Below are 72089 nucleotides of genomic sequence, written 5' to 3' on the forward strand. Positions count from 1 at the left end.
TCCCCCCCACACCCCCATTTCTAAGGGATCCTTTTTCTTCATTTTGTGATACCCAGTGCCTTGAAAACCACTTTTTCATAATCTTGTTCATTTTTTTTTTAACAGTTTCACTGGGAAGCATAGATATGGTTCCTGTTACTCCATCCTGGCTGGAAGCTGAATTTCTGTACTGATATGGGAAACAGAGGCAGAAGAAAATCATTAAAATTCCTTACCTACTGACAAGCCCTTGAAACAGACAGAGTGGCTCTCCCCAGGGACTCAACTGCACTCACCTTGAGGTTTTGCTAAGAACAATCCTAGCCTGATCTACCCCCTACCCCCACAGGTCTAATCAGGATCTTGTAAGGATCCTGTTGTTGTGTTTTTTCTAAGATTTTATTTATTTGACAGAGAGAGAGGATCACAAGTAGGCAGAGAGGCAGGCAGAGAGAGAGGAGGAAGCAGGCTCCCCGCTGAGCAGAAAGCCCAATTCGGGGCTCGATCCCAGGACGCTGGGATCATGACCTGAGCCAAAGGCAGAGGCTTAACCCACTGAGACACCCAGGTGCCCCCCTGTAAGTCTACTTTAACAATTCCTTTAGGAAACTTTATCTCTAAACCTCCAAGATAGTGTCAAGAATCATTCCCAAGCATATGGCCCACTGATATACATCTAAAGGGTCTCACCAGAATATTTTTATTATTGATAATAACCTTTCTTCCAGCCCCTCAAGGTCATGGAGATCTTGCTTCCAAAATTCCTTAGAGAATTACATCATCCATAATCCCCTTTGTCCTCACATACCTCCGAGTCCACCCCTACTCTGCCTTTAAAAACTCTGACTGTAATCTGGTTCAGGGTCCAAGTCCCTACTTCGCTGTGTAGGGTATACTTGGGCCCAAGCTTAAGCTTGTCAAATAAACCCTCGTGTGATTACATCGGTGCTGGCTCCTTGGTGGTCTCTCAGATGCGAAAACTTGGCCATAACATGTACTGTCTTGCTTCTTACTGATGACTCATTTCTTATTGAAGACATTTTCATTCTGTTAATGTTAGCTTATAAATAATATTGTGTCTTATTCCTGAAAAATGTTTTCATTTTGCTCTCATGTTTGATGTTTTCCCAAAGTAAATATAGAAAATTACATATTTTTCTACTATTTATTTTTTGTTTTTATTTTATTTTATTTTTATTTATTGTTCAATTGCATCTAAATGTCTTTCTTTTTGGTTTTAACTATCTTGTTTCTGGGTGTTTTATCTGATCCATTTGTGATTCTTCAGTTATGCTTTCCAGTCTTTATTTTAGTTCATCAGACCCATAAATTTCTAGCCCATTCTCTACTGCTGTAATCTGTCCCATATCCTATATATTCTTCCATCTGGAAACTACCATTATAACGTGCTAGAACCCTGTCTTTTCTCATATATTTATTTTTCTGTTCTTATGTGTGTCTAAGAGTTCTTTAATTTTCTTCATTTAATAATTTTTAGGCTATTTATTATATTAAAAATCACTCTATTTTTATTTCTACATATTGATTTTGCTCTCTTATTTAAAGTTGTGTTGTCTTATGGAATTCTGATCTCTTTTCATATGTGGTCTAGGACTGGGGATTCAAGTATTCAAAGCTCTCTTTATTTTTCCCATCCATGGCATAAAGGAAAGAAAAATTCCATTCTGTATTTTGCCTCCTTCATATTTAGAGATTATCTATCACTTCAAGTACCCCAGCTTTGTGAGTGGTCTTCTTTATAGTTTAAGCTTGCCCTCAAGTAAGGCCACATCACTATTCACCACAGTCCACATGGAAACCAAGTCCTCAGGGCCAGGCAAGGATCACCAATGTCAACTTGATTTCTTTACTCTGAGATTCTTCTTCTTTGTCTTTCTAATTTGAGACAGAGCTTCCTTTTACCATTTTTTGAAAAAATATTTGACATATAATGATGTTTTAGTCATAGTTTATCAGTGGTTTTCATGAAGTTTTGCCTGGATAATGATCCAAAACTAGATCCATTTGCTAAGATTGTCAGAAAACTTTATGTAACTTTTAATATAGATTATTTAATTTATTCTGCATAATGACCCAATGAATGCAGGTGGATAGACACACACACACACACACACACAAGCTAAGGCTTAGGTGTTTTAAAAGACTTTGCCAGAATTACATGATTAGCAAATGTTTTGACTATGATTCAAATCCAGGTCATGACATCTCCTGGTTATGCACTTAGCTATTAACCTCTATAACCTATCTTTAAAGACATAGGACATTTTGACATCTTACAGATGTATTTTTCTAAAAGGAGAAAGGACTTCAATTATTTGACCTGTAATTGACAATTGAGTATGAGTATATCCTATGCTCTTTGCTCTTTATCTTGTGAATCTGTCCGAATTACTGGAATTGGAGAAAAATGCAAGAAAATAAGGAAAAATAACATGATATGAGACACTGGCAGGTGGATCAAGCTTATGTCTCTTCCTTTGCTGAAAAGCTATACTATTTCAAATTCCACAGAAAACTACTGCATAACTTCCTCTCATGAAAATTCTGAGTTTACTTTGTGATGTGCTAAAATCAGACTTTTTGAAGTTACTCAAGATCAGTCCTTGATATTGCTTGTGCTTTACCTATTTATCTTGAATTTAAAAGCTTACTTAAGTGATGTATTGTCCTTATTTCAGCACTACTGTCATTTGCATTTAAAAGGTGAATACATAAAGCCCTAATGAATTTCTCCTTTCAACAGCAAAAGCATCACTTACTCCATGAATGAGGTTAAGTAGATACATGTCATTGATATATCGTCATCATCACATCCCTATACCAAAATGCAAAGTTCAAATTATTTTCTTTAAATGTCGATATTGTCTCTGTGATGTTTTTTCTATTCTGCAGAATTTTTCAAAGAGTTTCTCAAAATCACATAAATTTTAGAAACTCCCAGTGAATTATAATAAGCATTTGTGTTTCTGTTACACACAGATTACTGCTCATCTGAAGTTCTAAGTCAGATTGAATCTTATTCATCCAGTCCCAATTAATTTGAAAATAACACCATTTTGTAAGCCCAATGTCCTAACAAGATAGAGGTTTCTATCCTTCAATGTTTGTCCTAAGTATTTTCCAATTCTCTTAAAATTGCAGACTTGCACAGAATACCACCCACATGATCATTAGCAAGGATGATTATATCAGCGATAGAAAAACACTGAAGGACACAGGTTGGGACTTCTTCAATGTGACAAGTTACATAAGCTTATGGGGATGACTGAACAAAAGAGGAATCTGTTCAGGGGTCAACTTCTAGACCCCACAAAATAGCTCACTTCAGGTATGTGAGGTATAAATGGTTTGTGAGGTGTAAGGGATTCATTCCACTTTTGCAGGTGAGAAGGTGGATGGATTTTAGAAGCTTGCCTTTACTGTTTTGTACTCCTGTGTTCTGTCACCCATCCCCAAAAATGCCTGCCTGATTCTGTGTCAGCGACTCAAGAGACTTGAATATCTTTGTCTATTGCTCTAAGTTCTAAGCACAAACCAACTATTATGAACTCTCTCAAAGATTCAGAAAAGTTAAAGTTAGTCACCCCAAAACAAATGTCAGTGGGTCCTAGCTTTAGACCTTTGTGAGATCCATTCCTGTATGGTCATATGAAATTCCAAAACTTTAATCAATTCCAGTGGCAAGCTTGACCACCATGCTGATTACCAACATAACCTCGAACAGTTTTTCAGAAATTAATCTAGTCTCATCAATTACTAGTCTAATCAATTACTATACTAGTCTAATCAATTACTATACTAGTCTAATCAATTACTATACTAGCATAATTCTTGCCAGTTTATTTGTAGGCAGGGACCATAGGCCAATATGAGAAATGAATCCAACTTCTTTAATGATATGTATAAGCCACTGAATCAACAGATGCCAAATCTACCCATTTTAATTTACTTAATTTGAAATAAGTCACTCTATTAATTCAGGAACTTTTCACTGGTTACTTGCACCTAAGTGTAACTTAATTGATTTATTTTCTCAATATCGGCCATGAGTTATCCTATTCTTGAATACATTTTTATGGTATTCTTCTAATTTCTTAGTTATACATTTTTAGAGGTAGACTTTGTATGTATGAGGGGTTGGGGCATAGTCATGCTGTTAAAGCTTTAGTGTCTACTAAGCAAGTGCCCTCCAGGAAGGTTGCATTAATTTATGTCCCTGAGAGCATTACATAATCACCAATATTAGTATGAGGGGGAAGAGGAGGAAGAAGGGGAGGTGGAGAGGAAGGGCAAAGACTACTACTACTACTACTCTTTAATTTTGGTCAGGGGTAAGTTTCTATGTCCCCTGAAAAAAAAGTTTTTGCCTCTAAAATTCAACAATTCAAAGACCTACATAGATTTCTTTTCTTGAATGTACTGGATCATGTTTTTAAACATGATTGAAAAAGTTATTTTAAAATATTCAAATCAAATAAAAGGTTGAAGAGTTCACTAAATATTTCAGAATGTAGATATATAAGAGAGAGTGACAACAAAAAGAAAAAGGCTCAAAGGAGAATCTAATACTTTGTAGAAAGACTCATACACGACACATCATCATGAAATTTCAGGACTGAAATAAAACAAAGAATGTAAAAGGAGATAATAAAAGACATTTTCAATGTAAATAATATTCAACAAGTACTATCAATTACCTAGAAAACAATAAAAAAAGATTCAACATGTACTTTCATCAGCTACCAAACAGTTAACCATACATTTATAGAATAAAAACATTTCAAACAGAAAAACTCAGAAAATTTACCTCTTTTACACTCCTTTCTTATGGAGGTTGAAGTTGTGCCCTGGCAAATCCAAAAGGTAATCCAAGAAGTAACAGCAAACAGTGGATCCAAAATGAGAAATGAGAGAAAAGATATTCCAGTTGAAAAATCAAGAGTTAGAAGTATAAATGTATTTTTTTTAGACATGAAGATGACTCTCAAGAAAAAAAGTCAAATTAATCTAAGAGAGTTATAAGGTGACTTTGTAGATAGTATCTGTGTTTACTAGGTACATTGCTTTTTATGGATTATAATATAAATTTTGGAAATAAAAACCCTTTTATTACAGTTGATATTAATAAAAATGTGTTAATAGAAGAAAACCATGTCCCCAAAAATGTCTGTATCTTAAATCATAAGCAGATGTACATATGTACATATGCAACACCTAGGAACTGTCTTATTCATCAGTAGATCTATGGGAACTCCATATCCACAAAGTTTTGTGGAATCAATGAATCTCCTAATTCATTGACAATTCTGTGGATTTCTAGCTTGACGAATCCCAATATACCTGAACCCTTCTTAGAGAATGAATTATTAGTCAAAAATTCATGAGAATTTGTATCTTTTCAAGTAAGTGTTTTTGTTTTCTTTGGGCAAATACTGACTAGTGGAAGACCTGAATTCTATAGTATTTCAATTTTTAATTTTCTTGAGGAACCTCTGTACAGTTTATTTAACTCCTTAATAGGAACCTCACCAGTTTGCATTCCCACATGGTACATGAGACTTCTTTTCCTCCACATCCTTGCCAACACTTGCCGTGTCTTGTGTTTTTTATTTTATCCATTCTGACAGGTATGAGGTGACAGTTCACTGTGGTTTTATTTGCATTCCCTGATGAGTGATGTTAAGCATCTTTTCATGTCTCTGTTGGCTGTATGTATGTTGCCTTTGGAAAAACATCTATTCAGCTCCTCTGTTCATTTGTAATTGGATTTTTTTTTATTTGGTGTTGAGTTTTATCAGTTCTTTATACATTTTGGATATTTGTTGCAGAAGAATGAAAATCAGACCAGCAAGAGATCAAGTGACACTCAGAGAAGTAGGAGTACTGGGGACCCAGATGAGCTTATGCTCGAAACTGTAGGCCCCAGGGAACAGGGTCACAAGGATTTCACAGTGGACTGCAGGCAGTCATGTTCCCAGGGCTATTCTGACTGCTGGTAGGTGGGTTTCAACTGGAGGAGCAAGGGCTGCCTTCAGCAGGAACAGCACTGCAGGGAGCCTGTGGCAGGAAGCCTGTTCACGGAAGCAGAAAGGGCTGGTTAGCTCTTGCTGCCCCATAGGGCTTCTGCTTATCTTTAGGTTATTGTTAGGTAACTTTCCATTGTCTTGGGCCTCCTGCTCTGGGTAATTTTCATATTAACCCCTTATAGGATATATCATTTGCAAATATCTTTTCCCATTTAGGAGATTTCCTTTTTGTTTTGTTGATAAGCAGCCCAAGTGTCCACCGCTAGATGAACGAAGAAGATGGGACATATATGTACAATGTAATATTCATTAGCCATAAAAAATACAGATCTTCCCATTTGCAAAAACATGGATGTACCCAGAGGGAATAAGGCTAGGTAAAATAAGTTAGAGAAAGACAAATATATGATTTTATTCATATGTAGAATTTAAGAAGCAAACAAAGAAAAATAGACAAAAAAGACTCAGAAAAAACAGGTGGTTCCCAGAGGGAAGAGGGTGATGGTGGTGGGGGTTGTGGAAATAGATAAAAGAGAGGAAGAGTAATGTACAGAATTGATGAACCATTATATTGTACACTTGAAACAAATATTAAGACTGTCTATTAAATATACTTCAAAAAATTCATGAGAACACATGATTTCAGAAAAGTAGTACCTGACCAGGAATGGACAGCAATCCCTATACTGACAGATGAAAGATTACTCCAAACTTTGCTGTCAAAGAGAGGCAAGGCAAGGGGGTCAATGCTTAGAGACCCTTTGCCACTCTTCGCTCCTGCTTTATGGGTCCTTCAGGAGGTTACGTCCAAGTTTTCACATCTGAGAGACCACCAAGGAGCCAACACTGATGCAATCACACGAGGGTTTATTTAACAAGCTTAAGTTTGGGCCCACGTATATCTGACTCAGCAGAGTATGAACTTGGACCCTGAACCAGATTACAGAGTTTTTAAAGGCAGAGTAGGGGTGGACTCAGGGTGGGTGAGGACAAAGGGGATATTCAGAAGGGCTATCAGGGTAAAGAAGACTGTTAGGATATTGGAGGCCTGGTTATTATCAAGCCTAGGCTGTTTTTCCCTCTAATGAGGGACTGACGTGAAGACAATTGGGAGTTTCCTGGTGGAATGTTACATTCCTCCTATCAAGCGTCCTTGTTAGTGAGATTTAGGTTTAGAAGAAATTTAAATTTATTTCCATTTCCTTCCGCCTCAGCCTCCTTCAGTTTTATGGAGGGGTGGGTGACATTAGGACTTGAGGAACTGAGTTATTTGCCTCTGGAAATTGGGCTATGGATAAGATAGCTTCTTTGTTGTAAATCACTGGGACGTTGAGACTCCTGTCTTATAGGATTGTGATCTCTGCAGGTTAACTATTTGTTTTTCTTTTAGGGCAGCCAGGGGTGGCTGAGGAATGTCACACATACTACCAAGGGGAGGGGAGCAGGTAGAGAGGGGGTGCAAGGTGCCAACTTTTGCTTTGTCAAGATGGCTGTACTTGTGTCAGGGCTAGACTTGAGGTGGGTACAGCCTTGTTTTTCTTGGCCTCCACAAGGATAATCACAAATCTTTACCATTGTTACTCAACAAGGGGTCTTACTGAAACTAGGAGGAGCTTTTTCCAGGAAAGATACAATACACTAATCTTCTTGCTCTATAAGTGCTGCTAAACATAGCCTGGGGGACAATGCACACGTCTTAGATCACAGGACAGCTGCTTGGACTAACAAAGCTTTAGGGAAGGCACCTCCCTGTGGCATTCCGACTGCAGAGCAGGGAGGGTGAGCAGGCCAGGGCTTTCCAAAGGCCTCGCCCTCGTCTGAGACCTTCTATAGCCCCCAGTGCCCTCTGTGTTAGGTTTAGCAAACCGGGTATTGCTGCTGATTTCCTGCACCCCATGAGCCCCAACAGTACCTGGCACTGCTCTAGGGTGGATCCTTATTGTGGCACCAAGAAAGGTAAGAATTTGTTTTCATAAGACTCAGACCACCACTCTCTACTTCTTGGTCAACTTTCCCCCACTCTTGTTGATTTGTCTTTTTATTCACCTTTTGGATAGCAGGCAAAAATATCAGAAATTCCTTTATCCTAATGAGGCAGAGATGGTGGCTACATACGTATTGTGATCTAAATTATGGCACAAAGTCTAAATGCTTTTAAATTATCTGACTCTAGTCCTATCCAAGGTCACATTTTAAGGAAAAAAAAAAAGGTTATTAAAGTGAATACCCATTTTAGGAAGGCACACAGTTACCGTAGGCACTCCACATCCTCCCAAATGCAAACAATTGCTTTCTGAGGTTAGGTTAAGTGGACAGTCTAATTTGATCTGGGATGTATATAAGGAGGCAATCACTAGTTTTTCTGCTGCTTGTAAAGGAAGTAGTGGACAGTGTCCCATCCAGGCTGGTGGTACTGGGGCAGAGGTAGGACAGGGGTATGTTGAAGGCTTCATAAATGCCAATCTTAAACCTATGACAAGAGGAAAGGGTTGGTTTCAAGCCTCCCCGGGGCTCTAGCATTTGTGGAGGGACCTGAAGTGGAAATTTTAAAAAGATACAAAAGGAATAGCAAGAGCTATTCTCTAGAATTCTCTAGAAGTATTTGGAGAAAAGTAGACCAGAGTGTGTTTTTTGGGAGGGATGCATTGATTTGGTACAGTGTTTCTATGAAAGGGAGATAATTAAAAATAAATAAAACATGAAATTACAACCCCTTCACAGATGTGACTGTATAGCTTAAAGTTTCATGCTGCTTGGATTAAATAAATGCCACTGGAGATTGGTAGGCAGGGCATTAGGTGCTGAAATGGGGCGATCTAGGGAGCTCTTTATCATTGAACTGGAAAATGAAGCTAGATGGTCATGTTAAAAATAAACTGTTAGTGGGAGAAAAGCACTCAATGTCATTGTGCCTATGAAAGGAACATTCTCAACAAACATTTCCTTCCTCCCCAAAGCCCTAATATTTAATTGGAATAAGCTATTTTAGCATTTTCTAGAAGTTCCATGTGGTGTTTTCTATTTGCCTAGTCCCATATTTAGTGTTATATATGCCTCCGTTTCTGCCAAAAGTATTATTTTTGCCCTTCCATTTAGTCATAGTGATGATGTTTTAGAATACAAGTGAGGTTCAGTGGGATGGAGTCTGTAGCTGATGACCATGAAAGAATTTTTGAGATGTCTTTGCTGCAAAATGGTGGTTTATTAAAGCAAGGGAACAGGACCCCTGGGCAGAAAGAGCTGCTGCCCTGGGGTTGTGATGGACGGCTGATTATAGACTATGGGGTTGGGGGAGGTAAGGGAAAAGGGAGATTTCAAAAGAAATTTTATTTGCTAAAGAGGATCTACAAAAAACCAGATACCAGAGGCCTTGCCATTTTCAAGGTTTTTCTCTTTAGCAAGGTGTAGTTGGGAGATTCCTGGAAGGGTGTCATACTTGTCCCACCCAGGAGTGGGGCTTGGTGGGGAAGGTGCAGGTGTGCTTTGCCCTCAGCTTGTCTTCTCTTCCCTCATCAGTAGTGGAATATGATTCCAAAGAGTCAGAAACAAGAAAGTTTTCATTTTGTTTTTCATATAATCATTCTCTCATTCTGCATAATGATACTGCATGGCGTGTTTTTACAGGGCAAACCTCAAAGATACAGTCTGTGCTCCAAGCAATGTTATAAATTGAGTGTCTCAGAGATTTTTTTATAGAACAAGTTAGCAGCCCTTCACCAGATGAGTATGTGGTACCAATAAAAATGTTCATTTGGCCTTCCTGAGTTTGGGGGCACTGCACACTCATATTTCCAGTGGGACAGTTCATTTGTAATGACTTAGCATCATACAATGTGATGGGTAATACAGACAAAATTGGCTGGAGTAAAATAAGTCAATAAATATTTACTATTAGAACCATATTAAAAACATGATTATGAGTGATTTTGGCCCATAAAAGCCATTAAGGAGATGTTCATCATCCTGAGAGACCTCTGGAAATTTGCTGTTATTTATTTTTTTATACTTTCATATATATCGAAGGAAAATAGGAGTCATACAAAATTTGTTTGAATTATTGGCAAACATATTCAGAGAGGGTGAGAGAATGTAAAACTTCTTTATACAGTTTGCAGTATGTGTTTGGGATTTTCTAAAAATAGTTAATTTTTAAAATATTTAAATAACGATCTATGGTTTTTTGACTAGTCTAAATGTTATTAAAATCCCAAAGAATGAGAAGAAACTTCTCTGTAAAATTTTCAAGAATCTAAGTAGCGAACATCCTTATATACTGCAGTCATCAATAGAAAATCATACAACTGTACGTACAGAAAATCACCCAGAGATCATGAAATTCAGTTTTCTACTCCTGTTAGCATGTTGCCTCTTTCACTCAGCAAGGGACATGAGATATTCCACTCAGGGTAAAACAACAGTGATGCATTTTTTTTCCTTGACAACCTCTCCACTCCCATAGCATTCATGGCTATATGCTGATATAAAGCCCATTACTTGATATTTAACAAATATTTGGAGATTATAAAAGGAAGTTAAGTATTATATTAAACACAAACTTCTTTGCTAAAAATAACACACATTTATTCATACAGCTACATGCCAAGTATATGAGTGTTACGAAGTTTCCATTTAAGCCTTTTTTTAATTTAGTCAAAATATACCTTCCAATTGCTTTTGACTCTGGTGTGTTATGGCATCACCATGACTGACTGATATTTATGGCCTGAGTGAGTGATCAATAATCATTTACTACCTTTTGGTTAAGAGTAAAATGTTGAGGCATATTGAAGAAAACCCTAATGTTCCATTTTGTTTTATTTTTAAATACAGTTGCATTTTTTTCTCCATCTTGATCCCCCTTTACCCAAAGTAGATTATATATCATTTAACATCATGCCTTAAAAGCATTTCATAAAATTTAGCCAGAAGCAAATTTCAAGTTTACTAATTTTCAAAGGAAAATTCCATTTAGGACCTACTATGTGCCACGTACTTTTCTTGCTCTAGGGATTCAGTGGAGAACAAGGGGCAGATTTCTCTTGGGACTAGCATTCTTGCTCTTCGAGTATGTGTATTTGGTTTTCTCTTGAGGTAAGGGAAATTGTTGTTTAGCTAACCCTGATAGCCTGACCAGTTCTTTTCTCTTCCTGAAAATCCAAGTATCATCCTATTTGGTTTTCAGATTTTTTTCTCCAAGTCTCATCTTTTCCTTCATGTGTTTTATATCATTCTTGATACTTTAAAATACTATTTCCACTTGATTTTAGGAGACAAGAGGTTTTGTCCCACCATTTATGGACTTGAATTTGTTATTTGGGAAGACATTTTTCAGTTACCATAATGTGGTTGGTGGGATGTGATCTGCTTCATTTTCTACACAGAAGACAAAAACCTTTCCCCTGAGGCATGGCTGGGCAGTGGGAGCACTGCGGGAAGCTGAGAGGACTCCCAAACCCAGAAGCAGCCCAGGACCCAGTCCAGGCAGCTGGTAATTCCTTATCTCCCACAGGGCTGGTCAAGCTCCCTTGAACAGCACTCTCCAGGCTCCCTGTGGAGGGAAAGACCAGCACCACATCTTCGCTGGAACATGCTCTGAGCTCCATGCCTGCCTTGCTTCCTGGGTCGTTGGCTCAGGAGAAATGACAGAGAAATGTGTACAGCTGGGTGAGTATATGTTCAGTGCCAGGTCTTCCCAGAACTTCTGTGGGAGACAGCAGAGTACTTTTTTTTTTATTTTTATTTTTTAAGAGAAATCTCATCACATAACTTTCTCTTACGGAACATAACACTAGAATCTCACTGCCATTAAAACTATTGAAATCCTTTGCATCCCTGTGTCCTCAGAGTATGGATTATTTCTAAATTTTTTCTGCCCTTTTTCTGTCAGCCAATCATACTGGACTGGACAGACTGCTTCCAGATTTGCATACCAGATCCTTCTCACCTGGGAGCCCACTACTCTCTTTTCCCCTCTACTTACCAGTCTCCTCTCTCTTCCTTTCATTTGGCTCCCCCTTACTCAACATTTCCCTTCTTCCCTCTCTCCTGCAATGTGTGCTTACTGAGTACTATTATGTGCTCAGGGCTAGTGATACTCTGGGGGTCAAAATTAATACAGTTCAGGTATTCAAGGAATTTTCAGTTCATAGGAGGAGCAGACAAAAAAGGATATATAAATACATAAACATTATCATAAATTCAATGAAAAAAAATACATGTGTCTATAGACACACAGTTAACTGAGTGAAGGGGTTGAGATAATGAACTGTCTGTTTGCAAGAACTTTTCACAACCACAACATTATTCTGTATTTAATCATCAGAATTATATTAGTTTACTTCTCATAACCATTTTTCTTTTTAATATTCACTATTTAGGATATATCCTAAGCCAGTTAGAAAAACACAGCAAATTGCAACAGCATGGTAAACAATGAATTGCATTATTTTTCACACCTTCCCATTTTTGTCTGCCAAGTGACTTTGCAATCCTATCTACTAAGAGTATGCAGCATTCTTCCACCTCATTGAGGCTGGGTACATAGGTTAGTAAGGGGTTTGTTATGTAGTGTTGTTTGTTACAATAATTGACAAAACTGTAGATACTGCCAAGTCCCCTTAGAAAATCTCTTGGTGTATTCTTATCTTCAGTGTAAGAAGGCATTACCTCACAAACATTTCTTTTATGGCATACTACAAGGAGAATTATGAATTGCTTGTTTAAAATAATTAAGGATTCACATTTTTAGTCATAGGAACCTCAACTGCAACACTCCCACTATGTTCTCAAAAGTATGACTTATCAGTAAAAAGGAAGCAAAACTACTGACTAAAACAGACATCCCTGTCCTGTACTACCTGTAGTGTTTACTTTTTGAGATGTAGAAAAAGGGAGTTTAGATCTCTCCATTTCCTGTTCAGAAAGACATCTGTATTGATGTTAAGATGCTCCCATACTCAGTGAAACTGGAGTTTGCAACCCAAACCTTTATTAATGGTTTTGTGGTATGAGTAAAAAATAACTCAGTAAGGTCACTAATTGAAGAAGATTTTAACAGAGATGATGGTGAGAGAGATTAGTAGCTGATTAAAATAAAGTACAAAATCAGGTCAAAGATGGAATGAGTTGATTTTTATAGGGTGCCATCCCCAGAGAATAAAATCTGCTTGTGATATGTGCTGTCTTGAAACACACATACACACACAGGCCCCATTTGTCCCTAAGCATCATTCTATCTGCTCTATTTAAGAAGCAGTCTTCTCAAAGTAATTGAGTTAGACTTACTCCCTGCAGCCTGTTCGACTCACGAATATTCCAATGAGACATTGATGCCACAACTACTTCTATCAAAATCACCTAGAAATACATTGCTAAATGCAGGAGTCCTCAGTTTTTGCCATCCTTTACTTATTAGCAGGATTTTACATATTATTCACTTCCACTTTTTTTTACTTGAGAGAATTGACATACAACCTTATAGTAGTTTGAGGCATCGCCATTTTCTAAAAATACTTCTTCAGTGGTATTCCAGGGCACTTCCACCTCCCAGTGCTCTCCTTCCTGTATCAGTGGCTATTCCTTTTAGCTTCCCATTATCCTAACATCACAGAACTTTTAAACAAAATATTTGGATTTTTTCCCTTATTTAAATCTACTCCTTGATAATCATAGCTTTAAATATCATCTAAATATGAATGAACTCTAAACGTATTCTCCAGTCTGGATTTCTCTCCTAAATCCCTGAATTCAAGACCTGTACAATACCACCTACTATCTTTCCTAAGTAGTCAAAGACACCTTGAATTCAACATTTCCAAAGCAGACTTGTCCTATCTCCCAAAGCCTGCTTCCCCTGACACCTTCTCTGTCTGGACTATAGCTACGTTGTTTTTCAGCTGCCTAAGCTAAAAATCTTGGAGTCATCCTTGATTATTCTTCTTTTATAGCCAGCATTCACTTTGGCTGCCAGTCCTATCAGTTCTTCTTTCAAAATATATTTAAAATTCAGTAGCTTACTACATCCACCACAGTGACACGATCCAAGCCATTTGGGCTTCTAGTCTAGATAATTGTGGTGGCTTCCTAATTTGTTCCCTGATTCTGATTTTGACCCAATTATCTGTTCTCCACAGTGCAACTGGGGGAAATTATCCATATCTATATTTATACTGACAACAATATATACATTTATAGACATTTGTCTTCTAGCATGTCAATCATATAATGCCACTCCATCCTTCAAAAGCTATCAGTGACATGCCCTACTAGTCAGAAAGAAAGCAAAAATCATTAGAGTAGACTACAGTGTTCGAGGAGATCTGCATATCATTCTCCTCTAATCACATGTCCTGTTACTGTTTCCCTTATTTCTTGTGTGTTAACCACACTGGACCTTTGCTCTTCAAACACACCAGGCGATATACACCTAAGAGCTTTGATATCTGTAAGAGTTTGGGTTTGAGTTTTGGCTTTGCCTAGAAAACTCTTCTATGGATAACACTCCTGCTTATTTCCCGAGGCTTCTGTCCCCAGATACTTCTTCAGTGAGCTATTTCCTAATCATCTTATTTGAAATTGAACTTTATCATTCTCTTTAGCAATTCTTTTCCCTGTTTCATCTATGGCTCTTAATGATACCCGATGTCATACTTCTTGCTAATTATTTTTGTTTTTTGGTCTTTCTTTTCCTATTAAAATGTAAAATTCATGAGAGCTGGAGTTTTTACTATTTCTCAATTGTATCTTCAGAGCACAGTATGAAATAAATATCCAAAGAAAAAATGGATAAATGAATGAATCTCATGAATCGTGTTTGGCTGAAATCTTTGGTGAATAAATTAGCTAATTAGTTAAAATTGTCAGGGCAGATTCTGGCATCAAACAGGAGTAAGGATGTAGGTTTTCTAATCTTTAGATATCCATTATACCTTAAAGTCTTAGGGTTCTCTGGAGACAGGGCACATGTGGGATAAGAAAAAATTACATTAGTGCTTCCATTTTCTTTCTCCTCCTCTAGATGGTGACAGCATAGGAAATACAGCAGATAATGCAGAACAACAGCTCTGCCCCAGTACAGCAGAGTATAATGGGGCACAGGAAATGGGACACACTGAAGAATTAAGTATGTCTCCCTAAATGCTTAGTAACCACCATCCCATGGATCCCATGCTGGGTAGCCCTATGTCTGCCTTCCAAAAGCCATGACAACCAACTGATAATCACCCCGATTAATTTCACACATTAAGTACAAATTTGATGACAGGATGATGTGGCCTTGCAGGTTGTACTTGTAAAGACAGTCTCATATCACTGAGTGGCATTGTTGAAATTCTATTCCTGTCAAGACCTAAGCCCACATACATTTCACTCAACACTGTGGGGATTTAGAGTGTTAGCATTCTCAATGCAGTTTTCATCAGCTGTGCATAGAGAAGGATTTGGAACAGCAGGAGCATATAGTCCACGGGCACTGAGGAATGAAAGCAACAGAGTGTGAGCGCATGTGTGCGTGCACATACATATATTAAGAACAAGGGCACTAGAAAGGAGGAGTACAAAAATATATTTGACTTCTTAATTATTTTCAGTCAAAAGAGCATATGTGACAGTTGATTTGACTGTCTGTGTAGAGTTTACATTTCCAGAGTCTCAAATTCCTTTAACTTCTAAAATTACCACTATTATATAATGGTTTTATTAAAAGACTAGAGAAGCATATTCCTGATTTCTTGTGGAGTCATAGAGGTAAGGGAGTGGGTAAAAACTTTGATTTATATAGATGAGTCTGACAAAAATGGAAGTTCACAGAAGTGAACAGTGGATGTTTTCACTTTCATGCAATGCCGAGGATCACATGTAACTATCATGAAGGGAAGCTGGTCAGAGCATAGATAGCTGGTCTTACAGCATTTGGTAAATCTTTTTCCTGCCTTGATGCCATAAAATAGTTAACTAGACAATGCTTACAAAATTACAAAAATCAGTAAATGGAGAACTATTCAATATCAGGGGAAAGATGCTGATTCAGAATTCAAATGGCCAGGAACTAAGAAAACATAACAGTAATCCTGTGTCTTGCCTCTTTCTTTTCCCTAAAAAACACCACGTCTCAGAACAGAAATGTTGAATTTGAGATCTCAGTTTGACAGATGTCAAGTTTGCGAGATGTCCAGATGGTAAAGTACTTGGCACAAGGTAAAATAAATACATAAAATATATAAATAAGTAAATACATAAAATTAATAAATACATAAAAATTAAAAAAGAAAAAAAACCTAGGCTGGGAGACTCTGTATTTTCAAACAGACTCAAGGCAGTAAAGCAGCAAGGGCTTGTATACATGATAATTGAGAGCATGGCAGAAAACAGCACATCGAAAACATGACTCAAAATGACTCTGCCTAGCAGGAAGAACACCACCATGGCTCAGAAAATAGAAAAGGTGATAAAACGGTTGTGAAGATCAGGATGTCCATATACCACATGAGTATCACCTCCAAATGAACCCAGGCCACAGGGATGCTAGGATTTGACTGAGGCTAAGAAATCTTGTAGTCTTACCCTTGAATACGATTGTGTTTGCTATCTGACGTAGAAAATTAAGTTCTCTTGGAGAAACTTTAATCACTGATGTGTTAACGCTTTTCCACTCAACAAAGCAATTTCATAGAGAATACAAAGGCTCATGAAATGTATTTTGAAAGTACTCTAAGAAAATATGGATTGACTTACAGGGATTATACTGAACTCCTCATACAAAGATCATAAGGTAAAATGGAGCTCTGAATGTGGCTCATCAGCCCAAGAAAAAATTCTGATAACTTTATTCATTGAGTGACAGATAAAGTATTATATTTGTGATGGCCTCAAGACTCCTTTTTTCGGTCAGTCCTTTTTTTGTTATTGTTGCGCATTTAAAAGTGAAGGGGTGCCTGGGTGGCTCAGTCAGTTAAGCCTCTGCCTTTGGCTCAGGTCATGATCTCAGGGTCTTGGGATTGAGCCCCACATTGGGCTCCCTGCTCAGCAGGGAACCTGCTTCCCCTTTCTCTCTGCCTGCCTCTCTGCCTACTTACGATCTCTGTCCAATAAATAAATCTTAATAAAAGTGAATGTCTATGTGCAGTATTTTTATATATAAATTATTTCTCAATAAGCTATTAAATAATTAGTAATAAAGTGCTAAAGTAATAGTCCCCCCCTCAAAAAAAAAAAAAAAGAGTGAGTCTCTTTCAGAATATATGCTCTGGAGGGCACCTGAGGGGCTCAGATGGTTCAGGGTCTATCTTCGGATCAAACCCCATATAAAGCCCCAATGGAGGCTCCTTCCTCATCAGGGAGCAGGGAATCTGCTTCTCCCTCTCCCTCTACTCCTCTCCCCTTTCCCCAGCTCATGCTCGCTCGCTCTCTCTCTCTCAAGTGAATAAATAAAAAATTTTTTTTAAAGAAAGAATATATGTTGTGGAAAAAAATTAGAGGAGACTCATCTTGTAAGCTCTACCTTCTAAATTTATTTGGCTACCACTTTAAAGTGATAACTGAAAATTCTATGGACTCATAATCTGTTGTAGTTATTTGTGCATTTTTAGGAAGCTTTACTAGGTGATGGGTCAGGGGAAAACAACCGTGAATAAGATAGATAACTTTCCAGCTCTCAGAACTTTCAATCTTGAGGAATACAGAAAATACATATATAATTATCTCACACAGTTTTAAGTCTGGATGAAAACTATAGGGGAGACAGCAGCAGGAATGGGAGCTAGGCTAAGCTGAGCAGGGGAAGGGTAATGGAAAAGGAGGCTTCACAAAGTAATTCATGGATGGCCACAGAGAACAGGACACCGCATGGGCAGAGCTCTTGGGTAAAGATCATTACATGTAAGAGGCAAGTGAAGAATTTAAAGATTTGAATTAAGTTTGAGAGTGTTCTCTTTGTTACTTCTCTTGTTAGGTTTTTTGTCACAGCTGAAATGGAGCAGAGGTGTGAGTTTATTAATGTGATCCTTCTCCAAAGTGCTCTGAAATTCTTTTTCAAAGATTTATCAAATAAGTCCTGTCCTTTGACCCCTTGAAAGTGCCAAAGTAAGTGGTGCTGTTCCAGTTATACTCTCTTGCTGTTGAGGAAACTGAGGCTCCTGTGGTATCTCATGGTTATTAAGGATGTGAGTGCCAGAATGGAAATAAACCTCTGTATCTCTTAGATCACTGTGCCCTGTTGTCTGCTTTCCATTTGTCTTCTAGAGAAAAATAAACAATGGCTCTCTGTCAATGAAGTACATAAAATCCATCACAATTTAATGGAAATTTTAAAAACAGAGGAAATATAGTGTTCTCTCTCTTAAGGAACTAGTTTATATTCTGTTCCAGTTTCGTTTAAGCGTAATAAGTAATGTTATTTTATAGCATTGAACTGTAAGGGAAAGCAGATTTGTGGCAAGTCCTTGAATAGCGAAAAATCTTCAGTTTCTGAGCAGAACCGATAATTTGCATTTGATCTTATAATTCTAGGATGAAGTAATTACAGCATGTTGTATACAATTAAGGCTGAGGAATACTTTTATTTTACATGCTAACGATGTTCACATAGGAAAAAAAGTCAATGAAAGCCACACTGAGAAAAGTGGAAAAGAAAGTCTTTCTCTGAGAAAGTCAGAGAGAAGCCGGCCTAAAAAAAAAAAGTATTTTACATCTGAGAGAGAGTGATTTCAGTTTGAAGATGCTAAATTTTGTTATGTGGAAGAGATCAAAGAGAGAGGTGAAAAGTTTATATGTACTATCATAACTTAAAATAGAAAGCTTAGTTTCTTATTTTGGCTCTATTAATTTACATAAACCAACAATGTAAACTCATATGCAATACTTTGTTTTAATCTGTACAATGGGAGGAGAATGAGATTCTTACTTCTAGTGAAATTGTGGAACTCAAGAAGAAATCTCTTAAAGCATTTCTAAACAGAAAATATTATACAAGTGATGAATTTGAAAGAGATGAGAACAACTTGAATAAAAAACAGGACAGAGTAGAATTCACCATCTGGATTAAAATGAAAGAAATGGAAAATAAGATTTTCTCTTAGAAACTAGCTTCTAGGTTACTGGGGTTTCCATTTAGAACATTTTGAAACCAAGTTTCACCTTGGTGCCTCAGAGACTAGAAAATAATTTAAGTAATGGATCTTGCCAGATTTCCTTTTGTGGATATTATGTACTTTGTATTTGCCTACTTTGTGGTATTGTGTGTTCCATTTTACCAACTTTTCAGTTTTTGCAGGTTTTAGGGGTCAACCTGTTGCTCCACTTATATATAGTAATCTTGAATTTACTTTTACTTGTTGAATAAAAATTTTCATGGTTTAATCAGTGAACAGTAATTAATTAAAAGTATTTATTGAGTACTGTCATAAATTCTGTGTCTGAAAATATAAAATACATCTTTTAAGAAAAATTGATAGCTGCCTCCATTTAATTAATTAGCCCTTCATTTACAAAAGCAAATTAATGAATGAGGCAGCACTAATTACAACATAGATGCTTCTGATTATTCCTAAAACAAGGCTTAATATATGACAGTTTTCATGACTTAAAATTTGAGATAACTTGTGGTCAGTGAGATGTGACTTGGAGTTCTACGTAATCTGGCCACACAGAAACTGAAACCTTTACAGTCTGAGTTTGATCATCCCTCAAGACTCTCATTAACACAGTTAACACAGTTTCTGTGTTTTGTTCACTTTCCTTTCCATGCCATTATTATTTCCACGCCACTGTGAATTTGTTCCTGTATTTTTGCTTTCTTTGTCTCATTTACTGTAGGAAAACTCTACCTCCCTAACACCACATTGGGTTTTGTACCATTATTTCATTAAACTGCCCACCTCAGTATGCTCATCTTCACAGTTTCCCTGGGCTTTTACAGTATGCTATTAAAATACCTTTTCTTATATCATTTTTAAAAATTTTTATTTATTTATTTGACAGAGAGAGATCACAATTAGGCAGAGAGGCAGGCAGAGAGAGATGGGGAAGCAGGCTCCCTGCTGAGCAGAGAGCCTGACTCGGGCCTGATCCCAGGACCCTGAGACCATGACCTGAGCCGAAAGCAGAGGCTTAACCCACTGAGCCACCCAGTTGCCCCTCATCAACTCATTTTGTAAACAACAGTTTAATTCTTTGCTTCAACTGAAATTTTGCTTTTTCCTTCAGCTCTCTTCACTGGAGAGTATTGTTTTCTAACTTTCCTAATTCATTAGAAGACTGAGTAGATTTCCATGCTAATTGCAGTCCATCATTTTGCCTCCACTAGACAGCAATTGCATTTTGGAAATCATTACCAAACTTTGACACTAGCTTTTTTCACAGGAGGTGTCAGCAACTAACAGTCAAAATGCATAGATGCATAGATGCATAGTCTCATAGATGACTTCACCAGCAAGCTCCTGGCTTTTTATCTCCTACCTTGCCAAATAGTTTTACAATTTCACCATCAGCAGCAATGACCCTTCTGCCACCTGAAATGTCAATCACTTCTAGATATTTCAAGGCCATTTTTATATCACTCAATTCACCCTTGAAGAGATGGGTCATGATTTTGATGTTTGGAAATGATCAATTTCAATGAGCTCACACTTTACAGACACCAAAATCATATTTATTGCATCTTTTCTTTACCTTTTTTCAATTTCTCATCCTATGTTTTTTCCCATTCCTCAATTAACTTGGCCATATTAATTGACTAGCAATTTGTTTAATTCTGTTAATTATTACTAATTATTGCAGATAGGTACTGTATTAGAGATTTAGGATTTGAAGAATTAAGACAAAAACAACGAAGGTTGATAAACACAGTACCTTCCCCTAGAAAATTTAATTCAGTAAGTACTAGAAAGTACTACCACAATAACTGCATACCCAGCATGGTGTAAAACAAAAATCCAACAGTGCCAGCTGGGTGGCTCCATAGGTAAGATGACAGCCTCTGTCAAGAATCCCAGAAAAAATATGCATGATGATAAAATACGATACACAGAAGTTTTAGCGTGGTAATGGAGAGGTTACAAGGTTTAGAGTCAGGCTGAAAAAGATTCAAAGAAGGATTTCTTGACTGAGGAAAATAGTTCACACCAAGGCATCCAAAAGTAGATGCCTGAATACTGTCCCCACAGCCAGAAAGTCACATCGCAGTGATCACAAGCACAGAATCTGGACTACACCAGGGACAATACAGCAAAAATCAAAATCAAAACCAAAAGGAGATTCAAAGCCTTTTAATCCTCTGTTACTATAAGAACATTGAAAGACTTGTGTCCAGACTTCATCTCGAAGAAAATGAGAACAAGAAGCAAGCATTGGAAAGGCAGAAATTCTCCCCCCATCCCGTTTTACTAAGAAATAACTGATACCCATAATTGTGTAAGTTTAAGGTATATACATCATGATGGTGTGATTGACATGTATAGTGAAATGATTACCACAAGAGGTTCAGTTAACACCCATCATCTCATACAGACCCAGGAAAGAGCAAAGAAGGAAGAAAAAAGAAAAAAAAAAAAAGAAGTGCTCCTTGTAATGAGAATTCTCATGGTTTAATCCAACAACTTTCCTATATATCCTACAGCAGTGTTAGCTATAGTTATGTTGTAAATTATGTCCCTAGTACTTATTTATCTTATAATTGGTAATTTGGGCATTTTGACCATCTTCCTCCCATTTCTCCTCTGCCCAAACCTCTGCTTCTGGAATCCTCAAGTCTGATCTCTTTATGTATGTTTGGATTACTTGTATATTTAGATATGTGTATGTTTAGATCCTACATACAAGATCATACAGCATTTGTCTTTCAAGCATACAGTGTTTCTCTTTCTCTGGCTTATTTCACTTAGTACAATGCCTCGAAGTTCCATTTTTGTTACTGCAAATGGCAAGATTTCCTGGTTGTGTGTGTGTGAGATTGAATAATACTCCACTGTCTATCTATAGACCACAGCTTCCTAATCCATTCATTTATCAATGGACACTTCGTTTGTTTCCAAGTCTTGGCTACTGTAAACGATGCAGCTGTGAACATGGGGGTGCAGCTATCTTTTCAAGTTAGTGTTTTCATTTCCTTTGGATATATTCCCAGGAGTGGAATTGTGGGATCATAGGGTAGTTCTATTTTTAGTTTTTTGGATCCTCCATACTGTTTTCCATAGTGGCTGCATGACTTTACAATTCTACCAACAGGGCACTAGGGTTCTTTTCTTCACATTGATGCTGATGTTTCTTATCTCATCTTTCTGATAATGGTCATTCCATCAGATTGAGGTGATAGATCATTCTAGTTTGAACTTGAGCACCTTTACATGTACCCACTGGTCTGAAAGGCAGAGTGTTTATCCAAAAATGACTAAATCATTGGAAATAGGTTTTTATACTTGTGAAGACTGTGAGATCATATGATGGCAAGTTAAACTACACAACTGACCCTTGAACAATGTGAGGGCTAAGGTCACTAACTCCTGTGAAATTGAAAATCTAAGTGTAACTTTTGACTCCCTAAAAACTTAATAACTAAAAGCCTACTGTTGACAAGAAGCCTTATGGATAACTTAAACAGTCTATTAACACATATTTTGTAGGTTAGAGGTATTCTATACTCTTATAGGTATGCATCCCTATAATTAAGAAGGTCAGGAAAATCTTAAGAAAATTATAAGGAATAGAAAAAATGCATTTACAGTACTATACTGAAAAATTTCACACATAAGTAGACCTATGCAGTCCAAATCTGTTGTAAAAGTCATCTGGGTTTTTTTCCTTCTTTTAAAACAGCAAAATGGAAAACTGCTAGCTAATTTAGATCTTTTACAGAAAACAAAAATGCTAGTTTTCCTGTACATGTTTAAGGAATATTATGAGTAAATTTTTTAAACCTGCAATTACTGTCTATTTTCTCTTTAATATAGATCTCTGTAATATGTCATCAGGAAGATAGGAGTATAAAACAAACACTTTCTGAGACACAGCAGAACTTACATAATCCAATGTGAGTTGACCTCCTAAGTCATCAATGACCTGACACTCCCTCTCCATGAATGACAGATCTTCAGGGCAGCCCCTGATTTGGAATTAGCTATGAAGAAGGCATTTCACCAGGGCCATAAGGAAACCAGTACATTGCCCAGTGACCAAACCTTGAATTCCTCATAATGTCATGCCTTTCAGTGTAACTATATATTTACGGGTGACTTTTCTGCAGCCATGCATTTTTTTAGCTTGAAAGGAGAATTAGTGATATCCCATCTGTCAACTAACACTCAGGAAAAATAAAAAGCTCCGTGCAGAAGTTTGGATTTTGCAATGATGATGACAAATTTTATCAGAACCATCGACAGCAGCAACCACCCTCTGCCCTGCCATGAATTACAGACTTAATCTGTGCCAGGAATAGCACCAGGCCATTTACATATAACTCCACAATGGATCCAAGACAGAGAAATGTGGAACATGGCTCCTGCCAGTGAAACCAGAAATGGACAAAACAAGAATGTTTGGAAGATACATGGGTTGTGAATGTGATGAGGGAGCAGGAGGCTGGCTGAGGATGGAGCAGGGGCTGGTGCCTTGCACCCCCTCTCCACCCACTCCCCTGGTAATATGTGTGACATTCCTCAGGCACCCCTGACTGCCCTAAAAGAAGAACAAATGGTTATCTTGCAGAGATCACAGTCCTGCAAGGCAGGAGTCTCCCTTGGTTTGCAAATGTCCTTGAGATTTACAACAAAGAAGTTACATTATCAATAGCCCAATTTCCAAAGGCACATAACTCAATTCCTCAAGCCCCAATGTCACCTTCCCCTCCATAAAAACTGAAGGAGGCTGAGGTAGAAGGAAATGTAAATAAAGTTAAATTTCTTCTAAACCTAAATCTCACTAACAAGGACGCTTGATAGCAGGAATGTAACATTCCACCAGGAGACTCCCAATTGTCTTCATGTTAGTGCCTCGTTAGAGGGAAAGTGGCCTTGGCTTGATAGTAACCAGGCCTTCAATATCCTGATAGTCTTCTTTACCCCAATAGCCCTTCTGAACACTCCTTTGTCCTCACCTACCCAACTCCTGTGTATATAACCAGCCACTCCTCACAGGCCCTGGGCAGCAGCAGCTCTTCCTGCCCACGGGTCCTGTCCCCGTGCTTTAATAAACCACCATTTTGCACCAAAGAAGTCTCAAGAATTCTTTCTTGGTCATCGGCTCCAGACCTCAGCCCACTGAACCTCACCTAGGTTCTAGAACTTCATCAAATGGACTTGGAAGATAATTCGGGCTGACTTCAGTCTCTGATTTTAGAGTTTCATTTTTTAAATTTGCTGCTGGAATATCAGCAGATGCCTGAATTTGGTTACTATACTCTAGGATGATGCTAGAAAGTGTGTGAGACTCATGCAAATGAAATACTGTTTTTGTTGGATTATGTTCTGAAAATTGTTTTAGTAAACAATCGCCTTCATTTTTTAAGGAAATTTTCATTTTTTTAAAATTTCTTTTTTATTTTCAGCATAACAGTATTCATTATTTTTGCACCACACCCAGTGCTCCATGCAATCCGTGCCCTCTATAATACCCACCACCTGGTACCCCGACCTCCCACCCCCCGCCCCTTCAAAACCCTCAGATTGTTTTTCAGAGTCCATAGTTTCTCATGGTTCACCTCCCCTTTCAATGTCCCCCAACTCCCTTCACCTCTCTATCTCCCCATGTCCTCCATGCTATTTGTTATGTTCCACGAATAAGTTAAACCATATGATAATTGACTCTCTCTGCTTGACTTATTTCATTTTTTTTAAGATTTTATTTATTTATTTAACAAAGAGATCCCAAGTAGGCAGAGAAGCAGGTGGGGGGGGGGGAACAGGCTCTCTGTTGAGCAGAGAGCCTGATGTGGGGCTCGATCCCAGAACCCCGGGATCATGACCCGAGCGGAAGTCAGAGGCTTTAACCCACTGAGCCACCCAGGCACCCCAAGGAAATTTTCAATGTTCCAGAAGGAAATGCTGTGCCTTCTAGCTTAAAGATAGACAGAAAATGTTTTATAATGAGTTTTCTTTAAACAAACAAACAAAAAAATCAAGGGGAGCCTGGGTGGCTCAGAGGGTTAAAGCCTCTGCCTTTGGCTCAGGTCCTGATCCCAGGACCCTGGGATCCAGCCCCACATTGGGCTCTCTGCTCAGTGGGGAGCCTGCTTCCTCCTCTCTCTGCCTGCCTCTCTGCCTACTTGTGATCTCTCTCTGTCAAATAAATAAAATCTTTAAAAAAAAAATCAGCATCACAACTGCTGGCATGTATATCCTAGAGAACCAGGCAAGAAAAGGAGACTGTAAATATGGCAAAACAAAACTGCATGGCTTTTGGAAAGAATATAGGAAGATGTGATTTAGGGAACCATTCTATGTCATATATATATATATATATTTTTTTTTTGTCAGAGAGAGAGCGAGCGAGAGCGAGCACAGGCAGACAGAATGGAAGGCAGAGTCAGAGGGAGAAGCAGGCTCCCTGCAGAGCAAGGATCCCGATGTGGGACTCAATCCCAGGATGCTGGGATCATGACCTGAGCCGAAGGCAGCCGCTCAACCAACTGAGCCACCCAGGCGTCCCCCATTCTATGTCATATTTACTGATATTTCAATTAAATATATTTGTCACTGCCTTTGACACTCTAAGTAGGAATGTCAACACATTTTTGAAATGACAAAATGCAAATTATATTAATGATTGGTGTAGCAAAAAAATTGGCTTGAAGAATTATCAGAATAGTCTTACAAATGCTAAAAAAAAAAAAAAAAAAGGCACCAGGATTTTTAATAATAAAAAAATTCCCCGATCCATTCCCCTGTAACCTTTTTCTAAAAACTGAGTTCTTATATTACTAATTTTGGTTCACTGATTTTTCTCCACTATGGTAAAAGGTTATTTCTTAAATATCCTTAACACTTTCATTTTCCAAATTTAATTGTTACCCTTTTCAGTTAAAATAGGACATAATGTTTTTACTCTGATAAGATTTGTTTTGTTCTTTGCCCCCAATTCATAAAGTGCTCTGTAGCTTTTATTTCTCATAGAGCTCTTTCTCCCTTTGATTCTCTCCAGATTCCCAACTTACACTGCCTGTCTTAAATTGTTCTGAAACCTAAAAAAAAAAAAAAAAAAAAAAATGTGCTGTGAAGTGTATAAACCTGGCGATTCACAGACCACAGACCTGTACTCCGGGGGATAAAAATATATTATATGTTTATAAAAAATAAAAAATTAAAAAAAATGAATCTCTTGCATATTCCTTTTTATTCCCCAAACACCTGCATTTCTCCTGGCTCTGCAGTTTGGACTGACTGCCATCTCTAGACCTGCTACTCCAGGGGACTGGAACTCTGATGTCATTTCCTTTTTCACCTTTAATTTATGATTTATTTCCTTCTAATGCTGAAACATCTAAGTAACTTTCTAGGATCAGATGTGGAAAGAAGTTTTCTGATGTCTGAAATTAGTTTTTATTCTAAGTCAAACTTAATTGAAATTGAAAGTCAAACTTAATTGTAGTGAACAGCTGGCTTAAAATCATCCTTCAAAATAAAACAGAACAAAAGTCACTTCTTTGTCATCTGTTAGTGTTGCTGATGAGAACACCGATGCTAATTAAATGATCCCTCCTTCACAGGTAACTATTTCCTCAGCCTCTTCTGCCTCCTCACTCTCCTTTCTCCAGACAAAAAAAAAAAGAGAAAAAGAAAAAAAAATCTAAATTTTTTTAGTTTTTCTGCAATTTCACAACTCTTCATCACAGTACTGGGATTTATATTTTCATGGGTTTGGGATGCTTCTTCAATATGAAGGTACGTTTTTTCACTTTGCCCTTCTGAGAAGCCCTGTCAGATTGATCTTGGACAGCCTCCACAGATATTCGCTGCTGTTAACCTTCCTCTTGTATATTCTGTGTCACCCATTTCTCTTTTCTTGGAATATTATCCATTGCACTTTTTGCTAATTGCTATTCAGCAAAGCTACTTTGATTTCTTCTCCCCTTCCAATACCCTTTTGTCTCTCACTTCTTTTGAACAGAATCACACTCCATTACATACTTTTTGTGAAGATACATTCATTTGAGAAAGAATGAATGTATCTTGCTTTCCTTGTACATCTCTGGCTCTCCCTCTGCCAGGTTTAAGGCTTTCCTCAAATCTCTGTTGGTCTTGACTCTATGTTCATATTTAACAAGGAGACCATGCAAGCAGAATCCAGGAGTGCTGTGTACTGTGTTGGGGTGGACTAATGAAGACTTGGTGCTTCCATGTGTGACTGGAGGACAGGGCAGGCTTTTAGAGTGGGTTGTCTAAGTGTTGGTATGCAAAGAACTTTCTACCCTGGAACCATTCATTTCTCTCTCTTTATCTGGGTAGAATACAGTTTTCTATATGAAGACATTTTGTCAGTACTCGAGGGGAGAAGTCTGTTGTTTGAAATGCTGTTTCAAGGTTTCCTTTCATGTCTAACATCTGCCCCCAGTTATTAAAAGCTTCTCAAAATACTGACCTCCAAGGTTATCCATGGGATGATGTCTTACTTTTGGCTCAATACTTCCATATCAGAACCTAGGCTAATTCTCGTTGTCCCAGTTATTGATTGATCTGTTCTCTGGGACTAAGAACTGTGTTGAAATGTTTTGTCTACTACTGGCACCACATTTTTTTCTTTTTGTTATGAAATTATGCCCTTTTATTTCATTTATTTTCAATTTCATAGATCTTCAGAAAAAGGAAAAAGATACGTATGACCAAATTTTTTTTTGGATAAATGTTACTATTTGGAAAGTTGATGCACAACTTGGCAGAGAAAGAATCTATAGCTTCTTACTCTTCAGATCTAATATTATGGTGGTTCAAATTATTTTTCTTTATCTAAATATACTTGGAGTTCTTAGAGAAATGCCAAACCATGCAATTACCTAAATATGACTGGCACTGGCATGCAATGGGTTATTTCAAAATTTAAGGTATGATTGTTTGAATGTGTGAAAGAGTCTGCATGTATTTTCAAGTCTAGAGTATCTAGTACTTCAGGTTCTTCTGATAATTTTATTCAACATAGTATTCAAAGTCTTAGCCACAGCAGTTAGGCACAAGAAATAACAAGTATCTAAATTGGAAAAGAGTAAGTAAAACTGTCACTATTTGTAAAACCTCTGATTATATATTTAGAAAGCCCTAAAAAAAAATGTGAGAACTTATAAACAAATTCAGTAAAATTTCACAGTACAAAATCAATATACAAAAATCTGTTCCATTTCTATTAATAACAAACTACCAAAAGAATTAAGAAAATAATTCCACTTACCATTACATCAAAGGATTAAAATATCTAGGAATAAATTTAACCAAGGAAGTGAAAGATCTGTCTCTTAAAATGTGTGTACAGTTGGTAAAGAAATTAGAAATAAATTGAAAGACACTGTCATCATAGATTGAAATAATTAATATTTTAAAATAATCTTTATTATCTTAAGCTATCTATAGATTAAATGAAATCCCTATCAAGTACCAAGTAGCATTTTTAAACTGAAATAGAAAGAACAATGTTAAAATTGGTCTGGAGCAACAAAAGTCCTAAATAGCCAAAGCAATCTTTTAAGAAGGAACAAAGCGGGAGGCATCATTCTCCCTGATTTCAAGCTATACTACCAAGCTATAGTAATCAAAACAGTATGGTGTTAGCAAGAAGGCCAACACATAGATCAATGGAAAAGAATAAAAAGAAATACAGTCATACACGTATGAGAACTTATGTTAAAGAAGACCAGAATATAGGTAGTCTCTTCAATACATGACATTTAGAAAACTAGACAGCAATATGCAAAAAAAAAAAAAAAAAAAAAAAAAAAAAAAATCAGTTTACTCTCTTATACCACATACAAAAATCAACTCAAACTTGGTTGGGGACTTGAACCTAAGACTTGAACCCATGAAATGCTTATTAAAAACAAAAAAAAAACCCAGGGGGTAAATTACATGATCTTAGTGATGATTTTTTTTTATGTGACTCTGAAAGCAAAAGAACAAAAACAAAATAAACAAGTGGGACTATATCAAACTGAAAAGCTTCTGCACAGCAAAGGAAATCATCAAAAAAATCAAAAGGCAACCTATTGCAGTAATTTCTCCCTTTAAATCATGTATCTTATTAAGGGTCTAATATCCAAACTCATACAATTTGACAGGAAAAATCTGATTAAAAATAGGCAGAGGATGTGAATAGACATTTTTTCAAAGAAGAGGTGCAAATGACCAACATGAACACATGCCAAAATCACTAATCATCATGGAATTGCAAATCAATACTACAGTGACATATTGTCCCATACCTATCAGAATGGTTATTATCAAAAAGACAAGAAATAAGAGGGCACCTGGGTGGCTTAGTCAATTAGCATCTGACTCTTGATTTCAGCTCAGGTCATAATCTCAAGATTGTGAGATCAAGCACCATTTCAGTCTTGGTGTGGGTCATGGATCCCACTTTAGATTCTCTTTCTTCCTTTTCACCCACTGACTGCCCCCCGCCCTGCCAAGAAATAAAAAATAACAAGTGTTGGCATAATGAAAAGGAAACTTTTGTGCAATGTTACTAGAAATATAAATTGGTTCAACCAATATGGAAAACATTACAAAGGTTCCTCTAAAAATTAAAAACAGAACTACCATATGATCCAGCAATTCCACTTTGGGTATTTATCTGAAGTAAATAAAAACACTAATTTCAAAAAGATATATGTACCCCTATGTTTACTGAAGCAGGATTTATAATAGCTAAGATATGAAACAACCTAAGTATCCATCAATGGATGAATGCATAAGGATGATGTAAAGGGGTGTGTGTGTGTGTGTATGTATATATATACACACACATATACATATATAATATGTATATACATATACATTATATATATAATGGAATATTGTTTTATATATACAGGAATATATGGAATATTAGCAATACATATATACATACTATATATCCATGTATAGATATGTAGGTATTTAGAAATACTACTCAGCCATAACAAGAATGAAATCTTACTATTTGAAACAACATGGAAGAAGCTTGAAAGTATTATGCCATGTGAATTAAGTTAGAAAGAGAAAGAAAAGTCCATATAATATCACTTTTATGTGGCACCTAAAAAAAAACAAAACAAATGAACAAAGTCAAACAAAACTCATGGATACAGAGAACCAGAAGGGTAGTTGGCAGAAGAGAGGATGGTAGGGGGTAAGTGAAATGAATGAAGGGAGTCAAGAGGTTTCAATTCTAGTTATGAAATAAGTAGGTCCTGGGGATGTAATTTTATAGGATGGTGACTAGAGTCAATATCATTGTATTTCATTGCATATTTGAAAGTTACTAAAGGTAAATATTAAATGCTGTCCTCATAAACAAATGTTTTGTATCACTATATGAAGACTGATAGTAACTACTCATTGTGGTAAACACTGCAGCATATATAAATACTGAATCATTAAGTTGTATAGCTGAAACTAATATACTGCTATGTCAATTACACCTCAATAAAAATATTCATAAATGATGGTGAAATTAAAGAAGCTTTGTTTTCTGTAGCAAAATACTGCTTGGGATAAACAAGGGCAGAAATCGACTTACTATTTCTGTCCTTATATCTAGAAACAAAATGCCTGTGTGGAAGGACTATACTGGTATCAGTATTTCTGCTGTACTGTCCAGAGTTTGTGTAACAAGATGCTTCAACTGTTAAAAATAAGGGAGTTGGTAAAAAAAAAAAAAATAAGGGAGTTGGTAAGGAGTAGAGAGGGGGACACTTGCATTACAAAATAGAACTACTTTCTTCATAGATGTTGGTGTCAACAATCCTGGATGCTAAAATGAAGAACAATTCTAGATAATGCCATAAAGTCGCTATTTCTCAAGAACCAGCTCACTTGAGCACATTTGACAATGGTGTGAAATGTGAACAAAGAGAACATAAATCCTCCACTAAGAAATCAAAAGTTGTAGCAGAGGAAGACTTTGCAGCAGGACGCTTTAGCCAAAAGGGGCATTGCAGGAATACTTTCAAGAAAATGGGACAGATTTTGCTTAGTGCTTTGAAGATAAAGAGTCATTCAGAAACTGTAAGTAGAAAGAGTTCAGGGACTCCAGAAAAAGAAAAAGGAGACATGGCTTCTGTGACATAAAGTCATTGTAGGTTCCCAGCTATTTTCTATGATCTATACTCTAATTGCCCAAGCACATGTGTTGCAGAACTCATAGAAAGTGTCAGAATTACAAAAAAAAAAAAAAAAATCTTGGTACTTAAGAAAGGACTTTGAGGGGAAAGGGGGACTGCAAAAAATGAACAGTATATTAGACAAGATAAGAGCCTAGCCATATCAGAGACACTAAATGAGTAGAAAAGCCCCAGAGCTGGGTCAGAAGTAAGCGAGGCCCTGCATTCCCTACCTGAGATAAGGAGTCTCAAACCCCATCTAGTTTATTATTTACTTTTTATTTTGCTTATTTTTTTAGTGGCAACCTTTCATTTAAATTCCAGTTTGCAAACATACAGTGTAATATTAGTTTCAGGTGTAAAATTTATTTCTTCATTTACCTACGACACCCAGTGCTCATCATAGCCAGTGCCGTATCTAGTTTATATGGTCTCTTGGAACAAGCCCACAGCCTGCTTCCCTTCCTCTACCTCTGCTTCATTATAATGTTAAAATCTCCACTCAAGGAGCAATACAAACCTCAAGAACATTACATACAATGCATGTATAGGCATGTTTCCTAAGTACTCATGCATGACATCACATCCACTGAATCTCTGTGCTCCTTGGAAAGGTAGGAGGCTACAGCCTTCCTGGCTTGGTATGTCAGAGCACAGAGTTTGGAGCAGAGTGCAAATCTAAAGGTAAATGAAGAATATGGGGAGAAGGAAATCAAGTGAGGTAAATGCCAAAATCTGCATGTAAAATTTATCTAAATCCTTTGCTGACCACTTAGTTATACAACCACAGGGAAGGGCCAGGGGGTACTGGTGGGGGGGAGGTGGGAGGTTCTGACAAAGAAAAAGCCGCTTCTAGAAACTAAAAATATCTCAGCAGAGATTTTGGTTACCATTATCTTCAGGGGAATCCAGTCTGGAGTTTGAATCCATTCAAATTAACCATATGCTAGAAGAAAATCATTCTTCAGAGATAGCACAGACCCTGAACTTCTAAACACATTGTTCAAAAGGTGCAATATACACTGCACAATCTATTGTTCAAAATCTGAAATTAAGAGGCACCTCGGTGGCACAGACAGTTGTATTCAACATTTAGGTCGTGATCTCAGGGTCATGAGATCGAGCATTGCATCAGACTTTGGGCTCAGCTTTGGACTCAGAGTCTACTTGAGATTCTCTCTCCCTCTCCCTTAGCTCCTCCTGCTAATGCTCACTCTAATATAAATTTAAAAAATCTTAAAAAATTTTCAAATTAAAAATAAGCAAATTGACCGTATCAACAAACAAGAAAATGACTCGTACTCAAGAAAAAAAAATCAGTACTTGAAGTAATCAAGATGTTGTACCTACTAGAAAAGGAATTTAAATAAACTATTATAAACACATTAAAATATGTAAAGAAATGCATACATATAATCTCAAAAAATAAAAATTAAAAAAATGGGACTTCTCAATTTGAGAATTTTAATATATTTTTAAAAATTCAGTAGATTAGCTTAAAACAGACTAGAAGAAAGCATGTATGAAATCAAAGACAGACTGTTAGAAAATATCCTTTCTAAAGATACTAACTACTAACAATGAACAAGTAGAATTCTAAATTAAAAACACAGTAACACTTACATTTGCATACCGCAAGTGAAACACATACAAATCTAAAGAAAAAAAATGTACAAAAGCTACATGAGAAAAAAAAAAGGAAAACTCATGAATAAAATCAAAGAACTAAAGAAATATGAAGTTGTTGCATTTTCATATTTGAGAAGACTCAACACTGTCAAGATGTCAGTTCTTCCCAACTTGATACACAGACTCAATACAATCCTAATTCCAACAAGTATTTATGGTTATTGATTGATTCTTAAGTTTGTATGAAGAGATAAAAGACCCAGGATGGCCGACACAACAGGAAAGGGGAAGAACACAACTGAAAGACTGGCGCTACCCAACTTGAGGCTTAACGTAAAGCTACAGTAACCAAGACAGTGTGGTGTTTGTAAAAGAACAGATACATCAACAGACCAGAGCCCAGAAACAGATTCACACAAATATACTCAATTGACCTTTGACAAAGAAGCAAGACAATGAAGTAAGTCTCTTTAACACAAATAGTGTTGAAACTGGACACCCACATGCAAAAAATGAATCTAGACCCAGGTCTTACACCTTTCAGAAAATTTATCTCAAAATGGATCATAGAGGGATGCCTGGGTGGCTCAGCGGGTTAAAGCCTCTGCCTTCAGCTCAGGTCATGATCCCAGGGTCCTGGGATTGAGCCCCGCATCGGGCTTTCTGCTCAGTAGGGAGCCTGCTTCCTCCTCTCTCTCTCTCTCTGCCTGCCTCTCCACCTACTTGTGATCTCTGTCTGTCAAATCAATAAATAAAATCTTCAAAAAAAAAAAAAAAAGGATCATAGACCTAAATATGTAACACTAAAGTATAAAACTCTGGGGGGAAAAAAAATGAAGCCAGAAAAAAATCTAGATGATCCTGAGTTTGGTGATACATTTTTCTTACAACCTAAAATGAATGATCCCTGAAAAAAAGTATGTTGGAATTCACTAAAATTAAAAATGTATTCTCTGTGAAAGACACTGCCATGCAGGGGTGCCTGGTTGGCTAAGTTGTTAAGCCCCTTCCTTTGGCTTGGGTGGAGATCCCAGGGTCCCGGGATCAAGCCCTGCCTCAGGCTCGCTGCTTGGCAGGAGGTCCGCTTCTCTCTCTGCCTCCCACTCCCACTCTACCTGCTTGTGTTCCCACTCTCACTATCTCTCTCTCTGTGTCAAATAAATAAAATCTTTTTTAAAAAAAGAAACTGTCATGCAAATGAAAAGGCACAGATTGGTAGAAAATATGTGGAAACAGATATGGTGAAAGAATGGTATCTGATATATATAAAGAATTCCTAAAATTCAATATTAATAAATAACCTAATTAAAACTTGGGTAATATGAATCAAAGACAGACTGTTAGAAAATATCATGAAAGAAGATACACAGATAGCAAGTAGGCACTTGAAAAGATGTTCAGCATCTTAAGTCACCAGGGAATTGTTAATTAAAACCATGAGATGGGTGCCTAGGTGGCTCAGTTGGCTAAAAGCAGATAAAAGCAATTATTTACTATTTTAAAATGAAAATCTCTGACTCTTGCTTTTGAATCAGGTCATGATCTCAGTGTTGTGACATGTCAGACTCTACACTCCACAAGGAGCCTGCTTAAGATTCTCTCTCCTTCCACCCCTAACCCATGCAACATGTGCAGATGCGTGCCCTCTCCAAACAAAGGAACAGTACAATGAGACCCACTCAACAGCTTTTTAGAGCAGCGAACATCCAGGATGCTGACAGCACCAAATGCTGTTGAGGATAGAGATTGATAGGAACTTAGACTGATTGTTGAAATGCAAAATTGTACAGCCACTTTGAAAGACAGTTTGACAGTTTCTTACAAAACTTAGCATACAGACCAGCAAGTGTACTTTATGGCATTTACCTAAATAAGTTGAAAATTTGCATACAGGACAAATTCGGAAGATAAATATCCACACAAAATCTTGCATAGGAATGTTTATAGCAGCTTCACTGATAATTGCCAAAACTCAGAAGCACCAAGATGTCCTTCAGCAGATAAATACACAAACTATGACACATCCAGGTGATGGAATATTGTTCAAGGCTAAAAAGAAATGAGTTAACAAACCATGAAATGACATGGGATAAACTTAAATACATATTGCTAATTTAAAAAAAAAAAAAGCCAACCTGAGAAGTTTATGTACTGTATGACATTCTGGAAAAGATAAATTGATGGAGGTAGTAAAAAAGCTCAACAGTTGCTAGGGGTCTGAGGGGAGGGACAGAGGGAAAGATAGGCAGAAAATAGCATTTTTAAGACAAAGTATCATGTACGTTACTGTAACAGTAGATACATGTAATTTTGCATTTGTCAAAAGCAGTAGAATTGACAATAGGAAGAAGGTAATTAAGAACTTTGGTTCATAATAAAGTAACAGGATTAGCCCATCCTTTTAACAGCTCCATCTCACTGAAGCAAGATACTAATAGTGGAGGATGACATACATGGAGGGGTGAAGGGTATATAGGAACTCTCTGTACTTCTGGCTCCTTTTTTGGTGAAATGAACACTGCTCTAGGGGAACCTGGATGGCTCAGTCTGCTAAGTATCTGATTCTTGATATTGATTCAGGTCATTGTCTCAGAGTTGTGAGATTGAGCCCCACAATGGGCTGTGCACAAGGTGTGGAGCCTGGTTGTGATTCTCTTTACCTCCTCCTCTATCTCTGCCCCTCCCCAGCTCTCTCTCAAATAAATAAATAAATAAAATGTTAAAAAAAAAAACACTTGCTCTAAAAATATGATCTATTAATAAAAATCACAAAATAAATAAAAATTCAAACATTTAAATTACTGCATTACAAGTAAGTAAGTAAACTAAATTCTCAGAAGACAGATTTTTAGGTTAGGTGAAAAATCTAAAGTCAAGTGTATGCTGATACTAAAGATACATGTTAAATGGAAAAGCACAAAGACACAGAAACTAAAAGGAAGCAAAATTATGTACTATGCACCTTGACTCATAATAAGTGAGTGACTTCTAGTGACTAGAATAATTGTCTAAATACAAGAACAAATAGTGAGACAAGGAATATTACCAGAGGGCAGAAGTGAAAATTCATAATGATTACAGGCTCAAAGTATCAGAAAACTTAACATTGATAAGTGTGTATTCCCCAAATATTGGAAATAATGGAATAGCAAAATAGCTGAAGTATGATTTGGCAAAAGTACCAGGCAAATCCATAATCATAATTATGATCTTTAACCCCACTCAGTAATTGGCAGACTAGCTAGGCAAAATATCAACAGAGATATGGAAGACCTGAATATCACTATGGATTACTGTATCCCAAATAGTATTCCTAGAAACCTATGACCAAATACCCAGACAATATAAGTTCTTCTCCAGAACACATGAAACGTTTACCAATGTAGACACTGAGTTGGGCCAGAAAGCAGATGTCCTTTAATTTCAAAGGAAAACACTCTTTCAGACTATGTCCTCTGACGCAACAGAAGTAAATTAGAATCCATAAAATTAGATACCCGAGCAAGTCCTAAGTATTTAAAAATAGCAACAACTTGTTTTTTAATAACACATAAGTCAAAAAAAGAATCCGTGGGTCAACTTAGAAAATTACAAGTGATTTTAAATGAATTATGATGAATATATTACATACCAATATTTGCAGAAGACATTTATTATGCTTAGAAAAATATAGCTATACATTCTTACAATAGAAAATAGGAAAGGCCCAAGATTAATGATCTAAATGTTCATTTTACAAAGCTAGAGAAGAAATTGTTGTGGATTCCATAACATAATATTATAATGAAGTCAAACACTAACATTTTAAAATACTATCAAGTAGTCATCAGACTATTTCATTTGTGTCCAGAGACAGGGACTGAGTGGACAGAATTTTCCTCCTTTGTTATACTAAACAAAGATTACACAGTGTGTTTCTTGTATACAGTGGGCTTCTTGGTAATATTTTTAAAAATTTTTTAATTATATTTTTTCAGTGTTCCAGAATTGTTTATGCACCACACCCAGGGCTCCATGCAATACGTGCCCTCCATAATACCTACCTATCGCCCTCGACCCGCAAGGACGACAAGAAGCCCCAGTTCGGATGCATCTTCTCTCCCTTTATTTCTGCAAGTCTATACACTTATATATGTTTACATGACCAATCAGCGAGCAGGGTACAGGAGGGAGCGAATTAGGCTGTGTACCTAAACGAACAACTTCGCTAGCAACCAATGCTGTTTATTTCCTCTTTGGGCGTTCCGCTTAGTCTCAGGAAGCAATCCTAACCTGGCAACTAGCCAGGCGCCATCTTTTAATGGCAGAGGCCGCCCTGGCCAGGGGCCTGCCTCCGACACCTACCGCCAGGCTTACCCAACCCCCCACCCCTCTCCCCTCCAAAACCCTCAGTTTGTTTCTCAGAGTCCACAGTCTCTCATGGTTTGTCTTGGTAACATTTTAAATCATATTGATGAGGGCTCAGAAGGCTGGCTGAGGACAAAGCAAAAGCTGGCACCTTGCACCCTTTCTCCACCTGCTCCCCTCAGTAATGTGTGTGACATTCCTCAGGCACCCCTGACTGCCCTAAAAGAACAACAAATAGTTAACTTGCAGAGATCACAATCCTGCAAGACAGGAGTCTCCCTTGGTTTACAGATGTCCTAGAGATTTACAACAAAGAAGTTGCCTTATCAATAGCCCAATTTCCAGAGACACATAACTCAGTTCCTCAAGCTCTAACATCACCCTCCCCTCCATAAAAACTGAAGGAGGCTGAGGCAGAAGGAAATGTAAATAAAGTTAAATTTCTTCTAAACCTAAATCTCACTAACAAGGACGCTTGAAAGGTGGAATGTGACATTCCACCAGGAAACTCCCAATTGTCTTCATGCTAGTGACTCATTAAAGGGAAAAATGGCCTTGGCGTGAAAGGAACCAGGCCTTCAATATCCTGACAGTCTTTACCCTGATAGCCCTTCTGAACACCCCCTTTGTCCTCACCTACCCAACTCCTGTGTATATAATCAGCTATTCCTCACATCCCTGAGGCAGCAGCTCTTTCTGCCCATGGGTCCTCTCCCCGTGCTTTAATAAACCACCATTTTGCACCAAAGATGTCTCAAGAATTCTTTCTTGGTCATTGGCTCCGGACCTCACCCCACTGAACCTAGGTTCTAGAACTTCATCAATATCTTCAGGACTCTTTTGAAAAGAATTCTTTGGGAAACAAATGGGGGAATGTGGACTTCTCTGAAGTGAGAAAGGCTACTAGCCAGATGAAACTGCAAATATGTTTGATATTGATGACCTGTGTCCTTTTTGTGACTTCAATTGTTAAGAGATAACATTAGTAATCCAGATTTTAGAGTTTTCTGAATACTGATAAAAATGAACTAGGGTTTAGTTAGGACCTAGAAACCCAAATTTAAATATACCACAATTAATACACCATATTTATTTCAGAGAAGTTTTTCAGAAATACTGATACCCTGAGTACAACATGGAGACTCTTCTCTCTTCCCTGTCTTCTCTCTCCTCATCGTTCCTGCTCTTTCTTTTTTTTTTTTTTTAAATATTTTATTTATTTGTCAGAGAGAGAGAGAAAGAGCAAGAGAGCGAGCACAGACAGACAGAGTGGCAGGCAGAGGCTCTTGCTTCCTGCCGAGCAAGGAGCCCGATGTGGGACTTGATCCCAGAATGCTGGGATCATGACCCGAGCCGAAGGCAGTCGCTTAACCAACTGAGCCAGCCAGGCATCCTCCTGCTCTCTTTTTTAAAACTCATTACATGTTGGATGTATTAAAATGTATGAAGAACACAATTCTACAGACTAATGACATATATCAAAGTAAACATGCAGTTAACTGAGATACTTGGGTCAAGAGCAGAATGTATCCCATGTACCATAGCCCCTCTCAATCCCTCATGTAATGTTACCTAAATTTCGACATTTATTCCCTTGCGTTTATTTAGAACTTTAAGTTCTCCGAACACCACTGTTTAGTTTTTCATTTGGTTTTATGTAAATGAAATCATACAAGATATATACATTTAGGTCTGCCTTCTTGCATTCGCATTTGTATCTGTGAGTTTTTTCTGTTGTATGCAGCTGCAGTTTGTTCATTTTTAATGATGCCTTGTTACTCCATTCTGTTAATAAAATGCAGTTTATGTACGCATCCTGCTGCCAAGAGGAATTTGGGTTGTTTGTACTTTTTGATGAATAAACAGAAAGAAATTCTAAATGGTTTAGGATATATCTCTGATACATAGATCAATTTATCAGGTTTTACCTCTATGCTTTGTGCTTATTTTTGAATGTTCTGTTGATTAAATCTTGACCTATCGCCAGACCATAAGATATTTGCCTATATTAACTTCTGGAATTTAATTATTTTGCATTTTACCTATTGGTTTCTGGTTGTGATTGAATTTCGTGCGTGATGTAAGGTGAACACCAAGCTTTATTTTGTTCCACAACGTTATGCAATTGATCTAGCACCATTTATTGAAAAGGACAATTCTTTCCCAATGTTTTTTAATACCATTTTTCCCCCCTTTAAGTCATGTCCTGGGCTTCACCTAAACTCTTTTGAGTTCCACTAGTTTATTTCTCTTTTTTAGGACCCCAAATCCTACTTTATCAAAACTTGGGATTTGCAGTAAAGCATATCTTCCTTATCTTCTATTTGCCCCATGTCTATCCTTGGCCTTCACAGTTTCATATAAAGTTAAAATCACTTGTCAATTTCTACAAAGAATGAAATAAAGTTTGGAATGTTGTGATTACATTTAAGATATAAAGTAACTGGGGAGTATTAACATCTTCTAGTATTGAGTTGTATTTTGTTTTCAGGTTTGTATTGACCTAAAAATTTTGTGTAAAATTTTATTCTCTGTAATAGTCTATGAAACATTGGTGTTACTTACGCATTTATTTTTTCAGAATAGTTGCGTTAACCCAGAGTTTCCTTTGAGGGAGATTTTAAAAATTATGGATATTTCTTTTGTAGTTACAGGAATATTAAATTTCAAATTTTCTTCATGTCGTTTTTTTTTTTTTAGTTTTTTTTTTTTTTTAATTTTTTATTTTTGATAAACATATATTTTTATCCCCAGGGGTACAGGTCTGTGAATCACCAGGTTTACACACTTCACAGCACTCACCAAATCACATACCCTCCCCAATGTCCATAATCCCACCCCCTTCTCCCAAACCCCCTGCCCCCGGCAACCCTCAGTTTGTTTTGTGAGATTAAGAGTCACTTATGGTTTGTCTCCCTCCCAATCCCATCTTGTTTCATTTATTCTTCTTCTATCCACTTAAGCCTCCATGTTGTATCACCACTTCTTCATATCAGGGAGATCATATGATAGTTGTCTTTCTCTGCTTGACTTATTTCGCTAAGCATGATACGCTCTAGTTCCATCCATGTTGTCGCAAATGGCAAGATTTCATTTCTTTTGATGGCTGCATAGTATTCCATTGTGTATATATACCACCTCTTCTTTATCCATTCATCTGTTGATGGACATCTAGGTTCTTTCCATAGTTTGGCTATTGTGGACATTGCTGCTATAAACATTCGGGTGCATGTGCCCCTTTGGATCACTACGTTTGTATCTTTAGGGTAAATACCCAATAGTGCAATTGCTGGGTCATAGGGCAGTTCTATTTTCAACATTTTGAGGAACCTCCATGCTGTTTTCCAGAGTGGCTGCACCAGCTTGCATTCCCACCAACAGTGTAGGAGGGTTCCCCTTTCTCCGCATCCTCGCCAGCATCTGTCATTTCCTGACTTGTTGATTTTAGCCATTCTGACTGGTGTGAGGTGATATCTCATTGTGGTTTTGATTTGTATTTCCCTGATGCCGAGTGATATGGAGCACTTTTTCATGTGTCTGTTCGCCATCTGGATGTCTTCTTTGCAGAAATGTCTGTTCATGTCCTCTGCCCATTTCTTGATTGGATTATTTATTCTTTGGGTGTTGAGTTTGCTAAGTTCTTTATAGATTCTGGACACTAGTCCTTTATCTGATATGTCGTTTGCAAATATCTTCTCCCATTCTGTCAGTTGTCTTTTGGTTTTGTTAACTGTTTCCTTTGCTGTGCAAAAGCTTTTGATCTTGATGAAATCCCAGTAGTTCATTTTTTCCCTTGCTTCCCTTGCCTTTTGCGTTGTTCCTAGGAAGATGTTGCTGCGGCAGAGGTCGAAGAGGTTGCTGCCCGTGTTCTCCTCAAGGATTTTGATGGATTCCTTTCGTACATTGAGGTCCTTCATCCATTTTGAGTCTATTTTTGTGTGTGGTGTAAGGGAATGGTCCAATTTCATTTTTCTGCATGTGGCTGTCCAATTTTCCCAGCACCATTTATTGAAAAGGCTGTCTTTTTTCCATTGGACATTCTTTCCTGCTTTGTCGAAGATTAGTTGACCATAGATTTGAGGGTCTATTTCTGGGCTCTCTATTCTGTTCCATTGATCTATGTGTCTGTTTTTGTGCCAGTACCATGCTGTCTTGATGATGACAGCTTTGTAATAGAGCCTGAAGTCCGGAATTGTGATGCCACCAACGTTGGCTTTCTTTTTCAATATCCCTTTGGCTATTCGAGGTCTTTTCTGGTTCCATATAAATTTTAGCATTATTTGTTCCATTTCTTTGAAAAAGATGGATGGTACTTTGATAGGAATTGCATTAAAAGTGAGGCGGAAGCAGTGAGGGGGAAGCAGGATGTGGGGCTTGATGCCAGGATCCTGAGATCATGACCTGAGCTGAAGACAGAGGCTTAACCCACTGAGCCACCCAGGCACCCCTTCTTCATGTAGTTTTAATAAGCTGTATTTTCCTAGGAGTTGTTGGCATATGGCATATATATATATATATATATATATATATACACACACACACACACACACACACATATATGTGTATATAGATAGATAGATTTTATGGAGTTCAGGAATGTTCCCTCTATCCCTATACTTTGAAGTGTTTTAATCAGGAACAAATGCTGGATTTTGTCAAATGCTTTTTCTGCATCAATTGAGAGGACCATGTGGTTCTTCTCTCTTCTCTTATTGATTTGTTCTATCACATGATTGATTTGTGAATGTTGAACCATCCTTGTAGCCCAGGGATCAATCCCACCTGGTCATGGTGAATAATCTTTTTAATGTGCTGTTGGATCCTGTTTGCTAGGATCTTGTTGAGAATCTTAGCATCCATATTCATCAGTGATATTGGTCTGAAATTCTCCTTTTTGATAGGGTCTTTGCCTGGTTTGGGGATCAGGGTTAAGGTTTACTTGTTTTAGGGAGAGGGAGAGGAAGTTCAAGGGGGAGGGTTAAAGGAAGAGGGACAGAGAATCTGAAGCAGACTCCTTGCTGAGCGAGGAGCCCAATGCTCGTGGTCCTGAGATCACAATCTGAGCCAAAACTGAGAGTCAGATGTTTATCCAACTGTGTCACACAGTGCAACTATAAATATATATTTTTAAAATATGTATACTGTTTTTTCCAATGATAAGAAAAAACAAACAGCTTGGATGTAATTACCCTAGAAGGACCACTGTGAGAAATTAGAAGAACAAGAATTTTGGAATTAGTTTTTTTTTAATGTGTAGGAAGAAATATCACATGGCCTATTCTGTAAAAATAGCATATTTTTGGTTGTTATAAAACTAAGATATGTTCCTGAAATTTACCATTCTAAGAACAAACTTCATTTTTTAAAAAAGTAAATATTCACTTTATGACATGTAACTTACTTTGACTGTCGAACTGTTCAAGTTGGATATTTAAGCCTTATCAATACCTATTGTTATATTGTACTCAAATATTAGCCTAATATTTCTAATTAGATTTGCAGATAGACACATCATAAGAGACTACCTATAATTGTTAACAATTAACTAAGAATACACAGAGAATTAAATCCTAACAGAGGCTCAGAAAGAACTTATTGGAACATTCTTCATTTACTTTTATCCTGTAAGAAACAACTTAAGCAAAAATCACCTACCAGTGATGACCTACTCAATTCAACCACCTTAAACAGAATAAAAGTCAGAAATAAACACCTGCATTTACTAGTAGATCTATCTTAGGCCAAGTGAAAAAGAGAAAGAGAGATAGAGTGAGAGAGAGGATGGAAGGAAGAAGGGGAAGGAAGGAAGGAAGGAAAGAAGGAAAAAAAGAAGTGTGTATTGCATTTAAAAGATAGAGCTATGATTGCACAATTTTTTATTTTTGGAACTAACAAATTTAAGGTGAAAATAAAGTCAGTCCAGATTGGTGGTCTGAACTCTGTATCAGAATTTGAACATCAAGTATGTGGTTTTGCTGATAGGAGGTTAAAATGAGCAGTTTAAATTAGTGATAGAGAAAGTATTTTGTTCAATAAGTTGACCTTAAGTTCTTTAAATGTCATGACACGGCTTTAAAATTATCCAAAAATAATGTTCTCATCTTGTCCTATACAACTGCCTTTCACTTCTCTCCCACCTGCTCTCCCTTCCTTGCCCACATTCAGGTGAAAAGGGGAATCAGAGTACTAAAGTCATTTAAAATGCAATGACTTATCTTTATGCTGGAAAGGGAATGTGTTAGGATAAAAGCTTATCAGGGAATTCTTGAGTTTCAGAATTCAGAAATATTTGCATGAAATGATTTACATGATGTCATTAATATTTTTTGAGCCTTGGAATTTTCAAACATTTGAAAAAAGATGTAGATTTTCCCCAGAGAAAAAAATTACAGGTGCATGCACATAATCCCATCAAACACACTCTTACCCATATCCATATACTTACACACAGACACTATTATACACATTTGCATATATTTGGACTGGCACACATTAAAAAAGACTCCTGTAAATTCATACGTTTTTATAGAACCGTGTATTCCTGATTTCTGTGTAGAGAATCAGAATAAAAATTTCATTTAACCAGAGGTCAGCAAAATATGACCTATGGGAAAAATCCAGCCCAGTGACTGATTTTATAAATGAAGGTTTATTGGAATACAGCCCAACTCAGTTAGCTTGTGTATTATTTATGGCTGCTTTCATGCTATAATTACAGAATAGATACAGGACTGCATGACCCATAAAGTTTAACGTACTTGCAATATAGCCATTTAAAGAAAAAGCCAAATCTAGAACAAAAATCTTTATGTGTGGGGAAACAGAAAATTAAATTTGTAACCTATTCTTAAGAATGAGCTGACAGTATGGTGAACTGAATAAGATAATTTTCTGCCAAAGGATCCTACAATGATGGGCAACATGGAAGAAAATTATAAAATAAGATTTTACCTTTGCACATACCCAGGAACCACAAGTGAGGTTTCTACACAGATTCTCCTGAGGCTGCCCCAAGTGACAGGACACAGAATGCTACCCACTCAGGGCCAAGGTTCTTGAGGAGGGGAAGGAGAATAAAAAACAAAATAGTCAGTTATGAAAAAACATCAGACTTCTGACCTATGCTACCAAAAAGTCAGAGTCTGAGCTTAAACCGCCAAATCAAAACATTAATATGATCAAATCCACCTGCTATACAGAGAGGTGTTTCCACACTCGAGCCTTCATAGAACTGCCATAAATTAAGCAATCTACATTCAAGATCAATTTACAACCCCCCCCCCAAAAAAAAGAATTCACAATTAGATAGCATCAAAGACATTCCATAAAGGAAGAACAGCATCTAGAAACTTAATAGAAAAATGTGCACCAAAACCAATAACATATCTAGGAATAAACTTAACCAAAGAGGTAAAAGAACTGTATTCTGAAAATTATACAACACTGATAAAAGAAATTGAAGATAACACAAAGAAATGGAAAAACACTCCATGCTCTTCAACTGGAATAACAAGTATTGTTTTGTTTTTTTTTTTCTAAAAGATTTTATTTATTTATTTGACAGAGAGAGAAAGAGTGTGTACAAGCAGGGGGGATCACAGAGGGAGAGGGAGGGAGAAAAAGGCTCCCCACTGAGCAGGGAGCCCAATGTGGGGATGGATCTCAAGACCCCAAGATCCTCACCTGACCTGAAGGCAGACGCTTCACAGACTGAGCCACCAGGTGTTCCAGAAGAACAAATATGGTTAAAATGTCTATACCACCAAAAAGCAATCTACAGATTTAATGCAGTCCCTGTCAGAATAGCAACACCATTTCTCACAGAATTAGAACACAATCTTAAAATTTATATGGAACTGAAAAAGACCCCAAGTAGCCAAAGCAATCTTGAAAAAGATAAAAACTGGTGGTTTCACAATTTCAGACTTTATATTATATTATAAACTATAATAAGGGTATGGTAGTAGCACAAAAACAGGCACATAGATCAACAGAACAGAAAGCCCAGAAATAAACCCACAGTTACATGGTCAATTAATCTTCTAAAGGAGGAATGAATACCTGACTGGCAACAAAACAGTCTCTTCAACAAATGTGTTGGGAAAACTGGCCAGCAACATGCCCAAGAATGAAACTGGACCACTTTGTTTCAGTGCACATGAAAATAAACTCAGAATAAATTAAGAACCTTGGTGTGAGACCTGAGAATATAAAAATCCTTGAAGAGAGTACAATGTACGAAGTACATTGGCTGTAGCAGCCTTTTTCTAGATATGCCTACTGAGGCAAGGGAAATAAAAGCAAAATAAACTATTGGGACTACATCAAATAAAAGGCTTCTGCACCACAAAGGAAACAATCAACAAACCTATATAATAACCTACTGAGTGGGAGAAGATATTTGCAAGTGACAGATCTGATAAAGCGTTAGTATACTATAGTATATTATACTATATATATAGTATATTATTTTATATATTATACTATATTAGTATATATATTAGTATTATATATTAGTATATTAGTATATATAAGTGTACATTAGTATTATATATATTAGTATATATATTATACTATAATATACTATAGTATACTAACCCTTTATCAGATCTGTCACTTGCAAATATCTTCTCCCACTCAGTAGGTTATTATATATGATTTAAAGAAAACTTCTACAATTCAACACCCACAACTAAATAATCCAGTTAAAAAATGGGCAGAAGACATGAACATTTTTCCGAAAAAGACATCTAGATGGCCAATAGACACATGAAAATATGTTCAACATCACTCATGACCAGGAAAATGCATATCAAAATGAGTAGTTTTGATATGCATCACCCATGTTAGAAGAATTAAACAAAAATCAAGGAACAACATGTGTTGCTGACAATATGGAGGAAAAGGACACTTGGTGCCCTGTTGGTAGGGTTGGAAAGTGGTGCAGCCACTGTGGAAAGCAGTATGAAATTTCCTTACAAAGTTAAAGACAGAACTATCTTATGATTCAGTAATCACACTATTGGGTATTTTCCCCCAAAATGCAAAAACACTAATTCAAAGGGATACATGCACTCCTATGTTTATTGTGGCATTATTTACTATAGCCAAGTTATGGAAGCAGCCAGTGTCCATAGATAGAATGGATAAAGAAAGTGTGTATGTGTGTGTGTGTGTGTGTACATACTGCACACAATGGATTAATATTTAGCCATAAATATAATGCAATCTTGCCATGTGCATGGCATGGATGGAGCTAGAGAATATAATGCTAAGCGAAAGAAGCTGGAGAAAGATCAATACCATATAACTACCAATGGTTAGGATTTATTATTTTTATTATTTTTTAAAGGTTATATTTATTTATTTGTCAGGGAGAGAGAGAGAGTATGTACACAAGTGGGGATGGGGGTGCAGCAGGCAGAGGGAGAAACAGGCACCCTGCTAAGCAAGGAGCCTGATGCAGGACTCAATCCCAGGATCCAGGCAACACCAGCTGAGCCAAAGGCAGATGCTTAACTCACTGAGCCACACAGATGTCCCTAAGGTAGAATTTAAAAAACAAAATGAGCAGGGGGTGGGGGTGGGGGAAGAGAGACAAACCAAGAAAGAAACTCTTAACTATATAGAGCAAACTGATGGTTGCCTGGGGTGCGGGGGGATAGGTGATGGGATTAAAGAGTACACTTACCACTATAAGCACTGAGTAATGTATGGAATTGTTGAACGGCTCACTACATTGTACACCTGAAACTAATTTAATACTCTGTGCTAACTATGCTGGAATTAAAATAAAAACTTAAAAAAAATAAATGGGGCATAAACAATGAATCTTGGAACACTAAAAAAAAAAAAAGTAACAGAAAATCTGAAAAGACTCTACACAGACTTAGCTTAAAAACCTAAAAAAGAAAATATATTAAAAAGTTAGACACCGGGGAAATTGGCAAGGAGATGGGTAATATAACCATTAGAATTTAGATTTTCTGCAAATTAAAATGCAGCTCTTGTAAATTAAAAATTCAGCAGAATACTTAGAAAAAAGGGCAATCCTAAAGAATATCTTTATAACCTCTGGAAAGTAAATAAGTAGCACTGGACAAACTGAGTTCAACACAACCTATAGGGATTCCTCCAGATTCATTTACGTTTATTCCACATACAACAATGCACAAGTTTAAGGTGTATATATATTGATTTTATCCATTTATGTATTGCAATGCAGTTACCAATGTATAAGTAGCTAGTGATTCCATCACATTTAATAACTATCATTTCTAAAAGAATGTAAAAAATAGGAAAATTAGAGACACCAAAATAGAAAATTATAGTATAAATTCAAGAAAATGAAATAAATATTCAAGAGGCAGTATTAGAAGACATAATAATTAATAATTTTCTACCACTTTTGAAAAATATTAATCTTCCCATTAAGGAAGCTTAAGTTATTCTCTCCATAAATATATAGATAGGGGGATACATGTATCTCTTTCTCCATACACATGTGCATGCACGCGTACACACACACATATACAGGTGAGAACTCCTTATATGTGTACGCTATAGTAAAAAAAAAAAAGAAGGAGAAAATTAAAAGAAAGAATATTAAAGCAGAGAGAAAAGATAGTAATTCTAAACATGACATAAAAATTCAGATCAATGTCAGGATTCATGTTTCTAATACAAACAAGACCCTGGAGAACATTTCCCATGTGCTCAGTGTTAAAAATTTAGGTGCTCATATGCCACTAAGGTATCTTTTTTTTTAAATTATTTATTCATTTGACAGACAGAGATCACAAGTAGGCAGAGAGGCAAGCAGAGAGAGAGGAGGAAGCAGGCTTCCCGCTGAGCAGAGAGCCTGATGTGGGGCTCAGTCCCAGGACCCTGGGATCATGACCTGAGCCAAAGGCAAAGGCTTTAACCCACTGAGCCACCCACGCGCCCATTAAGGTATCTTTCAAGACTGAGGAAAAAAGTGCATTTCCAGACAAAAGAATGCACAAGAAAGTTTACTACTGGTAGACTATGGTAGAAAGTATTAAACATGGTTTATGTCAAGACAAAACTAAACCTAGAATGAAAACAAGAGATTTAAGAAGAAATGGTGACAGAACAAGTAATATATTTTTTAAGAAACTATTTAATTGAAAATTACTGTGCTAGTTCTGAATAGGTGTAGCACCAAAATAATAAAGTTCATCAAAAAATAGAAAATGAACATTCCTAAGAGAAATGGATAAAATAGGGAAAAAGATAATGTTGAAGAGGGGTCTGAGCACATAACTGACCTGTATCCATCTTTAGACCCATTTAAAAATGAGGGTCATTAAATGTACTTGTCACAGCCAAGAATCTGGGGATGTATGAGTGAGCTGGGGATGGGGAGTACAGTGGGTAACATAATTAAATCTACTTATGGGAGAATAAGAGATGGTGGACACTTCACTGATGGAGCAGAGGAGGAAGTGTCTAGGCAGGTAATCTGGAAAGGCTCCTAGATCCAGCTCTGGAAAAAAGGCAGAAAGCTTGGGGGTGGGGAGGAGCAGAGGTTGAGAGTGGTTTATAGGAAGTCCCTATATGGAACAAGTGGAACAGGTGACACCCCTCCACTCACACTCTTGGTCCTGTATTCTGTATCTGGCCCTTATAGATTACTCAGAGGACAGACTTTATCCAGGTCAGTAGAGAACTAGATGCCTCAAAAGAAATTTACCACAATTGCTGAAAGAATGAGAGATCCTATGGTAGATGCTGGTTCCAGAACCTAAATTATCTTCTTATTGCTACATGCATGGTGCAAATCAGCAGCAAAGTAAGGAATGACCAAGAACTAATAGCATGAAAGGAATGAAAACAACTAGAACTGCAGGCTTCAAGAGAAAATTTAAATGTCTCAAATTCATATTTTCCGAATAACTCAAGAATGTATTGGTTACATAAGGCCAGAATATTATACAAAATGAACTACAAAAAAAAGTAGGATGGGGTAGGGAAGAAAGTTTTAAAATTGTGTACTCATTATATAAATTTAAAAATTTAAAACATTAAAAATGCAAAAAAAAGATATTTTATTCAGAGTTGAAAAAAGACTAAGAGAGATTGATTTTGAGAGAAAAGCAGCCTAATGCAGCATTCCAATAATGTCCATATATGAATGGCATGAATTTGAGCTGCGGAGAAGAGGGGGGGAATGGAGAAGGAGAAATACCTACAGCAGGAAGAGAAGTCATTTATAAAAGCTGAGGGGAAAAAACATCCCACGAATTTCACAATAAAAGGGACTGCTCAATGCCCTTGAGAATGGGTAGAAAATATAACTAAACAAATCTTCCCCTTGATACCTAACTTTGAAATGCAGAACATTAAGTTTCTAGAGAGAAAGTACAGAAGAACTGCATCAGATTTTCATCATAGTGGAATCCATAAATAAAATTGTGCTATATCTTTAACATTTTGCTTGTAAAATATGACTTGGAACCTGAAATTCTCTACCAAGACCACCAGACAGAAATTTTACCTCCTATGTTTTCTCTCCTCCTACGTCTTTCATGCTCTGTGAATCTTCCTATCTGCCTGCCTGCCTCTTTCCCTATCTTTGTTTCTTTTTAAGGATGTTGTCTGAACATATTATTAAGAGAAATATAAGTTAAAAGTAAAATAAAGGAAGGCTATACCCACAATAGTGAAGTCCATCAGGAGTTCCAGCAAAATGGAAATGGTAACTTGATACAACATTAAAATATTAAAACATTAGAATAAGAACAGAAGTTGAGTGGCATCTAAAGGGAAAATAGTCTTGAAGAAAAGGAACTCATTAGGTACCAAAAAATATCTATGGAATAAACAGTCCACACTAAAGAAAGCTCACTTGACTTCAGTCAATAAGGACAGCATAAAGGTGAAATAGAAATTCTGGAAAAAGACAAACAAGACAAACCTGATTTGAATATAAAATAACTGTAACAAATCAAACTTTTGAGACCTTGATGATGAGTGAAAAGACAGAATCCATTTCAACAAGATGTGAGTTCCATTCTTGAGCAGCTCAGAGCTACTGACCCACAGAGAAACAAGTTTGGCATCACTATACTATTGCCTATGCAAGTAGTATGGGTCTAAGTCATAGAATTTTAACACTTATTATTTTTCATCTGGGATAAAAACTCCAATATTCAGCAGTGTAGATTTTAATCAACCTAGACAACATGAAAACAAAGATTATAACTGCCAGAAAATGATTGATGGGAAGGAGAAAGGACTGTAGATGGAGGAATATTCTTCATCTGAGAGGCAAATCAAGTAGCAGCATGTAAACCAGTTAGGACAAAAAGTAGAAGTTACAATGTATCTTTTGAATATTCCAGAAGTAAAAAACTTTTAATGATACCAGTAGTGACAGGATGATGGATCTGATCTGCACTCTTAACCATCCAAGCAGTAAGTCAAGAGAAAATTCTTAAAGATAAATAAAGAAGACAGACCATGTTATTCAGTGATATGGAGGTGACAGATTTGTGAGAAGTAGTACTGGGTTGGGCTAGGACTCTGGCTTTCAATTATGATCCCTCTTTTTTTGAGTCATGCATATACCCATTGTTGTATATTAAATTAAAAAAAAAAAACAAAAATCAATGCACTGTGTATGTGTCTGTTTTGGAAATTTTAATTATGAAATTAATAACAGATAAATGTCAAATAGAGGCAAAATTTATTTTTATGGGCCATAAAATGATAGTTTTCCTCTCTTAATTTAAAATAAATCTAGGGGTACCTGGGTGGCTCAGTGGGTTAAAGCCTCTGCCTTCGGCTCAGGTCATGATCCCAGGGTCCTGGGATCAAGCCCCACGCTGGGCTCTCTGCTCAGCGGGGAGCATGCTTCCCCCTCTCTCTCTACCTGTCTCTCTGCCTGCTTGTGATCTCTGTCTGCAAGTGTGTAAACCTGGTGATTCACAGACCTGTACCCCTGGGGATAAAAATATATGTTTATAAAAAATAAAAAATTAAAATTGGAAAAAAAAAAAAAAAATAAAAAATAAAAAATAAAAATAAAATAAAATAAATCTAACAATTTTCATTAGTGACTTTTACTCTCAATATACTCACATGTTCTGCCTGTAATCAAATTTAACAGTTTTCATATAAACTTTATAGTGTTCATTTCTTTATTACATTTAATTGGTCTCAATTTGTCAGTGGGTTCTTAACAAAACTTAGTCCACATTGCAGTGATATTAGATAAAATGCTGTCTTAAGTGTAATAGACAAGGGCTAAATGATTTTATTTAAATAAATCAATTACAGAGCAACTGATATCAATTCCACTAGGAAGTTCATCATTGGCTTTCCTTCAGCCAGTATTTATAATGAATTAACCAAAGATAATTTTCTTGAATATATCTGCCAACCAATAAACTCACCAAATATATTATAACATTATTCTTCTTTCACATAAAAAATTATGAACATGTTTAGTGTTTTTAATCGATATTCATCTACTTTCTAATAAGGGCTAGTGTGGTTTTAAAATGGAAGAAGGCAAAGAACTAACAAGACATTTTACAATCAGAAGCAATTACATGGAAAATACCTAAGTAGTAGGTCTCATGAGTGTGCAACTTAGGCAGTCACACAGAGCCCCAAACTGAGGAGAACCTCACACTTGGTTTCATGCTCTGCTGTGGTTGAATTGTAATGTTAGTCATTTAACACAAGGCCCTACATTTTCATTCTCTATTGCATCCTGCAAATTATGTAGTTGGGCCTTCAACAAACAGTGTACTTAGAGAAAGAACACAAGTACGTCTTTCTGGAAAAAAATCTGAATTACTCTATTTTTAATTCTCCTAAAGTCTTGACTTTTTCCTTTTTTTCCTACAGTTTTTAACTTCTTGGGTCCCTAGAGACCAAAAGCAATATTGATATGAATGATAATGGAGTTTAATACTTAAAATACATAGGTTAGAAAAGGGAAGGTTATATAGGAGTGAATTTTTTTCTAGAGTTTTAAATTTTTTTTCTCTTTTAATGTCATTATTCAACATTTTCTTTAGCCCAGATATGGGTGTGAGGTCTAGAAGATATATAAATAGTTTCCTCTGATGTTAAAAATGGAGACATTGTGTGTGTGTGTGTCTTGTTTTAGCTCTGTTAAAAATAATTTTGAAAAATAATTTAAAATTTAAACATAGATTTATTATGTTATACCTCTGGCCATGTAGGCTTTAGAAATAATGTATTAAAATTAATTTGCTATATTATTCCTTTGCTCTTAGGAAAGAAGAATCTTAGCTTTATCTAGACCATAATTATTTTTCTAAACTAATTTAGTCCTAGTGTTCCAAGATCAAGGGCCAGGTTATGTACATGTCATAATTTGCTCTCTCTTCCAATGGGTAGTAAGAAAGAAAATTATCCACCTGTGGCCTCAGTATTTCATGAATGCTGGTTTAAAAAAAAAAAAGAAAATTAGTTCATCAAAAGTAGTTGATTAGTTGATCATGGCATCCACTGAGAAATTACCAACATGAAAGCTCACATTTTAATTATATTTAGTAATTAGGATTTGAGGACTTTAAGGTTATCTCCTCTAAGTTTCTCTGAAAGTCAGAACTCTGATTACTGCTGAAACACATACAGGGAACATAAGTTCCAAACATGGTGGCCTGTGTTATATATGGGCTATCTTATTTTACCTAAGAATAAGAATTTTTTCGCTTAAAAAGGACAGCTATGAATAGAAGGAAACTTGACTATTCTCTTACACCATACACAAAGATAAACTCAAAATGGTTTAAAGACCTTAACGTGAGGCAGAAATCTATCAAAATCCTAGAGGAGAACATAAGCAGTAACCTCTTTGACATTGGCCACAGCAACTTCTTTCAAGCGACTTCATCAAGATCAAAAGCTTCTGCACAACAAAGAAACAGTCAACAAAACAAAGATGCAACCCACGGAATGGGAGAAGATATTTTCAAATGACACTACAAAGGGCTGACTGAGATCCAAGATCTATAAAGAACTCCTCATACTCAACACACAAAAAACAGATAATCACATCAAAAAAAAAAAAAAAATGGGCAGAAGACATGAACAGACACTCCTTCAAAGAAGATGAACAAATGGCTAACAGATACATGGAAAAATGTTCATCATCATTAACCATCAGGGAGATTCAAATCAAAATCACATTGAGATACCACCTTACACCAGTTAGAATGGCCAAAATTAGCAAGACAGTAAACAGCATGTGTTGGAGAGGATGTGGAGAAAGGGAAAGCCTCTTACACTGTTGATGGGAATAAGAGTTGGTGCTGCCACTTTGGAAAATGGTGTGGAGATTCCTTAAGAAATTAAAAATAGACCTACCCAAGACCCTGCATCTGCCATACTGGGTATTTACCCCAAAGAGACAGATGTAGTTAAATGAAGGGCCATCTGTACCCCAATGTTCATAGCAGCAATGGCCATGATTGCCGAACTGTGGAAAGAGCCAAGATGCCCTTAAATAGATGAATCGATAACGAAGATATGGTCCATATTTTCAATGGAGTATTATGCCTCCATCAGAAAGTGGTTTTATTTTTGATTATGTTAACATTTAGGGACCATAAAATTATTAGAGTTCAGATGTTAATAGACTAGATGTATATATTGACAAACATATAGAAAAGTATATCCCCTTTTGAATTTAACTGGCCTATATTTGTATAGAATTTGTATAGAATTTTAGATGATCTTAAGAAATATCAGAAGTATGTGAACAAAGCCATGCACATGTGTGTGTTGTATGGACAGAAGGTATACCCTAGTGTTCATCCTGTTTCTCAAAACAAATCTTGGGTATAAATCTCAGCTCCTAAGAGACACTTCTTTGCAGTCCTTTTTTTCTTATCAGTACAGCATTTTTTCTGTCACTACGACCTTGGCACATTTAACAGATACTGTTTCTTACGCAGTATACCATTCACTCATCAAGCACTTGCTAAATAAAACTAGATTAAAATAAATTAGTCCATTATTCATTAATATATTACTATGTTAAGGGAGCCTGGGTAGCAGAGTAAATTGATTTTGGTGAAGTTTTGGAAAATGCACTTTAACCCAAATGAAAAATATTTTACTGCCGAAATTTCAAGTATGTGGCCTATTGATTGAGTATTTTATATATAAGAGCCTTCTCGTTTTTTATCTCCCAGTAAAGGTAACCATGATATTTAGGTATCATGCATATTATGTACATATAATTTTTCATACATATTATATAACAGCAGGTATTTTGTGTGATTTTAATTTACATCACACACACATTACACACACATGAAGTAATAGCACTAAAAAATGTAAGAACTAGCTTTCAGGTTTTCCTAACTTGAGATTTATGTCCTTGCATTTTTAGGGATCATGAGACTGCCTCATAGAAGTTATTGGCCTCTGTTTTTCTGTTTTGTTTTGTTTTTTAAAAAGATTTATTTATGTATTTGAGAAACAGAGAGCAAGTAAGCAAGCACACAGAGGGAGAGGGAGAAGGAAAAGCAGACTCCTCACTGAGCAAGAGCCTGATGCAGGGCTGGATCTCAGGACCTGGAGATGATGAGCTGAGTGGAAGGCAGTCGCTTCACTGATTGATCTTGAGTTCAACCAGATTTGTGTTTAAAAGTAAAAGTCTAAATGCTGCTACATGCAGATAATAATTTCAAATAAACCTAACAATTTGATAATAATTTCAAATAAACCTAACAATTTCTAAGTGTCACTATCATTGGGCCAAATAACTAATGTGTTAGGTTTCTAGGGATATTTCTACCAAAAATAAAATGCTACAAAGATAGGTAGAAAATATTTAATAGAATTTCTCTGAGTAATACTTCATGAAAAAAAACAACAACAAAAACAAATGAAGGTCGCTTCTCTGGTACCACATTATTTCATTAATTTAGATAAAATTCTGTGTGCCCTGCTACTTTTTTTTTTTTAACAAAATTTTAGATGGTGCACATACTCAGTAAATAGCCCAAATCATTCTTTGTTACAGAGGAAAGTTTTAAGTTGCTACCTACTATTGAACTAGGTTTAAATTTGAAATACCAGTACATTACTTCTTTCTCCATGAGCACCCTAGGAGACTTATCACACATGTTTATGTTTTATAGAAACAGGTTAAATATTTCTTTCCAAATTCAGCTATAAACAATATTGAAATTGGTGCTTATAATTCTCATTCAAGTGGCTTATACTTTTTCATGTTTCTTCATTAAAATATCTGTTGTTCTGTGCATGCTCTAAATCTTTACTAATGGAACTTGATACTTTCCCAACTCAATCTTTTCATTCACTCTTACTGCAGAGATGCACAAAGAAAGATACATGTTGGTGTTGACTGTATTATACTCTGTACATTCATTAGTTCAGTGACCTAGGATCAAACAAATCCACACTGAGATAAATTACATATAAAACCATTCCAGTACTTCCTGCAACACATTTACATCACCCTGAGTGACAATGTGGTGAGACAAGAGCTGAAATGACTACCATTTCATTCTACCTTATGCTTTATTTACACTTAAATAAGAAATTTCTCACTACTACCAGTATGGCTATTTTTATGTAAGCAGAGTTCATATGTGAATCCTCTAACTACAAAATGTACCTCAGTAAATCGAGGATTTAATAGGTCTATGGTCCTCAGATTGCAATGCTGTTTGTAGTGTACCTGTCTGAGATGCACACTCTGTTGGATCATAATGCTATGATTCAAATTAGATTAAATCAGGCACTATGTTATCATCAGATGTTTTATATATTATATGGATTGGGAGCTTAAGAATCATTTTTTTAGCATAAAGAATATTTAGTATAACATTTTATGAGCACTACACAGATCATTTCACTAGGAGAGCAGTAAAACAGGTCTGTGCCTGATGAAGCTGCGTATGCCATATTTTATGGAGAACCTTAGAAGGATTCTTTTTTGGAACTGATAATCATTATTCTAAAATGAATTACATCCTAATGTATTTTCAAATAGGGCATTTTACCATATTCCTCTGCGCTTTTCTAAAATAGGCAAAGTAAATACTGTTATCCTAAAAAGTGAGCTTTTTTATTTTTTAAGATTTTTTATTTACTTATTTGACACAGAGAGAGAGAGAGAGAGGTCACAACTAGGCAGAGAGGCAGGCAGAGAGAGAGGAGGAAGCAGGCAACCCACTAAGCAGAGAGCCCAATGCAGAGCTCAATCCCAGGACCCTGGGTTCATGACCTGAGCCGAAGGCAGAGGCTTAACCCACTCAGCTACCCAAGTGCCCCAAAAGTGAGTTTTCTTATGACACCGATGGGCTAAATAGAAAACAAAGCATTTTTCAAAGAAATAAACTTTGAAAAAAACAAATAAAAGGAAGAAAGGAACTAAATAAAAGAAAGAAAAATAAACATTTTTATATGTAACTCAGAGTTGCTGAGGACACTCATATTCAAAAAGATAGGATATTAGTGAAACAACAGATTTCATTTTCAAGCATGTGCAAGATCAGAGGAAGATGGATAAGCCCATTCAATGGTTTTAGTTTAGCTACTAAAATATTTGGACTCCACCACAGTTTGCTAAACATCCCCTCTTTCAACTCAGCTTGGGCTTTGAGAATCTCTGACATATGGTGCTAAGAAGGATTGAGGAATATATTCAAATCACACTAAATATGCATTTTAGTGTAGATATAGTGTCATTCTAAATATACATACACATTTATGATAAAAGTCTGAGAAGATGTAGATCAAAAATTAACACTGAGTATAGCTGCAGTGTGATTACAGATGTGTTTTCCTTTTTTGCTTTTACAAATGATAATCCTTTAAACAAAAATTTTATTCATTTATAAATGTTTAATAACAATGACTATATCAAAGCTATTGTCTTAGGTTCTGAATAGGGAACACGGTAGTCTTTATGTTAATTATAAAATTAGAGTAATTTCTTTTTGAAAATATAAATTTGATATGGTGACAATTTTGTAGAATTTTGTACTTGAAAACCATGATTATTTCTGCATGATAAGAATAATTCTTTATTCTTTCTGTGGTTGTTAAAAATGTTCTAAACTACAGTAAGACTATTATTACAAAAAAATTTTAAAACTGTCTTAAAACCTTACATTCATCTCAAAATTATGATTTATATTTGTCTGTTCCAATAGTTCTATCATTGAAAAAACTCTTATTCTGGAAGTATTACCAACATGACAACCATGTTTGTTTTTCTTACTTACTATTTTCAATGGTTAGTGTCTTTTTTATTTTTTAAAGCTCAATTTCTGCCTCATTTACAACTACATTAATACATCATTTATTACTAACTAATTAAAATTTGATTTATTCACTCACTTCCTTTAATCTTACATTCTTTTCCTCTCACCTCTGCTCTTTCCTTGTGAATTTTTGCTTGAATTTCATGAATGTCTGTTCTATTATGAACTTTAAAAAGTAACTTAAAAATGAATTTAAGTTTTTATTTAAATTCTAGCTAGTTAACATACAGTGTAATATTAGTTTCAGGTGTACAATATAGTGATTTAACACTTCTGTAAGATACCCTGTGCTTATCATGACAAGTGCCCCCCTTAATCCTCATTACCTATTTCACCCATTCCCACCCATAACCATCCATTTTCTCTATAGTTGAGAGTCTGTCTCTGGGTCTCTCTCTTTTCTTTTCTTTTGCTCACTTGATTTTTAAATTCTACACATGACTGAAATCATATGGAATTTGTCTTATTCTGACTAGCTTATTTCATTTAGATAATGTATTCTAGCTCCATCCATGTCGCTGTGAATGGCAAGATTTTTTCCTATGGCTGAGTAATATCCCACTGTATATTACTCAGCCATAAAAATAATGAAACTACACACACACACATACACAAACACACACACCTTCATCCATTCATTAGTTGACAGATAGTTAGACTGTTCCTGTAATTTGCCTATTGTAGATAATGCTCCATGTATCTCTTTGAATTGGTGTTTGTAGATTCCTTGGGTAAATACTGAGTAGTAAAATTGCAGAATTGTATGGTAGTTCTATTTTTAACTTTTTGACCAAACTCCATACTTTTTTCTAGAGTGGCTTCACCATTTTGCACTCCCACCAACAATGCAGGAGGGTTTCCCTTTCCCCACATCCTTGCCAACACCTGTTATTTCATCTGTTCTTGATTCTGATAGGTTTGAATTGATAGCTGATAGTAATTTTGTATATCCCTAATGATCAGTGATGTTGAGTATCTTTTCATGTGCCTGTTGGCCATTTGTATGCCTTCTTTGGAAGAAGGGCTATTCATGTCTCTTACCCATTTTTTAATTAGATTATTCATTTTGGGGTTTTGAGTTTAAGTTCCTTATATTTTTTGGATACTAACCCTTTATCAAATATGTCACTTGCAAATATCTTGTCCTATTCTGTAATTTGCCTTTAGTTTGTTTCCTTCACTGTGCAGAAACTTTTCTTTTGACAAAGTACTTGATAAAGACATGCAAAAGAATGAAAATGGACCATTTTCTTATATTGTACACAAAAATTAATTCAAAACGGGTTGAAGACCAAAATGTGAGACATAAAATCATAGGGGAACTATGGGAGTATTATAGGAGAACTCAGGAAATAAACTCTGACATTGGCTATAGCAACTTCTTTCTAGATATGTTTCCTGAGGCAAGGGAAACAAAGGTAAAAATAAAACAATGGGACTTCAGCAAAATAAGTTGTCTTCTGATTATTAATCAACCATTTTTTCTAAAATATAGGCAGATACACTCTGATGTCCTTTATGTCTTTGTTGTTGGGTTTTTTTGTTGTTTGTTTGTTTGGTGATTGTCCCTTTTTTTTGATTGCATAATATATAGTCAGAGTAATCTGGTTCATACATATTTGGCAAGATATAAGAATTGTCCACTCAATGACCTCCTATAATTCATTCTCATTCTTACTCTAATAGCAGGAATGAATGTTTATATGGAGTGGCCCCAAATCTTCTACTCTGTACTTTTTTCAGTGTCTATTAGACTCAGTTGGGAAGACTTATTGCCTGATTCCTTAGAAAACATAAACCTGCATTTCTCAATATATATGTTAGACAGTCCTTTCCTTTTTCTTCTTCCATTACCAACAGTTTGCTCAAGGAAACTATAATTTCGGGGATGCAGTTAGGGGTGACTAAAATACCCACTATGGGTATTTAGCACAAGTACTGATATACTGGTTTTCACAGTAGTTTCAAGTAAAACTAATTTAAGACCAGATCTCCAAATGCCATTTTAAAAGAGTACCAGGCTAATAAAGAATCACTAAAGAATGCCACTTGAGATCCAGTAGTTTTTTCAAGATAAAGAATACTTAAAATCATAGTTGTTTTATGCCATTAGAAAATAGACATGGGAATATGAACCCTGTGAATACAGAAAAGTAACAAGTCCCCTGCTAGATGAGATCCATGGTATATTTAACCTTTAACAGAGACATGAGAGGAGGAAGAAACCTCCCTAAATGCTGTTAAGAGGAACAGCTGAAATTTAAACATGGGAAATGACTGTCTGTCCCTGGAGTTGAGGCAGGAGAAGTAAGGGTCACTTGTTGTCAGGGGAAAGCAAGGGGCCTGGCAGAATAAGGATGTATGTAGAGGAATAGGAGAAAGTTAGCAGGTGGATGAACATTACACAATGCATCAGGCACTCTATCCTTCAATCCCAGAGAAGTAACATGGCAGATGAAATGGTCTCATTCTTATGGGAAGCAATTTTTATCAGTTTGTTAACAAAAAGTATCTCATATTTAATGAAATATTAAAAAATGTGAAAACACATTACTATCATAATAATGCAATCAGACTCAGAAGTGTCCAGATGTTGGAATTATCAGATATGGATTAAGGTAATTATGATTAACATGTTAAATAATGTAGAGAATAAGCAACACGAGAGAATAAGTAATGCTTTTCAATAAAGAGGTGGAAATTTTCAAAAGCACTGAATGGAAATGCAATGATAAAAAAATAATAACGGTAGGCATTAAGATTTATTTTTGGTAGGGTTTCAAAAGAATTGTAAATAGCAGATAAAGATCAATGAATACATACATTTCAGACAATATGTGGAAGAATTTATCTCCTGCAGACCTGCTAAATAAATCCTGTTAAAAGAATTTCTTTAGACTGAAAAGATGCCATATAGAAAACTAATTCTGAATAGGGGAGGAGTCAAGATGGCAGGGAAGTAGCAGGCTGAGACTACTTCAGCTAGCAGGAGATCAGCTAGATAGCTTATCTAAAGATTGCAAACACATACAAATCCATAGGCAGATCAAATAGAAGAAGAACAACAATTCTAGAAACAGAAAATCAACCACTTTCTGAAAGGTAGGACTGGTGGAGAAGTGAATCCAAAGCGACGGGAAGATAGACCCCGGGGGGGAGGGGCTGACTCCCGGCAAGCGGCGGAGCACAAAATCAGGACTTTTAAAAGTCTGTTCCACTGAGGGACATCGCTCCAGAGGCTAAACTGGGGTGAAGCTCACGCGGGGTCAGCGTGGCCTCAGGTCCTGCAGGGTCACAGAAGGATTGGGGGTGTCTGAGTGTCGCAGAGCTTACAGGTATTAGAACGGGCAAGCCAGCTACAGAGACAGAGCCAACAGTGAGATCACAGCTCAGGGTTACCTTGAACTGGTCGCAGGCTTGGTGAGCTCAAAGCGCGGCTGGAGGTCAGGCAGACGGGAGTAACTGGGCGCTGTTCTCTGAGGGCACACTGAGGAGTGAGGCCCCGGGCTCTTGACTCCTCCGGGCCAGAGACCAGGAGGCCACCATTTTTATTCCCGTCCTCTGGAACTCTATGGAAAGCGCTCAGGGAACAAAAGCTCCTGAAAGAAAACCAAGCAGATTATTCAGCTTGGCCCCTGGTAAGGGCGGTGCAATTCCACCTGGGGCAAAGACACTTGAGAATCAATACAACAGGCCCCTCCCCCAGAAGATCAACAAGAAAGCCAGCCAAGACCAAGTTCACCTACCAAGGAGTGCAGTTTCAATACCAAGGAGAGCAGCAGAATTCCAGAGGAGGAGAAAGCAAACCACGGAACTCATGGCTGTCTCTCCATGATTCTTTAGTCTTGCAGTTAATTTCATTTTTTTTCTTTTTCAATTTTTTTTCTCTTCTTCTGCTAAAATTTTTTTTAACTTTTACCCTTTTCTTTTTTAATGATTTTTAATTAGTTTATCTAATATATTTTTTTTCTTTTTTATACTTTTTCTTTATTCATTTTCTTTTTTTAATTGTTTATTTTCTTTCTTTCTTTTTTTTTTTTTTTTTCTTTCTGAACCTCTTCTTATCCCCTTTCTCCCCCCTCATGATTTGGGATCTCTTCTGATTTGGTTAAAGCATATTTTCCTGGGGTTGTTGCCACACTTTTAGTATTTTACTTGCTCCTGCATATACTCTTATCTGGACAAAATGACAAGGCGGAAAAACTCACCACAAAAAAAAGAACAAGAGGCAGTACCGAAGGTTAGGGACCTAATCAATACAGACATTGGTAATATGTCAGATCTAGAGTTCAGAATGACAATTCTCAATGTTATAGCCGGGCTTGAAAAAGGCATGGAAGACATTAGAGAAAACCTCTCGGGAGATATAAAAGCCCTTTCTGGAGAAATAAAAGAACTAAAATCTAACCAAGTTGAAATCAAAAAAGCTATTAATGAGGTGCAAACAAAAATGGAGGCTCTCACTGCTAGGATAAATGAGGCAGAAGAAAGAATTAGTGATATAGAAGACCAAATGACAGAGAATAAAGAAGCTGAGCAAAAGAGGGACAAACAGCTATTGGACCATGAGGGGAGAGTTCGAGAGATTAGTGACACCATAAGACAAAACAACATTAGAATAATTGGGATTCCAGAAGAAGAAGAAAGAGAGAGGGAAGCAGAAGGTATACTGGAGAGAATTATTGGAGAGAATTTCCCAATATGGGAACAAGCATCAAAATTCAGGAGGTGCAGAGAACACCCCTCAGAATCAATAAGAATAGGTCCACACCACATTACCTAATAGTAAAATTTACAAGTCTTAATGACAAAGAGAAAATCCTGAACGCAGCCTGGGAAAAGAAATCTGTAACACACAATGGTAAAAATATTAGATAGGCAGCAGACTTATCCAGAGACCTAGCAGGCCAGAAAGAGCTGGCATGATATATTCAGAACACTAAACGAGGAAAACATGCAGCCAGGAATACTATATCTAGCTAGGCTATCATTGAAAATAGAAGGAGAGATTAAAAGCTTCCAGGACAAACAAAAACTGAAAGAATTTGTAAGCACCAAACCAGCTCTACAGGAAATATTGAAAGGGGTCCTCTAAGCAAAGAGAGAGCCTACAAGTGGTAGATCAGAAAGGAACAGAGACAATATACAGTAACAGTCACCTTACTGACAATACAATGGCACTAAATTCATATCTCTCAATAGTTACCCTGAATGTCAATGGGCTAAATGCCCCAATCAAAAGACACAGGGTATCAGAATGGATAAAAAAACAAAACCTATCTATATGTTGCCTCCAAGAAACTCATTTTAAGCCTGAAGACATCTCAGATTTAAAGTGAGGGGGTGGAAAAGAATTTACCATGCTAATGGACATCAGAAGAAAGCTGGGGTGGCAATCCTTATATCAGATCAATTAGATTTTAAGCCAAAGACTATAATAAGAGATGAGGAAGGACACTGTGTCATAGTCAAAGGGTCTGTCCAACAAGAAGATCTAACAATTTGAAATGTCTATGCCCCCAACGTGGGAGCAGCCAACTATATAAACCAATTAATAACAAAATCAAAGGAACACATCGACAATAATACAATAATAGTAGGGGACTTTAACACTCCCCTCACTGAAATGGACAGATCATCCAAGCAAAAGATCAACAAGGAAATAAAGGCCTTAAATGACATTTTGGACCAGATGGACATCACAGATATATTCAGAACATTTCATCCCAAAGCAACAGAATACACATTCTTCTCTAGTGCACATGGAACATTCTCCAGAATAGATCACATCCTCGGTCCTAAATCAGGTCTCAACCGGTATCAAAATATTGGGATCATTCCCTGCATATTTTCAGACCACAATGCTCTGAAGCTAGACCTCAACCACCAAAATACTAGCCAAGAACCCAAATACATGGAGACTAAACAGCATCCTTCTAAAGAATGGGTCAACCAGGAAATTAAAGAAGAATTTTAAAAAATCATGGAAACAAATGATAATGAAAACACAATGGTTCAAAATCTATGGGACACAACAAAGGCAGTCCTGAGAGGAAAATATATAGCAGTACAAGCCTTTCTCAAGAAACAAGAAAGGTCTCAGGTACACAACCTAACCCTACACCTAACGGAGTTGGAGAAAGAACAAGAAAGAAACCCTAAGCCCAGCAGGAGAAGAGAAATCATAAAGAGCAGAGCAGAAATCAATGAATTAGAAACCAAAAAAACAATAGAACACAACGAAACTAGGAGCTGGTTCTTTGAAAGAATTAATAAGATTGATAAATCCCTGGCCCGACTTATCAAAAAGAAAAGAGAAAGGATCCAAATAAATAAAATCATGAATGAAAGAGGAGAGATCTCAACTAACACCAAAGAAATACAAACTATTATAAGAACATACTATGAGCAACTCTACGCCAATAAATTTGACAATCTGGAAGAAATGGATGCATTCCTAGAAACATATAAACTACCACAACTGAACCAGGAAGAAATAGAAAGCCTGAACAGACCCATAACCCGTAAGGAGATTGAAATAGTCATAAAAAATCTCCAAACAAAAGCCCAGGGCCAGATGGCTTCCTGGGGGAATTCTACTAAACATTTAAAGAAGAACTAATTCCCATTCTCCTGAAACTGTTCCAAAAAATAGAAATGGAAGGAAAACTTCCAAACACATTTTATGAGGCTAGCATCACCTTGATCCCAAAACCAGACAAGGATCCCATCAAAAAGAGAGCTATAGACCAATATCCTTGATGAACACAGATGCGAAAATTCTCACCAAAATACTAGCCAATAGGATTCAACAGTACATTAAAAGGATCATTCACCACAACCAAGTGGGATTTATTCCAAGGCTGCAAGGTTGGTTCAACATCTGCAAATCAATCAATGTGATACAATACACTAAGAAAGAACAAGAACCAGATGATACTCTCAATAGATGCTGAAAAAGCATTTGACAAAGTACAGCATCCCTTCCTGATCAAAACTCTTCAAAGTGTAGGGATAGAGAGCACATACCTCAATATTATCAAAGCCATTTATGAAAAACCCACTGCAAATATCATTCTCAATGGAGAAAAACTAAGAGCTTTTCCGCTAAGATCAGGAACACGGCAGGGATGTCCATTATCACCACTGCTATTCAACATAGTCCTAGAAGTCCTAGCCTCAGCAATCAGAGAACAAAAAGAAATTAAAGGCATCCAAATCGGCAAAGAAGAAGTCACACTATCACTCTTCACAGATGATATGATACTATATGTGGAGAACCCAAAAGACTCCACTCCGAAACTGCTAAAACTTGTACAGGAATTCAGTAAAGTGTCAGGATATAAAATCAATGCACAGAAATCAGTTGCATTTCTCTATACCAACAACAAGACAGAAGAAAGAGAAATTAAGGAGTCAATCCCATTTACAATTGCACCCAAAAGCATAAGATACCTAGGAATAAACCTAACCAAAGAGGCAAAGAATCTATACCCAGAAAACTATAAAGTACTCATGAAAGAAACTGAGGAAGACACAAAGAAATGGAAAAATGTTCCATGCTCCTAGATTGGAAGAATAAACATTGTGAAAATATCTATGCTACCTAAAGCAATCTACACATTTAATGCAATTCCTATCAAAGTACCATCCATCTTTTTCAAAGAAATGGAACAAATAATCTTAAAATTTATATGGAACCAGAAAAGACCTTTTTCTTGAAAAAGAAAGCCAAAGTTGGTGGCATCACGATTCCGGACTTCAAGCTCTATTAAAAAGCTGTCGTCATCAAGACAGCATGGTACTGGCACAAAAACAGACACATAGATCAATGGATCAGAATAGAGAGCCCAGAAATAGACCCTCAACTCTATGGTCAACTAATCTTTGACAAAGCAGAAAAGAATGTCCAATGGAAAAAAGACAGCCTCTTCAATAAATGGTATTGGGAAAATTGGACAGCCACATGCAGAAAAATGAAATTGGAACATTTCCTTACACCACACATGAAATAGACTCAAAATGTATGAAGGACCACAATGTGAGAAAGGAATCCATCAAAATCCTTGCAGAGAACACAGGCAGCAACCTCTTCGACCTCAGCCACAGCAACATCTTCCTAGGTATATCACCAAAGGCAAGGGAAGCAAGGGCAAAAATCAACTATTGGGATTTTATCAAAATCAAAAGCTTTTGCACAGTAAAGGAAACAGTTAACAAAACCAAAAGACAACTGACAGAATGGGAGAAGATATTTGCAAATGACATATCAGATAAAGGACTAGTGTCCAAAATCTATAAAGAACTTAGCAAACTCAACACCCAAAGAACAAATAATCCAATCAAGAAATGGGCAGAGGACATGAACAGACATTTCTGCAAAGAAGACATCCAGATGGCCAACAGACACATGGAAAAGTGCTCCATATCACTCGGCATTAGGGAAATACAAATCAAAACCACAATTAGATACCACTGCACGCCAGTCAGAATGGCTAAAATTAACAAGTCGGGAAATGACAGATGCTGGCGAGGATGAGGAGAAAGAGGAACCCTCTTACACTGTTGGTGGGAATGCAAGTTGGTGCAACCACTCTGGAAAACAACATGGAGGTTCCTCAAAATGTTGAAAATAGAACTGCCCTATGACCCAGCAATTGCACTATTGGGTATTTACCCTAAAGATACAAACGTAGTGATTTGAAGGGGCACATGCACCCGAATGTTTATAGCAGCAATGTCCACAATAGCCAAACTATGGAAAGAACCTATGTCCATCAACAAATGAATGGATAAAGAAGAGGTGATATATATACACAATGGAATACTATGCAGCCATCAAAAGAAATGAAATCTTGCCATTTGCGACAACATGGATGGAACCAGAGCATGTCATGCTTAGCAAAATAAGTCAAGTGGAGAAAGACAACTATCATATGATCTCCCTGATATGAGGAAGTGGTGATGCAACATGGGGGTTTAAGGGGATAGGAGAAGAATAAATGAAACAAGATGGGATTGGGAGGCAGACAAACCATAAGTGACTCTTAATCTCACAAAACAAACTGAGGGTTGCTGGGGGGAGGGGGGTTGGGAGAAGTGGGGTGGGGTTATGGACATTGGGGAGGGTATGTGCTTTGGTGAGTGCTTTGAAGTGTGTAAACCTGGCGATTCACAGACCTGTACCCCTGGGGAAAAAAATACATGTTTATAAAAAATAAAAAAATTAAAATAAATAAATAAATAAAAATAAAACAACAAAATTATTGTTTAACTGGATGGCAGCGCTCTGGCTAAATAGGTCCTTACACTCTGTACATCCCCACCCTCAACACACCCCCCCTCTGCTCTTCAGAGCCCCACAGCCATGTCCCTAACCTCCTACTTCCTGAGCTGTGGGAGGAGCATCTCATTCATCATCTGCTCATTGCCCTGTGTTTCCAGAGGCTCCTCCCAGCTGCAGACAGAGAAGCCCTTTCCCCATTCTTACCTGTCACTCCTATCACAGCCTCTGTTTTCAGTTCCAGTGATGGGCAGCCGAACTGGGGTCTCAGTAGCACTCTGGGCTCTGAAAAGCTGAGCTCTTGGGCTTTGAGACACCAACACCACCAACTCCCTCAGATCGCCCTAATTCCTAGACACCAAAGGAGCATTAATTAATTAGCTTGTGCAACCAGCCCTAGGTAGGATCTCATCACAGCACACCACAGGGATCCACTACTGACACATCTTGACCCCAGGATGTGGGCACACACCCATTACATAGCCAGCAGCTTAGGTAATCATCACTTGTAGTGACACTGGCTCACAGAGGATCCCCAGCTGCCTTCTCCCCACTCTCCAGCCCACCCCCCACAGTACCTGATTATGGAACAGGATGCTGGAAAAACTGGTTGGAGAAAAGTTGAAACTTGCTGGGGAACAGAGGGCAGAGGTGCAGTAGCTGAGGGAGGAGTCGGAAGGAAGAGTTAGAAAGAAAAGAGGATTTTCCTGCCCATCTCTTGGGGCTACAAACAGACTCTACATTTAATAACTGCAGCAAGAGGGAGTGCTGGCTAGACTCCAAAAAGGATTTCCTGAGGAGCTATTCCTGTAGGATGAGGCTGGGAGAGGGCAGCCTTTCTCCTTCCATAAGCAGGAGGCAGGAGATGATGGCCATCCCGGTGCGGGAGAAAGGGAGAAAAGAGCAGTTTGAGAAACTGAGCTGTCTGCTTCCCTCCTGCCCCCCAGCGGCAGTTCAAGGGAACTGAGGTCAAGGGAACAGAGAGGAGGCAGCCTCACTACAGACAAAGAGAGACAGCGCCCCGCCCCCCAAAGTCCGTCCCACTGAATTTGTCATTCTGCTGTCACTCCTCAGCTTCTCTGAGATTTAACATATGGACTGTCCGAGCGGCCAAAAAAAATTGAATTTTCTTCACTGAGACTGTCTACCCACAAAAGCAGTTCATAAATTCTCCGTCTTTTTCAGACTTCCCATCCCCTCTTCACCCAACATTTCTCCAGGGGATTCACATATTTGAACGTACAACTCAAGGGTAAAGGCGGGGCGTGCCCAGTACTCCCCCAAGGAAGTCCCATTCACAAAGACCTGTCCTCACTGCGCAGGCTTAGATGCAGTCTACACCCTGGGCATGCCTCTGCTGTCAGAACTGAGGGCACTGGTCTTCCACAGCCGGGGTCCACGTGCTCCATACAGTACATATAGCGGGTTGCTGCGGTGGGACTGAAATGGCCTATGCCTCAGCAGTGCTTGTAGTCCCCAGCCCAAATAGCAGTTGGACGGTATATGCAAACCCTAGGCAGGCTGCAGCTTTGCTCCATGGGTCTTCTCATTCCATGACCCAGGCAGAAAGAACAGTTTTCGTGTGGAATACGCCCCTTCTGGTAGCCAAGAAGAACAAGAAAGTGGAAACTCCCACATGCAAACATGGCAAATGTCTGTTCACATCCCATTGGCCAAAATAGGAACCATGGCCAAGTCCAAAGTCAATTAAATGAGACATATACTCCTGCAGGAGATACTTGAAGTCACATGGCAATGGGCTCAGAGGGAGAAAGTAATTAATTTCAAACAATACATCAATCTATTAGAGCTGACCCCCTCCATCCATGGTACCTGATAGACATTACTCATTAAGCCTAGCACACTTTCCTCAGCATCCTTCTCAACACATTTCTGGCAGTCATTGCGAATATTCCGGGTGAAACTAAAGGCTAAAACTGATATGCTGTGCTTATGTGACCTCATATATTTCCATAACATTACAGATTCCCATCTCTGAAACTTTGCTTCAGCCTGAAATAAGTTCAGCCTTCCTAGACCTTCTCCTGCCAGACGATCCAAAGCCAATCCATCCTTCAAGGATCTGCATTTCATGTCCATTCTTACATTGAAATTCACTGAACACCTAGCCCAATACCTCACAGACATAGTTGCTGAATGAACCTGTTTCACATCACCTGACCCTTAGACACAAATGCACAGTGAACTTTGTCCCTTGAGTAATAGAAGAAGATTAATAGAAGTGTTTCCTGGAACACTGGGAGCTAGTATCACATGTACAATGTGGATAAAACTAGGGCCTACTATATAACTCTGATATTAAATGTAAAAATTCTTAGCATAAACACATTGTAACCACCCAATATATGGAAATTGTTATTAATTTTAACTTTAGCTGAGACTACATTTTCTTCTAAACCTTTATTCTGGGGGGTAGACAAATCCTGACTAATGACACAGACATGTCACCTTACTATTTCTGGAGCCCTGCGAATTACTGTTAGGCACTCAAGAGATTTTCAGGTGAAAGGCACCCACGGGCTGGCACCAGACACCCTATTTAGTCATAACAGCAAAATAGGACCAAAAAATGTAGGGAAAGCAGAGGCTCCATAACTTCATTCAGCAGAGGATTAAAGCAGGCACTAGGAAGAGCAAATCAATCCTTCTACTGTCTACCCTGAACACAGAGACAGGGCGAGAGATCATTGGAAGGCCTCAGATGCTCTGGGTGGGCGGGGGGTGGATGTCTGCGAAGGGCGGGGTAAAGAAGGATGCCCAAGTCCGTAACTTGACTTGGTTGTGGGACGAGTGTGAATCTTTTATTTCTCCTAAATAAAGACAAGACCAACAACAAGTCCTACTATCGCAAATCATTTAAACCAGCAAAAGGCTTAGGCAAACCAGGCTCTCAAGTGCAAAAAGATCAAAAGTTCTTAAGGGGAAACTGGTGGAATCCGGCGGTTACGGGCATGCGCCTAAGCCCATGGACCCAGGATGGCCACTGCCAATGACCACGTGTACCAGAGAAGGTCCAGCAGGGCCTTCAGTCCATAGTCCCTGAGCCTGTGGCTTTCTGCTGCTTGAACCAGCGCTCAGCTGGGCACAGTCCCACCTGCCCCTGAGAGAAACCGGTGTGGGTGCCAGCTGGTAGCCTCTAAGACCACAGCCTTCCATGACATGCTAAGAGTCTGAATGTTCCCAAGCCTGAGAGAACTGGACATAATCTCTGGTTGGGATCTCTCAGTAGCAGCTTTCCATAACCTGGGTCTCAGCCAGGTGCAAGCACACTGGGCATAGGTGTGGACCCCAGAGAGCAGTCCCACCAATAGCAGTCCACCAGCTTCGGGCTCCCTGGACCAATATCACTCACAGATTTAGTGGCACAGGGGTACAGACACAAGCGAGGGCCTCAAGCAACCCCTGGGATGGTGGCTGGGGGTACCACCACCTGTGGGAGGCTGCAGCATTCTGCGGAGTTTGCAGAGGGGGATTTCTGTGTGTTCTGGACCATCCAGAGGGTAGACTGAGGCTTCTCTCTGACATGGAGTGCAGACAAATTCTTCCTTTGCTCTGATCCTCTGAAAAGCCACAAAAAGTGGCCAAAGAATAAAAACCTCAAGAGAATAGAAGCCTGAAAAGCGGTTTTCACAGAGCCAAGCCCCTTGATAACCTGCAGGGCAGCTCAACCCAAGCAAGACTGATGGGAGAACAATGCAGCAGGCCCCTCACCCAGCAGACAAAGCAAAAGAATGAGAGGACAACCACCACAGGGTCCCATAAAACTGTAAAACCCCAACATCAGGGGAAAGCAATATATTAAGCTCCCTGTATTGCCCTAAAACCTGTATATTTCATAGATACAATTTTTTAATTCATTTTCACGATTCTTCTTTTATTTTTTTAACCTAGTTATCATTATAACTAGAAGTTTAATACAATGTATTCCCTAATAACTTTTTAACTTCAACATTTTCATACATATACCTGTGTTTTTTTTTCTTTTCTTTTTTAATAAATATACACATAGATATAAGCTTCAAGGTAATCCTTGGTCCCTATTCAATACAATCCTTATATATAAACCAGTTTTAATTTCCCTGTATCTCTGGCAAGTTGAGTCATTTAACAAAGATAACAAGATTCACCCAGGAAGAACTGAAATACACTTCCTCACCCACATCCAGGATTGATAACCACCTTCCCATCGTATTGTTCTGTCAGTGTTTCTGTGTATTTGTTTTTGTTCTGGTATTATAAAAGTCTTATTCCTGGGGTTCATTTTGGCTGAGTTCTACTTTTATTTCTTGTCATTTCCTTTTTTTTTGTAAAGATTTTTAAAAATTTATTTGACAACAGTGATCACAAGTAGGCAGAGAGGCAAGAGGAGAGAGAGGAGAAAGTAGGCTCCCTTCTGAGCAGAGAGCCCAATGCGGGGCTCAATCCCAGGACCCCAGGATCATGACTGAGCCAAAGGCAGAGGCTTTAACCCACTGAGCCACCCAGGCACCCCTGTTGTCATTTACTTCTGTTGGTCTTTTTGTTTGTTCATTTTTGTTTATATGCCTTATAAACCTTACTTTTGGGGCTCATTTTGGCAGGGTTTTACCTCTCTTTTTTTTCTCCTTCTCTCTCCTTTTTCTTTCTTTTTGGTGGTGACTTCTGATTGCTCTGAAACATTCCAAGGTACACCATACCTGGATTGTGGGTGATATATTCAACTATACATCCCCTCAACCACCTCTCACCAAAATGACTAGGAGGAGGAGCACCCAATAGTGGAAAAACTCAGAGACTGTACCCTCTCCCATGGAACTATTGGATGTGGACATAAACAATATGTCAGAAAGGGAATTCTGGGTAACAATGACCCAGGCAAGGGCTAGGTTGGAGAACACCATTAGTGACAACATAGAATCTCTAAGGGTAAAAGTGAGAGCTGATCTGGCAGAAGGATCACCACACATTCATGTGGTCCTTAGTCCATGCCAGTATCCAGTTCCAAGGGACAAGGGAAGATGGAAAACAGGAAGGGAGGAGCCAAGGGAATAGAGGTTTAGAAGAGGGTATAAGGCTCAGAAACAAAAGCTAGGCACAGAGGAAAGGAAATATAAGTGCAGATAAATAAAATTAGAACTCAGTCCATCAGGGTTCAGCAGACAAAAACTCAAGGGATTATTACAGACTCATCTAATTAGAGGTGGAAAGAACTGTAGAGAGCCACTACT

The sequence above is a fragment of the Mustela putorius genome, unplaced genomic scaffold (genome assembly GCF_011764305.1).
Source record: "Mustela putorius furo isolate JIRA1106 unplaced genomic scaffold, ASM1176430v1.1 tig00537227_pilon_pilon_pilon, whole genome shotgun sequence".
NCBI lineage: Eukaryota > Metazoa > Chordata > Mammalia > Carnivora > Mustelidae > Mustela > Mustela putorius.